General features: G+C 46.2%; 5 protein-coding genes across 15 annotated transcripts in view; 2 read left to right on the top strand and 3 right to left on the bottom strand.

The window, feature by feature from the left end:
* LOC308469943 (macrophage mannose receptor 1-like) overlaps positions 1-11,714 on the bottom strand; it is a 12,440-nt gene extending 726 nt beyond the window's left edge. The window contains exons 1-7 of one of the 3 annotated variants that reach the window (XM_080993075.1): positions 11,332-11,714; positions 9,650-9,991; positions 8,015-8,119; positions 5,532-5,618; positions 4,382-4,447; positions 2,366-2,506; positions 1-56 (exon numbers count right to left, since the gene is read on the bottom strand). The exon at positions 1-56 is cut by the window's left edge and continues 726 nt beyond it. In XM_080993075.1, the coding sequence (XP_080849201.1) occupies positions 1-56; positions 2,366-2,506; positions 4,382-4,447; positions 5,532-5,618; positions 8,015-8,119; positions 9,650-9,991; positions 11,332-11,365 (831 nt within the window). In that variant the 5' untranslated portion in view covers positions 11,366-11,714. Of the gene's footprint in view, positions 57-2,365; positions 2,507-4,381; positions 4,448-5,531; positions 5,619-8,014; positions 8,120-9,649; positions 10,107-10,361; positions 10,752-11,331 lie in introns of those variants that run through there. The other 2 variants (XM_080993076.1, XM_080993077.1) reach the window with 2 other exon arrangements.
* A 5,800-nt stretch (positions 11,715-17,514) lies between these two features.
* Positions 17,515-24,933, bottom strand: NFKBIL1 (NFKB inhibitor like 1). Its single transcript, XM_080993109.1, has 5 exons — positions 24,793-24,933; positions 22,160-22,468; positions 20,465-20,577; positions 20,265-20,382; positions 17,515-18,108 (listed from the first exon to the last, which is right to left on the bottom strand). Exons 2-5 carry the CDS (start codon positions 22,446-22,448, stop codon positions 17,567-17,569), a joined length of 1,062 nt encoding a protein of 353 aa, XP_080849235.1. The 5' UTR covers positions 22,449-22,468; positions 24,793-24,933; the 3' UTR covers positions 17,515-17,566.
* Positions 24,934-33,126: 8,193 nt separating this feature from the next.
* On the bottom strand, positions 33,127-42,635 carry GPANK1 (G-patch domain and ankyrin repeats 1). Of its 3 annotated transcripts, none has more exons than XM_080993118.1 (3): positions 42,494-42,635; positions 34,920-35,569; positions 33,127-34,111 (listed from the first exon to the last, which is right to left on the bottom strand). In XM_080993118.1, exons 2-3 carry the CDS (start codon positions 35,510-35,512, stop codon positions 33,649-33,651), a joined length of 1,056 nt encoding a protein of 351 aa, XP_080849244.1. In that variant the 5' UTR covers positions 35,513-35,569; positions 42,494-42,635; the 3' UTR covers positions 33,127-33,648. The 3 variants fall into 3 exon arrangements, with proteins under 3 accessions (XP_080849244.1, XP_080849242.1, XP_080849243.1); XM_080993116.1 differs by lacking the exon at positions 42,494-42,635 and adding an exon at positions 37,816-37,956; XM_080993117.1 differs by lacking the exon at positions 42,494-42,635 and adding an exon at positions 37,650-37,769.
* CSNK2B (casein kinase 2 beta) lies at positions 38,030-49,272 on the top strand. 2 transcript variants are annotated; one of them, XM_080993321.1, is made up of 8 exons: positions 38,030-38,153; positions 39,674-39,770; positions 43,375-43,457; positions 44,446-44,548; positions 46,324-46,439; positions 46,729-46,804; positions 47,121-47,310; positions 48,896-49,272. In XM_080993321.1, exons 2-8 carry the CDS (start codon positions 39,701-39,703, stop codon positions 48,984-48,986), a joined length of 729 nt encoding a protein of 242 aa, XP_080849447.1. In that variant the 5' UTR covers positions 38,030-38,153; positions 39,674-39,700; the 3' UTR covers positions 48,987-49,272. The 2 variants fall into 2 exon arrangements, with proteins under 2 accessions (XP_080849447.1, XP_080849448.1); XM_080993322.1 differs by lacking the exons at positions 38,030-38,153; positions 39,674-39,770 and adding an exon at positions 42,740-42,879.
* Positions 49,273-52,516: 3,244 nt separating this feature from the next.
* LOC308469346 (zinc finger protein 862-like) lies at positions 52,517-66,144 on the top strand. 6 transcript variants are annotated; one of them, XM_080991658.1, is made up of 9 exons: positions 52,763-52,848; positions 53,263-53,390; positions 54,459-54,541; positions 55,527-55,653; positions 56,886-56,975; positions 59,951-60,136; positions 60,373-60,468; positions 61,438-61,485; positions 63,875-66,144. In XM_080991658.1, exons 3-9 carry the CDS (start codon positions 54,476-54,478, stop codon positions 65,965-65,967), a joined length of 2,706 nt encoding a protein of 901 aa, XP_080847784.1. In that variant the 5' UTR covers positions 52,763-52,848; positions 53,263-53,390; positions 54,459-54,475; the 3' UTR covers positions 65,968-66,144. The 6 variants fall into 6 exon arrangements, with proteins under 6 accessions (XP_080847781.1, XP_080847780.1, XP_080847783.1 ...); XM_080991655.1 differs by lacking the exon at positions 53,263-53,390 and having other exon boundaries at positions 52,517-52,784; positions 55,530-55,653; XM_080991654.1 differs by lacking the exon at positions 53,263-53,390 and having other exon boundaries at positions 52,517-52,784.
* Positions 66,145-68,671: the final 2,527 nt, after the last annotated feature.

Raw genomic sequence — 68,671 nt, 5'->3', positions numbered from 1 at the left:
GAACCAGGTGCGGTTTTCCTGAATGACAACAGGGCTTTGATCCTGCAGGGGTCCCGCTGACAGGAAACAGAAAGAGAGAAGAGGTATTAGAGCAGGGGTCAGCAAACTTTTTCAGCAGGGGGCTGGTCCACTGTCCCTCAGGCCTTGTGGGGGGCCGGACTATATTTTGAAAATAAAAATAAAAATGAACAAATTCCTATGCCCCACAAATAACCCAGAGATGCATTTTAAATCAAAGCACACATTCTACTCATGTAAAAACAGGCTGATTCCCGGACCGTCTGCGGGCCGGATTTAGAAGGCGATTGGGCCAGATCCGGCCCTCAGGCCTTAGTTTGCCTACCCATGTATTAGAGGCACCCTTTCCCCACCCCTTTACATTGGTACCTTGGGCTACATACGCTTCAGGTTATAGACTCCGCTAACCCAGAAATAGTACCTCAGGTTGGGAACTTTACCTCAGGATGAGAACAGAAATCACGTGGTGGCAGCGGGAGGCCCCATTAGCTACAGTGGTGCTTCAAGTTAAGAACAGTTTTAGGTTAAGAACATAACCTCCGGAACGAATTAAGTACTTAACCCGAGGTACCACTGTATTTCCCTTCCTCAGCTGTGGGTGTGATTGTTTCCAAAAGCCCTACGGATGTTTAGCCATGAGGCTGCTCTTCAAAATCAGAGAGGATCGCTTGTGAGGATGCCAATGTGAACACCCACCACCCTTGGGCAGTGACCAGGGCTCACCGCCATAGAAGCCCACCTTGGTTCCCCTTCTTTGGCCCTCCCACCCCAATTCCCAGAGCTCCCAGAGCAGCAGCTCCCAGAGCTCAGAAGTTGCTTCTTTTTAAAATCCCCCACAATATCCCAGATGCCCCAATGCAGTGCTGAAACTAGGGATTCTGGGAAATTAAGATGGCGGACTTGCTTCCCATACCCAGCCAATGCCTCCAGGACTAGTAAAGGAAAAGGTACCCCTGCCCGTACGGGCCAGTCGTGTCCGACTCTAGGGTTGTGCGCCCATCTCGCTTAAGAGGCCGGGGGCCAGCGCTGTCCGGAGACACTTCCGGGTCACGTGGCCAGCGTGACAAAGCTGCTCTGGCGAGCCAGCACCAGCGCAGCACACGGAAACGCCGTTTACCTTCCTGCTATAAAGCAGTACCTATTTATCTACTTGCACTTAGGGGTGCTTTCGAACTGCTAGGTGGACAGGAGCTGGGACTGAAAGACAGGAGCTCACCCCGCCGCGGGGATTCGAACCGCCGACCATACGATCGGCAAGTCCTAGGCACTGAGGTTTTACCCACAGCGCCACCTCCAGGACTAGGTAGGTCATAACTAGTGAGGCCTCACATGGCTACAGTCTCAGGTGGGTCTTCCTTGATACACTACAATGCGCAGGATGTTGAGGTGTTGACATTTCTCCAGAATCTGCATGGTAGCCGCCAGGTGGGCCTTAGCCTTGGCTGCATAAATGGCTTTGACCAGGGAGGGAGGGACAGATGGATAGGCTAAGGGGAGATGTTTAGTGTGTGTTTGCATAGCCTCCAACATGTTGAGTCCCAAAACTGGGACATGCATCCTCTTGTCCGTGCGCCAGCGCAAGTCACGTGACCTGCACAAAGTCACGGAGCCTAAAAAACACACCTTTTTCAGGGTTATGCTCTCACTGCGGCCAAAAATGCACATTGTGCCGCATCACGCGAGATTGTGGCCCTTCCAAAAAATCACTTGGGGAGCGGGGGCGAGATCTCAGCATGACAGTATGGTGCCTAAAATGGCTGCCATGCTCTCGCGTGAGAAAAACAGGATGTCCCATTTTTCCCCGGGACGTTTTTGAGGGGGTATGTGTTTGTAGAAACTAGCTTATTGCACAAAGGAAAAATGTTGCTTCACACACTTTTTCCCCAGAAGGAAATGTGGCCGTCGGAATAAAAAACCCCCCTCTCCCTCCCCCCATCCTGCCACAAAGCTTTCCAAAGGCAACTAAACAGTGATCTGTCTCCAGGATGTAAAAGGTAAAGGTAAAGGGACCTCTGACCATTATGTCCAGTCGTGGACAACTCTGGGGTTGCGGTGCTCATCTCACTTTACTGGCCAAGGGAGCCGGCATACAGCTTCTGGGTCATGTGGCCAGCATGACTAAGCTGCTTCTGGCGAACCAGAGCAGTGCACGGAAACGCCGTTTACCTTCCTGCCGGAGCGGTACCTATTTGTCTACTTGCACTTTGACGTGCTTTCGAACTGCTAGGTTGGCAGGAGCTGGGACCGAGCAACGGGAGCTCATCGCATCACAGGGATTCGAAGCACTGACCTTCTGATCCTAGGCTCTGTGGTTTAACCCACAGCGCCACCCGTGTCCAGGATGTACCTTTTGTTAAATCGGAAGCAGAGAAAGTTGCCAGCTCTGTGTTTCTGGTCTCTTGCTCAGGCCTGTGTTGGGTTGAGGAGAGATCCTGAACTGCAGTGGGATAAGGGAGCTCGTTTCCATCCGTAGTTGCAGGGTTGTACCCTAAGGAGACAAGATACCCAATTATTTTTGCATTTGGACTCAGATCAGCCCCAGCCATCAGGCACAATGGTCGGAGGAGAGGGGACTTGTAGTCTGGCTACATCTGGAGTTCCACAATTTCCTCATGAAAAGCTGGAACTGGGAGACTGAGCCCAGAGCTTTGGCTGCACAGTTTTTGGGGGTTAAGAAGAGCTCGTCTGGTCCAGAACCCTGTTTTCACAGTGGCCAACCAGATACCCAAAGGGAAGCATATGGTATTACTGGCGAGGAGGACTCTTGGGCCCTCTTCAGTTCCAGGACTGTATCTGGATTACTGATAGGCAGGCAAAGCCACTTCCACCCTGCAGAGGAGGTAGGATTGGGGGCATCACAGCCCACCCGATTTAAACGCAGGCACGGCCGGGGATGAAGAAGAAGAAGAAGAAGAAGAGTTTGGATTTGATATCCCGCCTTTCAGGAGTCTCAAAGCGGCTAACATTCTCCTTTCCCTTCCTCCCCCACAACCTCTGTGAGGTGAGTGGGGCTGAGAGACTTCAGAGAAGTGTGACTGGCCCAAGGTCGCCCAGCAGCTGCATGTGGAGGAGCGGGGAAGCGAACCCGGTTCCCCAGATTACGAGACTACCGCTCTTAACCACTACACCACACTGGGATCTCCCTCTTTTCCCACATAACAGCTGTTCCTGCTTTCCCACCTTCCCGCCCTATAAGGTTTTCGTTCCTTGACCTTGCTATGGACCTTGGTTGGTCGCCGTTGAGGGGCCTGGTAGGAATTTTTCCACTTCGCAAATTGGCACCAGCCACTTGGTTTTTGCCTACTTTGTAGCAAATCGTCACAACTTCCTTAGTATTGGCGGTTAGGCATTGGTATTGTTTTGTAGATGGAAGAGGGGAGGAAGCGCCATCACCTGCCCCGCATATTGAAGGGTAGTCCGATAAAGGATTCTGGGGGGCGTGGCCCTGTCCAAAGCCTATGGAGGTGAGGGCCTAAGGCACGCCCCCGAGCAGTGACCCCAGGGGAGTTCCTAGTTGATGTGCATCAGCAAGACTCCCCCTACTGGTGGTTAACCCTTCCCGGACTTCAAGCAGGCAGGCTGAAGCCGGATAGTCTGTTAGGACCAATGTCTAAGCCAATACCGCTCATCACCTGTAACCAATAAAGTTGTGGCCATATTTAGCCCATTAACCTTAAATAATTGTGTCTTTATTTCCACTGGGGGAGGACAGGAACTCGCCACACAATATGTGACCTTAACTAAATATCAAGAACCAGGCCTCTGGGTCCTTCCCATTCTGCTCTCTTGTGTTTTGTCACTGCTATAGGAATTTTAAGATCTTATATATATAAAATAAATGTTCATAACTGTACAAGGCAAATAAACAAACAAACAAACAAACAAACTACATGTCTGGAAACAGTACAGGAAAACAGTCCTAAAGCCATTTTGACTCTTCCAGTGACCTCAAATATTTCTCTGCAAGGAGGAAAGAAATGGAAAAGCCTCCCCATTGTCTCTTTGATCATAAATCCTGTCTTAAGGGTGTGTCTGTGCATGAACAGGGTGAGCCTATGACCTGGACTCAGGAATTAAGTAGTTATCATCACAAAAGAGTGGACAAATGGCCCAGGTAATGCAGTCAGTGATCCATTATCAGGTATCCTGGCAGACAGGAGAAAAACAACACACTCATATTTCTGCTGTAGACCGCCCCTTCTGTGATGTATGTATGATGTATTGGGGGTGGTCTTGAGCTACAGGGGAGGCAATTTCAAATGTCTATAGAAGAGTTTGCACACCAATGTTCTGGGTCTCCTCCTCCCTCCTGCATGTGAGGGGAGCACCCTGTTGCAACAGCTTTAATAAAGATCAAGCTTACTAGCTGCTTTGCTTGTCTCAATATTCTCTGGCTGGCCTCTGTTATTTTCTCCTACCGATAGAGAACCTACATAAGGACTCAATACAGGCTCTTTGGTAACCCATAATGGGAAAGGAGCAGTTTTTTCTTATCTTCTTCTTCTTCTTTGGCGATCACTTGTAGCTGAGTAAGATTGTCTTCCATAAACATGGTTTTAACAGTGAGTCCGTAAGTGACTGTGGAGGCCAATTCTGGATCCACACGTCCTTCCACAGTGGGGACATTGGTTTCCAGATGTGAGTTGATCATGGTGTGGATTTGCCAAGCGTGCCTTCCTCTTAGGGCGTTTCTCCCTTGCGTCCTGAGTTGGAGTGTCTTCAAAGCCCATGACACCTTTGGTAAAGGCTGTTCTGGAGCGCTCGCAGGCCAGTGTTTCCCAGTTGTCAGTGTTTATACTACATTTTTTTTAAAGATTTGCCTTGAGACAGTCTTTAAACCTCTTTTGTTGACCACCAGCAGTACGCTTTCTGTTATGTATTGAAGTTCTCACCCTGGCCACCAGGAGTATCGTGTACAGTGGTACCTCAGGTTACATACGCTTCAGGTTACATATGCTTCAGGTTACAGACTCCGCTAACCCAGAAATAGTGCTTCAGGTTAAGAACTTTACCTCAGGATGAGAACAGAAATTGTGCTCCAGCGGCGCGACAGCAGCAAGAGGCCCCATTAGCTAAAGTGGTGCTTCAGGTTAAGAACAGTTTCAGGTTAAGAACGGACCTCCGGAACGAATTAAGTACTTAACCTGAGGTACCACTGTATATAGTTTTCACTCAGGTCCACGTCAGTTACTTTAGGCGGGAAACCCTGGGTTGCTGATGCTACAATGTTGACAGCCGGCTGCCTATAAAAGCAGGCCGGCTGAGCTGTTTGCTTTTCAGTTCTGTTCCAGCTTACAAATAAAGAGCTGCTTTGGAGAAATCACTGCGTCATCTGCTATGTCTCACCCACAACTTAACACTTTCCATTTTTAAGTTTGGAATAGAGTAGTTGCTTTGGAAGACGATCATCAGGCATCCGCACAACATGACCAGTCCTTTACCTTTTTTTCTTACAACATCACTCTTTTCCATTTCCCTTCTTCACTCCTCCAGGCTGTCTTGAAAAAACTCACCATGGTTAGATCCGGCTGAGAACCATTTGCTTGTCACAGGTATCCAGGAATCTGAAGCTGAACCACTTGCTGTGGGAGAGGAAGTCACTAAGAGGAAAGATTTTAAGAATTAGCTCCCCCGCCATTCACTACCTTCCTCCCCACCCACCCCCAAAATATTATAGGGCCGTAACTTGGACACAAACAGCTTTGTGAGTGTTTGCGTTGTGGGGGAAGTCAAGCTGAATTCTTGACTTTAGAAAGCCACATCCTGGGACCTGTGTAAATTATGCAAAGGAGCTGGATTTGCATCGACCGGTTTTGCAGAATTTGTTTGGCTTCTTGCATTCAGGGGATAATCCCTTGACCGCAAGAAACCATGGCTGTAATCTAGGCTTGATGCTAAGTCTCTCATGATTATTCTCGCACAACAAGATGTTCTCTCCCTATTCTCCCCCTGTGTGACCCCCCTAAATTTGTTCTGGCTGTTTCCCACAACCCCGTGGAGCAGATTTGGGAAGGGTGCATGGGGTGAAGGGGGGGGGGGATTCCTGTTGGGCAAGCAGAAATCGTAGTGCCGAAGGGACAGAGCAGTTGAATACCGCCCATAATGTGGAAGCACCCTGAGCCACAATATTAATACTGTCAACCATGGTTCTTGCTCTGTGTATACATCAGGGGTGGGAAACCTATGAACCTTCCCATGTTGTTGGACTACAACTCCCATCATCCCTAACTTGTGACAGGGATGGTGGGAGTTGGGATCCAACAATATCTGCCAGGCTGCAGGTTCGCCATCCCTAGAGTAAGGGATATGGCTTCCTACTTGTGCCCACCTCACTCCAGGAAGCCCTATGAGGCGCAGAGACCGTTTCCCTCAGTGTTGAAACTGAGGATGTTTCACTGGCCTGCAATCTGAGATTTTCTAAGATTCCATTGATACCTAGGTGTGTGGCAATCTTGTACGCAGCTCTGATTCTGACCGTTGCTGATAGATATGTCCACTCTTAAATCACAGGATGAACATTTCAGTCTGATGCAGGAGCTGGCAATGAGAGCTTATGCCAGGGGTCAGCAAACTTTTTCAGCAGACCTTGTCCCACAGACCTTGTGGGGGGCCGGACTATATTTTGAAGAAAAAAATGAACGCATTCCTGTGCCCCACAAATAACCCAGAGGTGCATTTTAAATAAAATAATACATTCTACTCATGTAAAAACACCAGGCAGGCCCCACAAATAACCCAGAGATGCATTTCAAATAAAAGGCATATTCTACTCATGTAAAAACACGCTGGTTCCCGGACCATCCGTGGGCCAGATTGAGAAGGCGATTGGGCCGGATCCAGCCCCCAGGCCTTAGTTTGCCTACCCATGGCTTATGCGATTGTGGTAAATGGATCCAGATCAGAATCAGGGAGACACAGGTTCCAGTTCCAACCACAAAGTGCATTATATAGCCTTGGGACTGTCATGTACTCTTGGCCTAAGCCACTTCAGAGGATAATTCAGGAGATGAGATCCTTGGATGTGGTCTTCCAGTGGTCTGCTTTAGTATAAGTCAGCTTCCTGCATTCCTAATATAGTACAGTGGTAACTCAGGTTACATACACTTCAGGTTACATACGCTTCAGGTTACAGACTCCGCTAACCCAGAAATAGCACCTCAGGTTAAGAACTTTGCTTCAGGATGAGAACAGAAATTGTGCTCCAGCGGTGTGGCAGCAGCAGGAGGCCCATTAGCTAAACTGGTGCTTCAGGTAAAGAACAGTTTCAGGTTAAATACGGACCTCCAGAACGAATTAAGTACTTAACCTGAGGTACCACTGTAGAGGACTGGGCAATATGGAACAACACAATCAAGAGGCAAACTAATAGGAATGAAGGTGTCAGCACTACAGAAGGGCTGGATAGAAATCTGCTTTTCTTGAAATAACATTTGTCTGTTTGTTTGCTTTATAAAAAATTTTGTACACCGTTTTATCACCAAACATAAATACATCAAAGTAGTTTGCAGCAGTAAAACCATGAAATAGTTAAAAGCAGACATCAATTAAGTGTTGTAGAATAACAATAGGAAGTGGATAGCTCAGTTGGTTAACAACAACAACAACAACAACAGAGTGGTTTCCCCAGCCACTCCGGGCAGCTTCCAGCACATATGGTCAGTTCATGGTGCTGATAAAATCAAGGTTTCAGGTTAGGGTTAGGGTTAGGGTTTGATCCCCCTAAGGGACATTGCAGGGCGGTTGGACTAGATGATCCTCAGGGTCCTTTCCAACTCTATCATTCTATGAGATTCTGTTAGAATAATAATAAAAAAAACCTAATGCTCGATTGCTCCCCCTAGAGACAAGCGGAGGAATTACCAGGTTTTCACAAACCTGAGTGCCCCTGCACCCACAGAATATTTCCCTGGCACCTTCAGGGTCCTGTTCCCCATCTCCTCCACCACTTGCTGAAATCAGGCTTGGGAAAAGTCTACTACAGGTTTAGGATACCTACCAGCCATGGTCGACTGTGGGGCAGGAGTCAACCCGTCCTTCTGGTCAGGTATGGAGCGGCAGTTTAGCAGGAGTTGGAGAAGAAAAGGAAGAGCGCCTGTAGGCCCTGAAAGGCAGAATATAGGAGACCCTTTTTCGAAGCGATTATTTATCCACGCTTTGCTTTTCTTATTACTGGGAACTGTAGTTTCCCCCCCTCAGGACTTCCAGCACCCTTAAACAAATCACAGCTCCTATTATTCTGAATGGGAGGGTCGTGTGCTTTGAATGCGTGTCAAACGTTCTTTGAACAAGAGGTGTGGATTTAGATGCTGAGCCTTTCCAGTGACGTAGCCAAAACAGGGGTATTGATTTTTTTTTTAATGATATTTATTAAAGTTTCAAAAAATACAAGAAATACAGAATACAGAAAAAAGAATAACAAAAAAGTAAAAAATAAAAAGAAACATACAAAGTAAAGCAGTTAAAAAACAACAACATTAATTTTCCATAACCTATCTTCCCTACACTTATTTCCCCGGACCTCCTCGTACCTCCCTTTTTTGTATTCCAGTTCAGTTTGTTAGTTCAGCAAATCCTTACCATTAAGCTTTTACCCGATTGTAAACCATTTTTCATATCTCTTAAAGCATTACAGCTAAAAACCTCTTAGTTTCTATCCAACATCCTTCTAGCATTCATTAATTTTACAATATTTCTGTAAATAGTCTTTAAATTTCTTCCAGTCTCAAAACAGGGGTATTGAGACACAAGAGGAAGGTAACAGCATGCTCAGGTGTGGAGGTGTCTTGTTTATTTATTTATTTTTATTTATTTTTAATTTTTATTGGAATTTTATTTGCAACATAACATAACCTCCCCCAGCCCCCCAATACAGAAATCCACCCTCATTAAATGTGAACATAACATACAATGAGCATAACATACAACAATACAAACAACAAAAGAAAAGACTTCCTTTATCCTGTACCTGGCCTCCTTATTTACTTCTTATAAACTGTTTACTTTATGAATAATTATTAAGATTTTTCTAATTATAACTTAAATATACACAAAGTCTCCTGCAGACATTAATCGAAACAAGTCCAGGTATGTATTTTAGGGCACTGTTTTGTGAAGTATTCTCTGCATTTCCCCCATGCTTTTTGAAACTCTTGTCTAGTGTGATCCCTAATTGCCTCTGTTAATCTAGCCAGTTCAATATACAGTACTCTAACAGTTTGTCTTGCCATTCCTTTTTCATTGGCACAGTTTCTTTCCCCCCAGTTTTTAGCAGTTAGGATCCTTGCCGCTCCTGTGGCATAGAGGAATATTTTCTGATCTTCTCTTGCTATACCTGTGTCCACTATCCCTAGTAGAAAAGCTTCTGTATTTTTCATAAAGTTATACTTAAACATTTTTTTAAGATCATCATATACTGTGTTCCAAATGCTTTTGATTTTTTCACAGGTCCACCAAACATGTGTAAGTGTCCCCTCTGTTTTACCACACCTCCAGCACAGATTTGTTTTTGTCTTATACATTTTAGCTGTTTTGGTAGGTGTTAAGCTATTGTGGAGGTGCCTTGTTTAGTTCTTGTTTTTATGTATTATGCATTTTTGTGTTTTTCGTCTCATATTTTTGCGTCGTCACTCACCTTTGCAGCACACAAAAGGATGTTTTTGGAGGCATTTCTCTTGATACCACAGGCTCTCGTTCATAACCGCACAGCTCTCCGAAGTCCTGGACGCTGGGCTCCACTGCGTAAACTTATAGGGGTCGCCATTAAGCCAGACCCAAGAGAGGCCCTGGCGGTACAGCCCGATCCAGAACGAGCAATTGGGGCAGAGGGAGGCAGCCTGCTCCATATCCCTGTCATCCCGGAAACCTGCCAGCCGGGTGCCCTGTCGAAGGCAGTAGCAGTGGGCACCAAGCATGGTTTGCGGGTCCTGGATGAGGAAGTATTCGCGGTCTGAGGACAGGAGCGATGCCATGGCGACTGTGTAGAGAAAGAACAAAGAGAAAAGGCACCCAAATATATCCAGTATCGAAAGGGGGTCGGGCTAGACATAGGGTCCTTGCTAACCCCACAGTTCTATGGTTCTGAACCCTGACTTGCCATATTTATTGCTCTATAAGACTCACTTTTTCCCTCCTAAAAAGTAAGGGGAAATGCGTCTTATGGAGCGAATGCAGGCTGCGCAGCTATCCCAGAAGCCAGAACAGCAAGAGGGATTGCTGCTTTCACTGCGCAGCGATCCCACTTGCTGTTCTGGCTTCTGAGATTCAGAATCCCCCCCCCCTTGTTTTCCTCCTCCAAAAACTAGGTGCGTCTTGTGGTCTGGTGCGTCTTATAGAGCAAAAAATACGGTACTCTGTCCAGATTTCATGACTGGAAATCATAATGATTTATCACATTAAGCTGCCGTTGTTCTGAAAACAACAGGAAGATTTAAAGGAACTATTAGAAATGACTATCAAAGCAGTAGAGATATGAGATGACCAGAGCTCCCCCAAACTTGAAGCATGGGAAGTCCCAATAAAAAATTAATAATTCGGCAGAATATGTGGATTAATTGATATGTATATGTATAATTTGGAATACTTAATGTGATTTGATTGGATTGTTAAAATGGAAAACTTAATAAAAATGATTTAAAAAAAAAAAAGCTGCCATTGTTCTGAGGCACTTTGGACAGTAAGCACTGGGATTTTTTAAAATAAATATTCAAAACAACCCTGTGAGGCAGGTTAGGCTGAGAGTCAGTGACTGACTCCAAGGTCAGAACCCCGTGAGCTTCATGGCTGACTGGGGATTTGAACCCCACTCCAACCAGTACACCACACTGGCTCTCTAAATGCTAGGATTGTTCCATTTTAACCTTTCAGCAACCCCTCTGAGGTAGGGTGAGAGGTGGCGACTTGACTCCAGACAACCTAGAAAGTAGGGATTCAATGCTCATGTTTTCCAGGCCCGGTTCGAGCACCACTGCTTCTTCTCCTCTAGAGGATGCCTGCTTTAACAGCTGGTTCCAGGTGGCAGTTGAGGCATCCCTACTACTTACTTGGGAGTAAGTCCCATTTAAAGGAATTGGCATGCAAACAACGCCTCCTAAAATCCTCTCTTCTACACGTCTATGAAAGGTGCAGGAGCCTTTCAGTGGAACTTACTTCTGAGTAGACATGCACAGGATGACACTACTAATGCATTAATTCCCCTATGTCTGTTTTTTTGTTTTTTTATTTTATAAAATAAAGAGGCAGGCGAATAGATTTAGGTCAGAATCAATTCTGAGCCTATTCGTTGCAAATACTTTGAGTGGGATAAACTTCACTTACCCCCTAGAAGGACAGCTGCCAAGAAAAGCTTCATAGCGATGCAAAAGGAGTTTCTTCAATCCCAGGCAGGTTCCAAGTGCCCAAAAAGGTGCTAGGCTGCAAAAGTCAACTTCTGGGAAATTATGACCTTGCTTGGGAGACTTAAATCCTAGGTGTGTCTGAATGATGAAGAGGAGGACCTAGTTTTGGTAAGGATTCCACCTGAGGCAACAGCCTTGTCCACAAGATTATGCGATAGGAAAGGAAAGAAGATTTGAATTTCAAATTGAGGCATAGGCACAGAAACATCCTGTCTTCCTGGGGCACTGAGCTGGAGACAGGTGCTTCCTTACTTTGGGAACTAGATCTCAGAGAACAAACAAGAGCTGTTCGGTCTCCATCCTTCATTGAATTCCTGCTCCATACTGCCAAGTGCATCCCATTTTTTAAATCCGAGATCATGGCGGCCATTTTGGGTTCCACAATCTCAAGCTACGCTCTAGCCCCTAAAAAAATAAAAAAGGGCTTTTTTCGGGGCTTTCCTCAAGGTGAGAGCGAGGTGCAAGCAACCTGACTTGGCTAGGAGCGTGTCCCAGATGACGCACGTCTTGGGTCTGGGTCTCCAAAACTTGGAAGCAGTGCCGGATTTACGTATAAGCTAAACAAGCTATAGCTTAGGGCACCAATCTCTTGGGGGCCCCCCAAAAAATTAAAAGAAAAATAAACCTGGATGTACATTTCCAAAATATAAGATAAACAAATAAAACCTACATTCAGCTACAGTGTTTTGTGTTATGTAGGCTCCTATGATGTAAGTAATGGGCCCTGCCTGCTAGCCTGCTCCCAAAAATATCACTGGTTTGCTCATTTCTATATATAGGATGCCGACATTCTGAATGGACTGATTGCATGGCAACATGGGCAAATGGCTTTAGATACCTATTAGGTCCATAAATTACCATACAGTAGCACCTCGGGTTAAGTACTTAATTCGTTCCGGAGGTCCGTCCTTAACCTGAAACTGTTCTTAACCTGAAGCACCACTTTAGCTAATGGGGCCTCCCGCTGCTGCCGTGCCGCCGGAGCATGATTTCTGTTCTCATCCTGAAGCAAAGTTCTTAACCCGGGGTACTATTTCTGGGTTAGTGGAGTCTGTAACCTGAAGCGTATGTAACCTGAAGCGTATGTAACCAGAGGTACCACTGTATAATGAATTGAAAAAAAATATTTTAAAAAACTTTTGTTAAAAAAACCAGAAGCCTTTTTTATTAGGAGTTACAGCTATCCCAAAAGACCAAAAAAAGACTTTTTATGTATGGGACAACAGCCACTTGGATGCTACTGGCCCAGAGATGGAAAGAAGACAAAGTTGCTACCACAGAAGAATGGCAAACCAAGCTGATGGTCTCTGCCGAAATGGCAACGTTGACTGGAAACCTCAGGAACCAAGAGGACAATTTTTTTTACAAAAGAATGAGAAAAATGTGTAAGTTATTTAAGAGACCACTGCAAGCAGATGGAAACATTGGCAGGGTTTTGATTTCACTTGCAGCGTAACAATTATCATGGAAAATATGGATTGATACAATAGTTAAGAGGTGGAAGAAGATGCAGTTTTAAACGTTTAAAATGGGACTCCAGGGCGGGGGTGAGGGAAGTCCTGAGATTCGGAGGAGTCTCTGTATTTGGATATGTATCTAAAAAAAATTAATTCTTTATAATTCTGTATTGTAAAATCATGTAAAAATGATTTTTTTTAATAAAAAAAAAGATATCGTAGAGTCTGAAAAGGTTCAGAAATGAGGCAAAATGATTGTTGTACTTCAGCTAACGTAGTAAAAGTGGCACCGTTCACGTAGACTAGGTAGCAGGGGAAAACCCAAGGTTTCCCAAAGTACAACAAATATTTAGGGGGAAACCCTACAGGGAGAGAGAAAATCCAAAACAGACCAAAGAGAACAGAGTGTGCTCAGTAGGCATGGGATGTGGTGGGGGCAGGGTGTGAACCTACTAATAAATGGAATGGGTAGGGGATGGAATGAGAAAATCTGGGCTACTTTACGAACAGCGCTCCATGTTGCAACATTTTGCTGCGGTACTGTTGAAGCTGTCTTACGCTGCAGGTGGCCAGAGGCAGAGCCCTCCACTTTTTAAAAGCGACGATCTGCACATTGTGGAGAATTTTGAGAACCGGGGGTTTTCCTGCAGTCATTTCTTCCAAAGCAGCCTGAGCAGTAGCGTGACTTACTGGTGCTGCTCTTCGGCAGCGATGAGAAAACCAGTCACAAGTCAGATGAGGCTGAACTCTGGCCTCCCACCAGCACAACCAAGTGATGGGAACTGTAGTCCGACAATGTCTGGCAGCGTACAAATTCCCCATCCCACCTCTCTTTCTATGCCCCATGGAGGACCTCAAGGTCCACAAATGACAACACTTTGCAGGTCCCAGGTCACAAGGTGGTGAGATTGGTCTCAACTAGGGCCAGGGCCTTTTCAGTACTGGCCCCGACTTGGTGGAACGCTCTGTCACAAGAGACTAGGGCCCTGTGGAACTTGCCATCTTTCCGCAGGGCTTGCAAGACAGAGCTGTTCTGCCTGGCCTTTGGTTTGCACTCAGTCTGACCCTTATGTTTCCCTCTCCTTATGGTTTTGACTTTTAAAATGAGGCTGCATTTTAAATTGCATTTTAACCTGTATTTTAAATTTTTCTTTTTTTCCTTATTATGTTTTTACTGAAATTTTATTGATATTAGCCGCCCTGAGCTCTGGCTGGGGAGGGTGGGGTATAAATAAAATTATATTATTATTATTATTATTATTATTATTATTATTATTATCCCTGCTCTCTGCTGCTTAAGACCTTGGTATCTTCTGGAAACCACAGGGAGGGAGGGTGCTCTTGAACTCGGGTCCTGGTTGAGCGTTTCCCACAGACATCTCATTGGCCCCTGTGAGAACAGGATGCTAGACTAAATGACTCATGTCTCCAAAGGACCAATTCTCCCCCATGAGTCTGCCCAGTTATTCAGATTAGCATATTTTCCAGGCACCCCCATCAGAAACTGGGGAGAGGGCTTTTCGGCTAAGGAAACTTTGCTGCAGAGATGCTCTCCCAGCTCTGAAATTCGAGCGCTGGGGGAAGTCCCCTTTTTTTATCTGAAAGACTTCAAGCTGCACATTACAATTACAGTGGTACCTCTGGCTACATACGCTTCAGGTTACATACTCCGCTAACCCATAAATAGTACCTTGGGTTAAGAACTTTGCTTCAGGATGAGAACAGAAATCGTGCGGCGGCAGCGGGAGGCCCCATTAGCTAAAGTGGTGCCTCAGGTTAAGAACAGTTTCAGGTTAAGAACGGACCTCCGGAACGAATTAAGTTCTTAACCCGAGGTACCACTGTATCTTTATTGTCATTGTCCCATACAGAACAATGAAATTGAATAAATCTACATCAGACGTTCAAAAACCAACAAGCCTGCTATCCCAGCCTAGTTAACCCCCTAAAAACTCTGATACCCCATAATTAAATACAATATACTCCCACAAAGGCTACCTTACACTGAGTTTAAAACCAAAATCGCATTTGGATAGAAACTGTTTCTCAGGTGGCTAGTCCTGTTCTTTATAACCCTGTACCTTCTTCCAGAAGGCAGAAGCTGAAAGAGATCATTTCCAGGGTGCGCACTATCCTGCACTATCTCTGCAGTTTTCTTATGGCACCTGACGGCATAGATTTGATCCAAGGTGGGAAGAGTGCACCCAATTATTCTCTCCACAGTCTTTACAACCCTGGACAGCAGTGTTTTTTCGCTGACCGGGCAGCTCCCAAACCACACACACAGACCATAAGTTAATTACGGTCTAAAGACTAAAGTGGGTTCTAAAAATATGATTAAAGAAGAATGAAGCAGTAACATAAGGAATGTAACGAACATATGTTTGTAACGGGAGTGGGAAACCTAATTTTCTGGGGTAAAATGTATTAAATTTAAATAATTTGGATGGGTTTGTTAAAATTTGGAAAACTAATAAAAATTAATATTAAAAAAATAAAAATATGCCTCTTATAGGGTTGCCATATCAAAAAAGTGAAGATCCAGACACCTTTTTTTTGGAATAGTCGTTGAACTGTTTTTGTAAAATCTATTTTTGATGAATTTCGCCAAATTCGACGCTGCCGACATGGGTTGCCATAAGCCCAGATTTTTTCGGACATTTCAGCGATTTTCTGCCCGGACACAGTTTCAGATGACCAAATCCAGGCTATTTCCAGGAAAAGGGACACGGGTGGCGCTGTGGTCTAAACTAGAGCGCCTCTTGGGCTTGCTGATCAGAAGGTCAATGGTTCGAATCCCCGCGACAGGGTGAGCTTCCTTTGCTCTGTCCCAGCTCCTGGCAACCTAGCAGTTCGAAAGCACACCAGTGCAAGTAGATAAATAGGTACCGCTGCGGTGGGAAGGTAAACAGCGTTTCCAAGTGCTCTGGTACTCGTCACGGTCCTCTGTGTGCCAGTAGCGGTTTAGTCATGGTGGCCACATGACCCAGAAAGCTGTCTGTGGACAAATGGCAGCTCCCTCAGCCTGAAAAGCGAGATGAGCGCCGCAACCCCATAGTCGCCTTTGACTGCACTTAAACGTCCGGGGGTCTTTTACCTTTTTACCTTTATTTCCGGGAAAATCCAGATATATGGCAACCCTAGCCTCTCAGTTATGAAAGGCAGGAGGGAGATGTGTCTTCCAGCATGCAATGAATGCTGCGTAATGAAGGTGCTGGACACACCTCTGTGGGAAGGGAATTCCATCGCTTGGGGGCTGCCACAGAGAAGGCCCTGTCCTGGGCCACCTACCCACCCTGAACTCCTGCAGGCGGCGAAACTACCAAGAGGCCCTCCTCTGCTTATCTTGAGATGGTCTGTATGGATGGAGGCACCCTTTCATATATTTGGGGCCCCGAGTCACTTAGGGCTTTAAACACTAATGTGAGCATTTTGGGACGGAAATGCAATGGTGATTGGTAAAACTGTGAGTGTGATAAAGGCAATTCTCCAGTTATGCAGGGGGTTATGTTCTGGGCCCACGTGTGCTTAAGTGAAATCTCGTAACGTGGGGAGCGCCCTCTAAACCCCCTTTAAACACCTCCTCTGCTGTTCTCTCTCTCTGCAATCCATACCCAAAATAGGTAAAGGTAAAGGGACCCCTGACCATTAGGTCCAGTCGTGACTGACTCTGGGGTTGCGGCACTCATCTCACTTTTTTGGCTGAGGTAGCCGGCGTACAGCTTCTGGGTCATGTGGCCAGCATGACTAAGCTGCTTCTGGTGAACCAGAGCAGCGCACGGAAACGCTGTTTACCTTTCCGCCAGAGCCATACCTATTTATCTACTTGCACTTTGACGTGCTTTCGAACTGCTAGGTTGGCAGGAGCAGGGACCGAGCAACGGGAGCTCACCCCGTCGCGGGGATTCGAACCGCCGACCTCCTGATCGGCAAGTCTTGGGCTCTGTGGTTTAACCCACAGCGCCACCCGCATCCCAAAATACTGTGTCCTAAAATATCAATAACTAGAATTGAAGCTCTGGAGAGGATGAGCAGCATAAACAAGGCCCCGCTGTGCTTCCGGTCTCTTAGGGGCTTCCGTCGCCCTCACTGACATTCTATTCGGGCATCGGGAAGGGTTTCCTCATGAGTCACAAGGACTTCCTAGCTCTCTCCAGCCATTTCTGGGTCTGAATTAGAATTATTTCCCAGTGCCGCACTCAAGCAGAACACGCGTGTGTGTTTCTGTGCTGTTGTTTTGGCTGCTCTCAACATTTTTTTTTTTTAGTTTGTAGGGTTGTATTTGCTATGACAAATCCATAAACTGACACTATTAACCCTGCAAAGGAACATATAGGACATGGAAATGTATTGAAAACCAGCCTTTGCCAACCTGGTGCCCTCCAGATGTTCTGGACTACAACTCCAAAACATCCAGAGGTTGCCAAGTGGGCAAAGGCTGGTTTAAACAAATTCTTAACTAGCTTTGGTCTCCAAAGGGGGTTCCTTTCAAGACAGAAAAGGCCCGACAGAGCCACTTATCTCTGTGCTTCTCTGGAAAGACCCCCAAGAGACGAGCAGAGAAACCTCTTCATTTTACATCTTGAGCCCTTTCTGCCCGCAACACAATCCAGCACGATTCTGCCCTCTTGAAAAAGGCAAAAAAATAAAATAAAATCCTTTATTCACAGACAGCCAAGGACACACAGAGAGAGAGAGTTATTTGCAAGCTTCTGCTAGCCGATTGAACGCTTGGGACAGCGCCGTGACAGTGTCCAATATCCGGCGGCGATCCTGTTCTGCCAAGCGTGCCCCGCAGCGTTGGGCAAACTTGTCTGGGTGCCAGAGGGCCTGCTGGCGCCGCAGGAAGCGCCGGTAAGCCGCTTTGTCGGAGGGCTCCATGCCGTGGAGCGCCACGGTGGCCATCTCCTCTGGCGTCCCAGCCGCGCACGGCCAGGGAATGTCCACGTATCTCAAAAGGCGCGAACCGTCAGCGGAGAAGACCCGGCTGCAGCCTTCCTCGTAGCGCAGCTTCTTGGCTTCCCTCAGTTCCTTTTCCTTGGCTCGGGCCCGCTGTTTGTAGAGCAGGTGTTCCTCCTCACGGAGGCTCCCCAACTTAGGCGGAGGTTTCTGCGGTTCCGCTTTAGGCCTCTGGCGAAGGCGTTCGTTGTCCCGGCTGCGCCTCTGCCTGTATTCGCGAGCGATGCGGTCGGCCCAGTCCTCGTAGGTTTCCGTGTCTGGTCCAGCGGTGTAGAAATCCTCTGGGAAGGGCGAAAAGGGAAGAGGAATTTGAGAATACAACTTAAAGGACCGTCTCACCCGTTATACACCCAGCTGAACATGGCACTCGGACGGCAGTTGGCCAGACACATCATCGGATTCCTCATAACAGCTGTGTGAATCAAAGAGGAGGAAGAGAACTTATTTAAATTTCTAGGGTGACAATTCTCAGGCAAAATGGCAATTATGGAAGTGATAACACAATTTTGGCTGCAGCTGATCAATATTCTATGGCCTTTAAATTGTGCTTGTGGGAGGTTTTTTTTTAAAAAAACTATTTCTTTCCTGCTTTATCCTGTATTTTTATCTTGTGAACCACTCTGAGAACTTCAGGTGAAGGGTTGTACAGTGGTACCTCGGGTTACAGTTGCTTCAGGTTACATACACTTCAGGTTACAGACTCCGCTAACCCAGAAATAGTACCTTGGGTTAAGAACTTTGCTTCAGGATGAGAACAGAAATCGCATGGCGGCAGCGCGGCAGGCCCCATTAGCTAAAGTGGTACCTCAGGTTAAGAACAGTTTCAGGTTAAGAACAGACCTGCAGAACGAATTAAGTTCTTAACCCGAAGTACCACTGTTATAAATTTAATTAATTAATTAATAATCTTTTGCAATATTTTCCCAAGCCAAGGGTCACCCCGGTGACCAATTCCCGCCTCCCCCCTGGTGATCAGCACAGAAAGCCGTCAATATAATCTGCTGCAGGAGCAAAGCCGTTTTGCATGTAACACAAACCATGGTTTAGTGTGGAGCTGTAAGTATGCAGGTTATCAGAGGAAAGGTCGTAGCCTTTTTGCTCTTTTGGTTGTGCCACCGTGAACTAAGCCGTGGCTTGGCTTAGCAAGTCATTTGAAACTGGGCCCATGGTTTGCCTCGCTCCAGGCAAACCACGAGCTGTGGGCAAGGTTTGTCTTACAGATCGCGGCTCGTGCTTTGCCTGGAGAAGACAGATTTGGAGGGTTGTTTGCCGGCTTCTCAGCAATGCACCCAGCAGCCCTGTAGGCAAAGTACAATATATATATTTTTTTTTTAAAAAAAGTTTTTAAAACAAGAGGGAAATAGTCTGCCCTGACCCCCTAGGTACATTCAGGCCTAGAAGTCAGGGTCCCTGTCTCAGGGAGGAACTTTTAATGCTGTATTGTTTTTAACACTCGATTGGAAGCCTCCCAGAGTGGCTGGGGAAACTCAGCCAGATGGGTGGGGTATAAATAATAAATTATTATTATTATTATTATTATTATTATTATTATTATTATTACTTGTACATCCCCAGGGAGGCACACCTTACACAGAGCAGGGAAAAGCAGAGGGGGAGCGAGTAGACTCCCGTAAGTGAAAAAATGGGGAGGGAACTGTTGCTAAGGCCATTGGCTGGTTACTCTGCTTAAATGTCTTATGTTTGGCTTTAGCAAAGCCCTTTGGTTAAATCTGATTTTTTTTTATTTTTGCCATTGCCCTTTTGCTTATGCCAGAATGGTTACTTTGTTGTTTATTGGACCTGTTTATACATGATTATCTAATTTTTGTTCTTACTGATGACTTCGTAACTTATAAAGCAGCACTATATGTGTTGGCAGCTAAGAAGATCCGGAGAAAAGAACTAGATAAAATAGAGGTCAATTGCAAAGGTGATTCGGACATTTAAGCTGGAACATTTTACCTGAGAACCCCCTGCTATTACATCGTATGCAACAAATAATTTCTAGGAGACGTGACCGTAGTTCCTTGTATTTGCAGTGCCTGATGTATTTATGTTTTTTATGGTTGTTGTTGTTTTTCTTTTTGTTTCCTTTGTGAATGATGGCATGGCTAGTGCAATAAAGTTTATGATGATGATGAATTTTTGTTCAGGCCTGTGTTTATTTTGATTACTTTGATCAGGGACTAAAAAATATGCAGGCCAAACATAGTGCAAATAATAATAATAAATAAAATGTATATCCCACCTGTCCTACAAGCAACTGAAGGAGGCATATGGCTCTCCCCCTCCCCATTTTATCCTTCCAGCAGCTCTGCGGGGTAGGTTAAGCTGAGGGGCGGTGGATTTGAACCCAGGTCTCCCGGGGCCTAGTTCAACACTCTAACCACTACACTGGCTCTCACAGAACTTTTGACTCTGCGAGGCTGAGCTTCACCTTCGTATTGCCAGCCCATCTCCTGAAATTCGTCCTCCCATTCGCCGAGGAGTTTGCGGCGCCATTCCCTCTCTGCGTCACCCTCTGCCTTGTCTTCCTCAGACGCCTCCTGAGAGCACTGCAAAAAAGTTACGGAAGGTATCAGCATCCAGTCTGGTCAGCAAGCACCTGAAACCCAACCTTACCCTTCCCCCACGGACCCATTTCTCTTCCTCTTCCCTCAGGAGTTCTCCTGGCGTCTTCCCATCTCTGTTCCTGATGCTCATTGCAGAGGGGCAACGGTTTCGCAAGGGCGAAAACAGGTCTTCGTAGACTGGGAGAAGGCGAAGAACAAAAAAACCGAGATTAATGAATGGCAACCGACCTAACAGCATCAGGCAAACCCTCCCTCCATGCCCTCTAATGGCTGCAATATGACAGGAAATCCAGGCCTTTTTATATATACAGTGGTACCTCAGGTTAAGTACTTAATTTGTTCCGGAGATCCGTTCTTAACCTGAAATTGTTCTTAACCTGAAGCACCACTTTAGCTAATGGGGCCTCCAGCTGCTGCCGCGCCGCCACCGCACAGTTTCTGTTCTCATCCTGAGGTAAAGTTCTTAACCCAAGGTACTATTTCTGGCTTAGCGGAGTCTGTAACCTGAAGCATATGTAACCTGAAGCGTATGTAACCCGAGGTACCACTGTACAGTCATACCTCGGGTTAAATAGCTTCAGGTTGAGCGTTTTCGGGTTGTGCTCTGTGGCGACCCAGAAGTAACCGAACGCGATACTTCCGGGTTTTGCCGCTCGCGCATGCACAAACACTCAAAATGATGTCACGCGCATGTGCAGAAGCGGCGTCCCGCGAACGTGCAGACGCGGGTTGCGTTCGCTTCAGGATGCGAACGGGGCTCCAGAACAGATCCCGTTCGTATCCAGAGGTACCACTGTACATAGGTGTAGCCAGGATTTTTTTTGGGGGGCAGGCCTTTTGTGGAGGGGGGAACCTTAGTTAGCTATGTATTTTTATTGATTGGGGGGCAGCTGCCTCTCCCTGCCCTCCCCCTTTGGCTACACCCATGTATATATAGATAAATAAATAAATACATAAATTTTATAGTCCACCTTTCCACAAATAGCTCAAGGTGGAGTACATGGTTCTCCTCCCCATTTTATCCTCACAGCAAGGTTTTAACTTGTGTGGGTGTTGTTTATTGTGTGTGTGTGTGTGTGAAACCGTTCTTAAGTGTTATAAAAGGGACGCAGGTGGTGCTGTGGGTTAAACCACAGAGCCTAGGACTTGCCGATCAGAAGGTCGGCGGTTCGAATCCCCGCAACGGGCTGAGCTCCCGTTGCTCGGTCCCTGCTCCTGCCAACCTAGCAGTTCAAAAACACGTCAAAGTGCAAGTAGATAAATAGGTACTGCTCCAGCGGGAAGGTAAACGGCGTTTCCGTGCGCTGCTCTGGTTTGCCAGAAGCGGCTTAGTCATGCTGGCCACATGACCCAGAAGCTGTACGGCGGCTCCCTCGGCCAATAAAGCGAGATGAGCGCCCCAACCCCAGAGTCAGTCACGACTGGACCTAATGGTCAGGGGTCCCTTTACCTTTACCTTTTAAGTGTTATAAGTTTTATAAGGCTGATTAATATTTTACAGCCTGCCAAGGACGCCGTAGTCCTACCTATCAGGGACGCTATTATCCAACCAATCAGGGATGCTGTGGCAGTAGATTTCCTGCCCTGTGAGGGAGTTGGCCTGGAAAACCATACAGATCCCTTCAACCTCCATCCTTCCATATTCCATATTCCATATTCCATCTCCTCCACCCACAGCAGACAACCACAGAGCCCCATGTGCAAAGGACTTAGCATGTCCATAAGCTGACCAAGGAACTACTCAAAGGCCATGCCTCACCTGTGCCCCCCTTGCGGGCCACCTGTCGGGCAGCCACATGCAGAGCTGTGTCCCCACGCCGGTCCGGAATGGAGGGGTCCGCTCCGTGCTTCAGCAGGAGGATGGCGGTTTTGTGGTCCTGTCGGGCGCAGCACCGGTGAAGGGGCGTTCGGAGCTTGCGCCCGGCCGCCTCGCCCAGGTCCAAGGCTTCCCCATGGTGCTGCAGGAGCCTGCGCAGTTTGCGGCGACGGCTGGACTCGACGTAGCGCCACAGGCGACGCTGGTACCTTGACGCCATGGGAGCGGGCATGTGGTGGAAAGGGCTTGACGCTGTGGGGGGAGATGCAGGATCAGTACCCAGCGCCCTCCCCCTGGGTTCTGACCACACACCTCCATCTCTGCTTTGCTCAGCTGAGCTGTATGACCTTTGTTTTATACCAGTGGTTCCCAACCTTATTTTGGCCATTCTCCACCTAAGCGTCTCTAAAATCCTGATCCCCCCCCCCCCCCCGTAGCACATAATTATTCTTCTTATTAAAAAAAAGAACTCCTACACATGTGGAGGAAGCCGAAAAGGCCATTAACTTGGTCTAAACAAGCTTCCAAAGAACATGGCCCCCACATTGCTTGTGTATTAGAAATTAGAAGTTTAGAAATTATTTATTGTAACTGTTGAGTGGATTTCTGTTTAACTTTTATATGTTGATATTATTATTTTGTGCTATTCTAATAATTGTTGAATGTTACTTTTTGATGTAGGTTGCTTATTTTAAAGTTTTGTTTTATTGTTGCATTTTTGTATTGCATTAGATTGTTATAAGTTGTACATTTTTTGTTTTTTCAGCTTGTAAACCGCCTTGAGTATTGTAAGATAGAAAGACGGTATACAAATTTTAAAAAATGAAATGAAAAAAGGAATGTATGTCACAATATATATTTATATGCGGTATATGAGGCCCCTAGAACCATAAGAAATGCAAAATGCAAACAAGTTCACTGTTAATAACTCATTCTCAAATTTCCCCCCTTAAAAATCAAATTGCCCTCCTGTTGGGTTTTATACCAAAGACCTAGCTCATTATCCTTGTGTTTGACACCTGATACTATCTATTTACCTAATGTGTGAGCACACTCACTCACAAACACACACAGAGTGTTAGGGAAGAGAAATAGTTTTTCTGTAGGCACTTCACATCTCCGCAGCGCCTTATCTGTTGGCATCCAGAAATCTTCCACTCCTTTGGGAAAGCCAGGTGGCTTATAGAGAGGCAAACATTACCCATTGGTGGTGGGGAATCTTTATACAGCTGAATATGAGCCCTGCATGTACGCAACAACAGCAGCAAGAATACTCATTGCAAAGTATTGGAAGACACAAGAGCTTCCCACACTGGAGGAATGGCAGATGAAACTGATGGACTATATGGAACTGGCGGAAATGACTGGTAGAATCCGTGACCAGGGAGAAGAGTCGGTGGAAGAAGATTGGAAGAAATTCAAAGATTATCTACAGAAACATTGCAAAATTAAAGAATGTTAGAGTGATGTTGGATTGAAAATAAGTGGCTTCTAGCTATACAGGTTTTAAAGTTATATATAGATCAAGATTAAGGATCAGGATTAAAAAAGTTAAAGGAAATGGAAATTTGGCTTTTAAGAGGTAAAAATTTAATGTTATATTATATTAAGTTTAAGGATTGGGATTAAAAAAGAGGGAAAGAAATTGCTGGACAAACAAATTGAACTGGAATACAAAAGAGGGAGGTATGAGGCGGTCCAGAAAATAAGTAAATTTAAAAGTGGTGAAGAAAAGGTGGCATTGTTTTTAACTGTTTTCTTTTTTGTCTTTTGTTGTTTTGTGTTTTTTTTTTGGATTATGTATTGTGTATTTTTGAATTGTGTATTTTTCTTTTTTCTTTTTAATTTTTTTTAATTGATGTGTTCTTTTTATTGGAAACCTTAATAAATATCATTTAAAAAAAAAAAAGAATATGAGCCCTGCAGGGGCAAAGGTGGCGCTGTGGGTTAAACCACACAGCCTAGGACTTGCCGATCAGAAGGTCGGCGGTTCGAATCCCCGTGACAGAGTGAGCTCCCGTTGCTCGGTCCCAGCTCCTGCCAACCTAGCAGTTTGAAAGCACGTCAAAGTGCAAGTAGATAAATAGGTACCGCTCCGGCGGGAAGGTAAATGGCGTTTCCGTGCGCTGCTCTGGTTTGCCAGAAGTGGCTTAGTCATGCTGGCCACATGACCCAGAAGCTGTACGCCGGCTCCCTCGGCCAATAAAGCAAGATGAGCGCCGCAACCCCAGAGTCGGCCATGACTGGACCTAATGGTCAGGGTTCCCTTTACCTTTAAGAGCCCTGCAGGATCAGGCCCATCTATTCCAGTGTCCTGCCCTTACAGCGGCCAGCAAAATGTCCCCATGGGGAGAAACCCACAGTCAGGAAATTTGGCAGCTGCCCCTCTCCCCACCTCACTGTCCTTTCCTTGAGGGTTTTTAAGCGGAGGTTGGATGGCCATGATCTAGCTGAGAGTCCTGTTTTCCGCGGGTTGGACTAGATGACCCTAGGGGTTCCCTTTCCAACCCTACCATTCCGTGATTTCCCCCCAGAAACCTGTCTTCACGCGAGACCCGCACCCCCATCATAATTACCTAAACACCCTTCCGACAACTGCAAGGTTTCGCGCACGAAGGAATTCCTCCCGGTCTGCGTTGATCCATGGCGGAAGGGGAGGCAGAAAGGGCACGCACCGATGAGGGCGGATGTGGCTTCAAGAAGCCGCCCAAAGCGAAGTGGTCCGCGCGCGCGTGCCAATACTTGGTGCTCAGTCTATTGGAGTCCGGCTAGGAAACCGCGAGGTAGGACCAGAAAGTAATTAGCCCTCCGGAACAGTCCCATAGCTTGTTGCTAGGTTTCTCACTGTACTATGGAGTCGTCTCCTCTACTTTCCAGTTTATGTGAGGCAGCCCGGGGCTGATGGGAGTTGTAGTTCAAAACATCTGGCGGGCGCCAGACAAGCGAAGGCTGCTGGGAGGACTAGTGTGATAATTGTAGCGCTTTGAAGAAGTGCTACATAAATCCTCATATTTACCTCTATTATTTATTGTTAGTATTAGGAGTAGTAATATTTCTGTTGTTGGCATCTGTTTCAGGAGACAATATTATTAATAATAATAATTTTTATTATTTATACCCTGCTCATCTGACTGGGTTTCCCCAGCCATTGGGCGGATCCCAACAGAACACTAAAAACACACGAAAACATCAAACATTAAAAACTTCCCTAAACAGGGCTGCCTTCAGATGTCTTCTAAAAGTCAGATAGTTGTTGTATTTCCATGACATCTGACAGGAGGGTGTTCCACAGGGCGGGTGCCACTACCGAGAAGGCCCTCTGCCTGCTTCCCTGTAACCTCACTTCTCACAGGGAGGGAACTGCCAAGAGGCCCTCGGAGCTGGGCCTCAGTGTCTGGGCTGAACGATGTGGGTGGAGACGCTCCTTCAGGTATATTAATAATATTATTAATGGTGGAACCCGTGCTGCATTTTAAGACGCACACCTCAGCTTCCTGTCAGCACAATTTTACAAGCAGCAGGAGGGTCCCGCAGGCTTCACGCTGCAACATTTTGTTGCGGACCTCACATGTTGCTATTAATTATCACTTATAATTTGCCTACAATTTTCGAAGTGCTGTATAGAGATTAAATTATAAGGCCCTGTTTGCAGGCCCATAATCTAATAAGCACAACATAAAAGGGAACTTGCTTAGCGCACACCACAGGAAGAAAGTCTTCCCTTGTTGGCATCTGGAAGCCCAAGTATACATAATAATAATAATAATAATAATAATAATAATAATAAATTATTTATACCCCGCCCATCTGGATGGGCCTCCCCAGCCACTCTGGGCGGCTTCCATAGAAACCAAAAATACAGTAAAATATCACACGTTAAAAACTTCCCTGAACAGGGCTGCCTTAAGATGTCTTCTGAATGTCCGGTAGTTGTTTATCGCTTTGACATCTGCTGGAAGGGCGTTCCACAGGGCGGGCGCCACTACCGAGAAGGCCCTCTGCCTGGTTCCCTGTAGCTTTGCTTCTCGCAATGAGGGAACCGCCAGAAGGCCCTCGGCGCTGGACCTCAGTGTCCGGGCAGAACGATGGGGGTGGAGACGCTCCTTCAGGTATACTGGGCCGAGGCCGTTTAGGGCTTTAAAGGTCAGAACCAATACTTTGAATTGTGCTTGGAAACGTACTGGGAGCCAATGTAGGTCTTTCAAGACGGGTGTTATATGGTCTCGGCGGCCGCCCCCAGTCACCAGTCTAGCTGCTGCATTCTGGATTAGTTGTAGTTTCTGAGTCACCTTCAAAGGTAGCCCCACGTAGAGCGCATTGCAGTAGTCCAAGCGGGAGATAACCAGAGCATGCACCACTCTGGCGAGACAGTCCACGGGCAGGTAGGGTCTCAGCCTGCGTACCAGGTGGAGCTGATAAACAGCTGCCCTGGACACAGATTTGACCTGTGCCTCCATGGACAGCTGTGAGTCCAAAATGACTCCCAGGCTGCGCACCTGGTCCTTCAGGGGCACAGTTACTCCATTCAGGACCAGGGAATCCTCCACACCTGCCCCCTCCTGTCCCCCAAAAACAGTACTTGTCAGGATTCAACCTCAATCTGTATACACTGCAGGTAGTCAATGACATGCCCTTCAGATTGGGCTACATCTCCCCATCATCCCTGGGGCCTTTGGTCAGGCAGCTGAGACTGATGGGAGTTGTAGATCAACTAGAGCCAGTGTGGTGTAGTGGTTAAGAGCGTTGGACTCGTAATCTGGTGAACTGGGTTCGCTTCCCCGCTCCTCCACATGCAGCTGCTGGGTGACCTTGGGCCAGTCACACTTCTCTGAAGTCTCTCCGCCCCACTTGCCTCATAGAGTGTTTGTTGTGGGGGAGGAAGGGAAAGGAGAATGTTCGCCGCTTTGAGACTCCTTAGGGTAGTGATAAAGCGGGATATCAAATCCAAACTCCTCTTCTTCAACATCTGCAGGGCGCTGAATGGCTGCCCCTGACAAACACATGCTGGGGAAATATTGGCTGGTTACTCTCCATGGTTACAGACAGAGTCTTTCCCAGCCTGGGGGCTGAAGCAGGGATCCTCTGCATCCAAAGCATGAGATCCAGCACAGAGCTATGCCCCGTCCCCACTGGCTGCTGACTATGACAGCTGCATTCAGAGATGGGAGTGACATCAGGTGGAAAGGAATGTCTGCAAGACAGTGTTGCAAGGTGCTAGCTGCCTGAGACGCAGGACTGGGCAACCTGTGGTCCAAGCCTCATCCTAATTTCATAGGTGTTGAGAAGGTGAAAAATGTGACATTGGGATAAGGAGTTCCCTGGAAAGAGGAATTGATTGTTGTTGTTTTTTAATTTTTATTAGGAATTTAAACAAAACATATTATCTTAAAACACATATCTTAAAACACAGTGTTTATTCAAAACCTGCCAAGGAGTCCAATTCACTTTGTTGCATCTTTAAGTACTTTGTAAAAGGTTCCCATTCATCTTTAAAGTCACAGTTATCCTTGTCCCGTAGTTTATGTGTCAGTTTTGCCAGTTCTGCACAGTCCATCAATTTCTCTTGCCATATTTCTTTAGTCGGGGTTTCCTCAGTCTTCCATCCTTGTGCTATTAAGACTCTCGCCACCGTTGTCTCGTACATGAAGATGTTTTTCAGCTTCTTTGGCAGGTCTTTCCCTATAATCCCTAGCAGAAATGCTTCGAGTTTTTTAACAAATGTTAGATGGAACATTTTCTTCAATTCATTGCATATCATTTCCCAATTTTTTAAAATTACATTACAATCCCACCACATATGATAAAATGTCCCCTGAAAGAGGAATTGATTGTTAAACCACTCTGAGAACAGTAGGATTCTTTGGGGGAAGACACAGTGGTTAAATTGGTTAAATCAGGGCCGGCTCACCCATGTGACAGGCAGAGGTAGCCACCTCGGGTAGCAGAAGCCCAAAAGGCAGTGTTCCACAGGCTCCCTGCCCACTTCCACCATTGGTAGAGAAGCGGTGCCAGCAGCAGCTTTGGCCAGATCTCACAAGATTATCAGCAGAGCCCAACATTGTCAAAACTGCTTTGCAGGCATTGCCTCTCAACCCAGGTAAGCGAGACTTTGGCAGCTACAGCACCCTCCTGTTTTGCCTCAGGCGGCAAAACAGGATGTGCTGCCTGAGGTGTGATCCTTTTTTAAATGAATAGCACAGATGGGGCCCAATTCTAGTTTTGTCCTCCTGTTCCCCCTCCTCCCTCATGAGTTCTACAAATAAGAAAACAACGAGAATCCGACAGGCAGTGCTATCCCCTGAACTGGTTGCAAGCAAGACAGGAGGCAAGTGGGGGCTGTCTCGAGAATAAGCAGTGAATGATGGGGCAGGTCTTCCTTCCTTCTTTTGGATAAGCCTCCGTTAGGAATGGAGAAGAGGGTCCCATTTAGCTCTTTGCCACACACAGCAAAAATTAGTCGCCTGGGCCAGGGAGTATCATGATGTTCTGGGAAGGAGTGGTAGGGAAGGGTTAGGATTAGGAAGGGTTAGGAAGGGTTACGGTTAGTACATTTCCAAACACAATTCAAAGTGTTGGTGCTGACCTTTAAAGCTCTAAACGGCCTCGGTCCAGTATACCTGAAGGAGCGTCTCCACCCCCATCGTTCTGCCCGGACACTGAGGTCCAGCACCGAGGGCCTTCTGGCGGTTCCCTCACTGCGAGAAGCCAAGTTACAGGGAACCAGGCAGAGGGCCTTCTCGGTAGTGTCGCCCTCCCTGTGGAACGCCCTCCCATCAGATGTCAAAGAGAACAACAACTACCAGACTTTTAGAAGACATCTGAAGGCAGCCCTGTTTAGGGAAGCTTTTAATGTTTGATGTATTACAGTATTTTAATATTTTTTTTGGAAGCCGCCCAGAGTGGCTGGGGAAGCCCAGCCAGATGGGCGGGATATAAATAATAAATTATTATTATTATTATTATTATTATTATTATTATTGGATGCTGAAGATACACATTGAGAAGGCATCTGAGAGAAAAGAAGAAGGCATCTGAGTTTTTTCACCCTAATGTTTCATTAAGACAATGAGAAGGAAACGAAAGAAAGAAAGAAAGAAAGAAAGAAAGGAAGGAAGGAAGGACAGTCTTGGAAATTACTCAACAATTATTTATGGGGTGGGCAGGGCAAGGACTGCAGTCATAATTTATCTTACCTACTTGCTTAATACTCTTAATCCACAACCAGGTTATACTAGAAGACAAATCCTGAGTTAGAGGATTGCTCTACCTGCTATCTATAAAATTCTCAAGAGAAGTTTAGACCCAGGTGCTGAAAATCATTGGCGGGCCTGTTCTGCATTCCAGATTCCTCTGCTGCCATTCCTGCTGTTGCTGCCCATGTTGAACCAGCCTTCAGTGAATCTTTTTCAGCATTCTGGCTACCAGCTCCCACCACCCCCTTGTAGACACTTCATAGCACATCCCTTTTTCAGAAATGGTCACCGCAATCTGGTTCTCTCCTTTTCCAGAGCTCAACACAATCCTTTCTTCGCTGCCCATAATAACCACCATCTTGGCATTGTTCTGGACACACCAGGGCTCCTGCTGTAACTTGGACAAAGCTACGCCAAAACACTTCTTGCCCCCTGCTGACTCCATCACATCCCTTGCCTTCCTTAAGTTCTCCAAGTTCAGCCGGACAATCCCTGCTTGGAGACGCTCTAGGAACAACGTCTCACTCTTCTCATTGATGTTATAGCCAGCCACGCCATTCTTTGAAAAGACACAGATCTCACTCAGACCTTGGCCAGAGATAAATTCCACTGCCCATCCATCACATTCCACCAGCATCTGGATTCCTTGATGGAGCTAGGCTCCACGGCAAAACACTCCACTGCTTTGTCAAAGCAAGCCAAGGATGGGGCCTTCTTAGATTAACTCCAGCAACGCAGCTTGCTACGGGTACTAAGAAGACTCCCCAGGCTCAGGGGCTGGGGCTGGGAGCAGACGCAGGCGAGGTACTGCTCCCATGTGGCCACAAAGACATGATATTGGGCTTTGCCTTGGATGCAGAAGACGGTGATCTCACAGTCACCCTTCCCAAAAATCCACTCTAACAGCTTGCGGTCAGCAGCAATGGTAAGCCGGGCGTTGTTTCTTATGCACTGGGGCTCTAGGCTCAGTTGATTCAAGGCAAGATTCAGGCACGAGAACAGCTCACTGTTTGGGTCCACACGGCTCCGAAGAGATAGCAAAGTCGAGAAACTGAAGGCCATCTTTTCCCAGTGCAAAACAAACCTGCGGTGTTGGTTCCAGATTTGCACAATGGGATCTAAGGGGAGAGATGACAGGGGGCTGAAAAACGGTTCTGACATTTCTGTCAGGGATGGGGAACCTGTGGCCCAGTGTTGTCAACACTGCTAGGCATACAGTTTCCATTATTTACTTCTAGGCAATTTTCAGAGTCTGCCTTTCATATCCCTCTGACTTCACTGCTCACATTTTCTCTCTCTAGGCCTATTCATATAATTCTAATATATCTGACAACTCAGGATAACGTCTACACATCTGAGGAAGTAGACTCTGGTCCACAGCTTAACAAATGTATTACATATTTGAAAGGTGCCGCATTTCAAAGGCAAGTCCGCTAAGGGAGTCTAAAGGCATTGCTTGGTTTTCGGAAAAGACAATGGTGACGTTTTCTGAGACTTGACTGCCTCCTTCCCTACAAACCCTGCCAGTGTTCATATTGTCCGAGAGGGCCCTCTTGGTAGTTCTGCTGCGCACAGCTCAGGGGGGCCATGGCCCAGGGGAAGGCCTTCTCTGTGGCAGCCCCTAAGTTGTGGCATGCCTTTCCTTCACTCTAGCTTTCAGCTAATGGTGAACACACACCTCTTTACTCTGGCCTTTGTCACCTGAGGTGTGACCAAGTTGTTTTAAACCACTTTTAATGTTGTATTTTAATAATAATAAATAATAATTTATTATTTATACCCTGCCCATCTGGCTGGGTTTCCCCAGCCACTCTGCGTGGCTCCCAACAGAATATTAAAAACAAGATAAAACATCAGTCCTTAAAAACTTCCCTAAACAGATGTTTTCTGAAAGTCGGGTAGTTGTCTATTTCCTTGACATCTGATGGAAGGGCGCCACCACTGAGAAGGCCCTCTGCCTGGTTCCCTGTAACCTCGCTTCTCGCAGTGAGGGAACTGCCAGAAGGCCCTTGGCGCTGGACCTCAGTGTCCGGGCTGAACGATGGGGGTGGAGACACTCCTTCAGGTATACTGGGCTGAGGTTGTTTAGAGCTTTAAAGGTCAGCACCAACTGAATTGCGTTTTAATCGTTGTAACCCACCCTGAGACCTTAGGGTGAAGGACAGGTAATAAATTAAAACATTAATTGTTTAATTAAAAGATGCTGGAGGCTGTAATCTTACACACATTTACCTGGGAGTAAGCCCCTTCGAACGGAATCAATGAGTAGTAAAGCGCAACACTGCACTGTGAGGAAAGAGGCCTGGGACAACGAATTGTAAAGAAAGTGTCAGAGTGGTGCAGCTTGGTAAGTTTAGACAAATTCACAGAGAATATCAGTGGCTGCTAGCGATAACGGCTATCTTACCTCCAGTGTGGCTGCTGGGAATACAGCAGGAGAGTGTGTACTGCTGCATTCAGGTCCTGCCTGTGGTCAGCCACTGCGAGAACACGATGCTAAACTAGATGGGCCTTTGGCCTGATCTAGCAGAGCCTCTTCCTATATCCGGCAATGCTTCCAAACACAAGCAGTTCAGCACTGAAACAAAATGCCTCCAGGGGCTGAGGAACCTCCTGTAATGTTTCTAGAAAAGGCTGGCCACACATCTGTCAAGAGATGTCATATTTTATACAATGTAAGATCATCCTTTATTGGATCCCAAGTTTTTGATTACATATCTCCTACATCTAATACCATCTCACCTATCATGGACAAAAGAAAATGCCCATCTTCTTCCATCCTTTCCCTCCTGCCTCCTTAGGTTTATCATCCATTCATTCATTCATCATATACACATACCACACCAATCTGGGCTGCCAGTCCTGCCTCCTTGCTATAGTCCTACTTTGTCTTCTACACATGTTGCTGTGTGGAGCTATGTTGGGAGGCTCAAAAACTCACCAGAGGTTGGAGCTCAGATCTTTCTCCTCCTGGTGCACTGAGCAAGTGCTGAATGAGTCATGACCCGAGCAGCTGTTCAACCTGTTATTTTGCTGTTCTGTCTCCAGTACATACTTATTTGTTTTCCATGTTTTTGTAGCTAGGGGAAGGCTAACAGGTATCCAGGGTGTAGCTCTCAGGGGTAGGGCAGCCAGGGGACGGATGGATGGATAGAGAGAGAGAGAGAGAGAACACAGCAAGAGTTGCAAAAGACAAGTTGCTTGTGCTTTTGACTGACAGGGAGCTTGCCCCATTTGTTGGTACAGGATCAAATTGCAGCACACCTTCAAATTATGTGCAAGGGAACTGGAGAAGCACAACTCTCTTCACCCAAGAGCTCAGCCACCACAAGTATTGCCATGTCTTGAGTAGCCCAGGGGGACTTCCCCTCGACAAGACAATACATAGAGACTCAATGGAGTCAATGAAAAAGTTACCGTGCAGGATCCAGCTTCCTGAGGAAAATCTTTTAAAAGTCAAGTCCCCTTATGGCTGTAATATCTGTCATGGATCTTTCAGCTGGGATTCCTGCATTGCAGGGGGTTGGACTAGATGACCCTTGGGTTCTTTCCAAATCTATGATTCTATGATATATACTGACAACGCATGAGAAATGCCCTCTGGGACCTAAGAGGGCTTGGGGGAAGGAATGGGTTAGATGCCCAGGGACTGGGGCTTCCATGCCCTTCATAGCTCAATGTCCGTCACGGAGAATAATGCATGCAAAATGACAAACATTTCTGCATAAGGTAATTTAATTTGAATAGTTTCTATAAGCTACATCATTCAGCTCTTTCGTGAGGCAAGTTCTGGAGCACTGTTGGCAAATAATTCTGTTTTTCTTCCCAGCATAAGAGTACACATAGCCCTGCCCAATGAACACCAATGACTGTGCAGAGCGAAAGCTAACATTTTGTTTGCTAACAGATCTCCGGGGAAAGGAGGAAAAACAGAGAGATTTTCATCTTCTGACTCCCTTGGGGATCCTGAAAGGAAGCCAAGAGCCTTTTCTGACCTTTGGGCCTGTTTACCTGGGTGGTCCAAGGATGCCTGAGAGTGTTATGGCCTAGTGCAACACATGGGAAACTCCACGTTTATTTTTCTGGGTTACCCACTTTGGCTACTGCTTACCAGCTGCCAGCAGCTCCTTGTACATTCCTTCAGAAGACCTTTCCCCTATACAACATTGTCCTGTCTCTCCGATTGGGCCAGAAGGAGAACGAGTGGTTATGCAGACAGCTCCTCTAACCAATAAGAGCTCAAATATCAAGGTTCATGTAAGTACGGAGGTTGCGTTCCCAAGCTTGGGCCTTGGCCTCTCTGCGGCGAGCTTCTCGTTTCCCCACCGTCGCTGCTCTTTCCTTCCTGGGCCTCCGCTCTACGGGCCTCTCCACTGCACTGGAGTCATTGGCGTCAAAGTGGGTGACTTTGGGTCTGAGGTCACGGCAGAAGCCCAGGCCTTTCTGATCTCGCTTGAGGACAGTCTGGATCGGGAATTTGCGGCCAGTGCCCTCAGGCCCCAAGCCAGCTTCCTGATCCCAACCTCCCTTGACCATCAGCCGGAAGCCCACGTTGTTCTCTGGGATGTGGTAGCGTGTGGGGGGCAGTGGGTCGCGCCGGTTGAAGAGGTGAGCAGTGGAGCGCTCGTGCAATGCCACCGTGTCCTCGCTGTAGTGCGTCCGGCACACGGCACAGTAGTTCCTCTCGGCTGGTGGCTGCGGACTGGAGAACAAAGGAAAATTACACCAGAGAAAGGCAAGCCGCATTCACACAAACTGTGACTGTAGTAACCCTCAAAGAGCATCTTACAGGGAAAAGTGAGGAAGAAACACAAATACAGACTTCTCTTGAGAAAGGGAAAAATGTGAATGCCTACCCACTGTGTCTGTGCTGCCTGGATGAAGATATCATCATCATCATCATTTATGAATCCTCTTTCCCACATTTACAAGCATACAGAAAAACAATAAAAACAATTTAAAACACCAATTGAGAGAAGTTTTAAAACAACACAAATGCAAACCGAAGTCAAGAGGGTTGGTTCCAACCAAGCTCTTCTAGTGATTTGGGGCCTAGATATGGGAAGAAGGATGTAAGGCCTGGATATGCTAGGAAGGGGGTGAACAGTTTGTGACAGGGAATGGTCTCTATAGCAGGGGTGGCCAATATGGTGCCCCTCCAGATGCTTTTGGACTCCCTTCAGCCCCTGCCATCAAGAACCATTGGATAAGGATACTGGGAGTTGGTAGTCCAGCCACATATTGACTACTGATGCTCTGGGAGATCTTTCGATGTTCACAACTGATGGTCAGTTGAAGTGTCTTAAGTGGATGGGAATCTCTTAAAACTGTGCCAGTTTTATTGGCGAGTATCTCTGGGTTTCTGGAATAGTCCAACGCAGCATTTAAAAGCAAACCCATTAGAGGCTTTCTTCTCCAGACAGTAACTGGATATTTAGTTTATTACATTTATATGCTGCTCTTCCTCCCAAAGGAGCCCTAGCTGAATTCTCAGGAACAAGAAAGCTCACCTGGAGGGTTCCTCCTTCACCTGTGGCCTTTCACTCTCCCGTAGGGCGTCCACCACATCCTGGTGTCCTGCCTCCTCAGCCAAATCCATAGCATCCCGGCCTTGGGGCTCACAGACCCCTACCCAGGCAGCGCCGCGGCTCAGGAGATATCTCACAGCCTCCACCCGTCCAGCGTAAGCTGCACACATAATCGCTGTCCAGTAATAATCATCTCTATAGTTCACATCACACCCTTCCTTCTCCGCCAGCGTCCGCAGAGATTTCAGGTCGCCATCCTGGGCGGCTTTCAGGAACTTGTTCCCTGTGCGGCTACTTGTCGGTCCCAGGTGGTTCTGGACGGGCTGAAGCTGTTGCGCAGGTCGGTGGCGTACGCAAGGCGCCTTTCGCTTCCTATGTGAGGGTCTCGCAGGATTAGCTGGAGCTTCCAAAAGGCTCTCATAGAAGCTGCGAGCTGCCTCACCCGCTGTTTTCCCTTCCTCCTGGCCAGCAAGACGGGAGCCTCTGCAGCTTTTTTTCTGGACTTGCCCATCTCTCCAGAGATCTGATTCCTCCTGGGCACGAGTAAAAGCAATCAGCTGAGGACCGTGGTTCATGTTGGAAGAGGGTGGCTCTGGTTATAAAGCCAAAACTGCAACCTGGAGCTTCGCAGCCTGTTGAAAGAAGAGTCAGAGAATTACGTGTTACACCAAGACCCATTTTTTGCTAAGTAATAAAGGCTGAATGTGTGCAGTGATTTCGCAGCAACTACCTAAGAATCCATGTTTCTGAAAAGTGAAATTTCTAGTGCATTTGGCTTGTGAAGACATGCTTTAAAGCATGCACACAAATGGTCGCTGGAATGACTGAAGCCAGAGAAATATGGCAGAGCAAGATTTCCAGTGGTTGGGTGGGGGGGGTCTTCAGTGCTTTGCATCGTTCCGTGCCCCTCTCTGTGACTGGCAAAACCAGAATAAGTTATGAAAAATAAAATAAAATGTAAATATTTGCTTCAGTTGTTTATTGGTAGAAAACCGTAGGATTCCACACTCTTTTAAAAATAATAATAATCAGGTTTTTGTTGTTGTTGGATAAGTACATCTTGTATTCTGTGATAGAAAGGCAAACTTTAATAAAAGCTCAGTTCAATGGCATGGTTTGGACAACTGTTCCATTGTTTCATAAACCATGGTTTATGAAGCTGTGAATGAGTGCTTGGGCTGAGGGTTCCTCGCTTCACCTGTTGTGCCTTATATTAAACCAGAGCTCTGAGTTCATGTTAAAGACAATATGCAATAGAAGATGAAGAGAAGAGGAATGAGCAGAGGGTGCTTTGGCCCATACACTCTTTTATGGTTTCACAAACCATGGTTTATGGGGCTTCAAACAGTTATCCAAACCAGGCCAATATCTCAAATCAAATTTGCATGAAATTGCTTATTTTGTTAGGCATGTCTAGGAAATACAAAGAGTCAGGAAGAACAACGATGGATCTGCTCTCCAGCTACTTGAAATCCTGCTTAAGACTACTCTAACTTCTAAGCTGGGACCCACCCACATAATTTTAAGCCTGTTCTCATAAGCATAATGGCTAGAAACGGATTTTTTAAAACCCCCACGAAGATTCTCATGATGCTGAACACTACATCAGATACTGTGTTCTTTGTTGTTCAACCAGGTATCCTTAGTGTTACAGATCAGCAACGGAAGCCCTGCTTGAGAGGCCACCTGAGAAAACTTGCAGAAGCAGGTTGGAGAGAATAACAGAATTGCAGAGTTGGAAGGGGATCCCCCAGGGTCATCTAGTCCAACCCCCCTGCGGTGCTGGAATCTCAGCAGAAGCGTCCGTGACAGATGGGCCTCCGACCTCTGCTTCAAAGCCATCGAGGAAGAAGGAGAGCCTGCCATTCCGCATTCAGCGTTTGGGAGGAAGCGCTGAAGCAATGAAACCATCTTTGGGAAAGACTTGCCAGAAATAAGGTGGTCAGGCCCAGAGAAGTAGGAAGGGTGGCAGGTATGGGAAAACAGGGACCTGGGTGGGAGAATCTCTTGAGGATCTCAGGCCGCTCCCTCACCTCCAACCTAACCCTTGGCTGTATATATACACCATGGGTAGGCAAACTAAGACCAGGGGGCCGGATCTGGCCCAGTCACCTTCTAAAACCAGCCCACAGATGGTCTGGGAATCAGCGTGTTTTTACGTGAGTAGAATGTGTCCTTTTACTTAAAATGCATCTCTGGGTTATTTGTGGGGCATAGGAATTCGTTCATTTCCCCCCCCCTCCAAATATAGTCCGGCCCCCCACAAGGTCTGAGGGACAGTGGACCAGTCCCTTGCTGAAAAAGTCTGCTGACCCCTGATATACACTGAGCACCTTCCCACCTGCAGCCTCCTGACCCCTGGGAACTATAGTTCACACCCCACTGAACTACAATTCCCAGCACCCTTAAGATACGAGTTCCCAGGATTTGCGTGTGTTTGCTTTGAATGTCTGTGGTGTGTACATTTAAATGTACACATAAAAATGTGTACATTTTTAACCTAGAGATGCGGGGGGGGTGGACGTCGGGCCTTCTCCAGAGCTTCACCCAGATCCCTGGGCGAAGGAAATGAAGCCTAGGTCTCCCTCCACCCCCGAAGCAGGAATGGGGGTGCGGGGTGGGGGGCTGCTCTCTCCCCCCCTCCGCCTCTGGGAAGCCCAACACAAGCCCTACCAACTCTGGCCTTTCCTTACCACCCAGGAACACACTCACCCAGTTCTCCTTCACCGGAAATTCAGACGGCGGGTCACTCTACCCTTTCCAAAACAACCTCTATGGCGCCGCTCACAGAATTCTTAGCAAAGGCTTGTAACGCGCATGTGCCAAGCTGGGACGCCGGGGACGGTGGGGTAAGGCGCGCAGGCGTAGAAGCATATACCTTGGAGAAAGCTGGGTCCGTTTAGCAGCAGCTGGCGAGCGGATACAAAGTTGCCTGTTTACGCAGGGTTAAAGCCGCCTTCCCTGTACCTGACGCCTGCGCAGTAGGGTGTCCTATGAAGCGCCCCGCCGTCGCAATGGAAACGCATGCGCCGTCTGCTCCTAGGAGGGGGCGGCGGCGGTTGTTCTCGCAGACTGCTGCCTTGCGCGCTTTCCCGCCTTTTCCGGCGCGAGGAGCAGTCACGTGCCAAGCGTTTTCGCGCCTCGGCAGTTAACGGTTAACGCAATTTGCATATTGCAGGCTCACTCATCCCTCATAGCTCCTGCTTTTTCTGGAGAGTAAGCTTTTTTTTTTTTTTTTTTTTTAAAGAAAAGGGACCATATTAATGAAAATTAAAAAATAGGCACCATGCCCCACTAGACTTGTGAGAAAACAGCTTTCCCAAGCGAATGTGTTGGTTTTACATTTTATTTTTCAAAAAGAATTTGCCCTTTTGCCCTCACCCTGTGTTGAGTGAGTGGAGAGGGGTGGGTGGGAATTAGTTGCTCATAACTTAATTTTACGGTGTGGCCCTAACCTAGTCTGTTCAGAAATAATTCCTGCTGAATTCAAAGGATTTTGAATCCAGGAAACAGGAATTAGGATTGCCGTCTTAGTCAGGTTCTGTATCTGTCGCAAACCCACTTTGCCAGAAAGGGGGTGATACGCAAATAAACCCAATTAACGCTGATCTATATAACCCTTTTCTAGTGTTATCACCCTTAAAGTGAGTTTGTAGCAGGTAAAGAACGTCAAAGTTCCTTGCAACAAATCAACAGCAATCCAAACGGGGAGTGTCGGAGCAAATTCTTCGACACATCCCAACCCCTGCTGGCCTGTGGAAGGTGGGGTGGCATTATTATTTGCTGTGTGTGTGGATGCCAGGCTGGTGTAGCTGGGGGTGATCTCTGCGGCTTTGGATCCGGAGTCATAATTGTCTCAGCCTAAAACTACCAGCAACAGCTTCCCACCAAAATGGACAAAACAAGAGTCTCGGCTATGGCAAGCCACCCTCCAACCAGTGTTCATCCTCCTCACTAATACAGGCTGGCAGAGAGGTGGCTACATGCCATCCAGTTCCCCATGCCATCCATACTGGGGTGTGTGTGTGTGGATGGGTGCAGAATTGTACTTTTAAAAAAAGACTCTTAAAAAGCATCCAACAGACCATTTCAGTAATCATGATTTAGGCAGACATGCGGTAAAAGTAAAACTTAAAACTGAACTAATTCAGACAAATGTTAAACTGAAAATGAACCAAAATTATCAAACATGTTACAGTGATATTAATTTAATTAAAGAAGGCTAAGGTGGTAGAATGTAACAATTATTTATATAAAACATTGACTGACACCCCCCACTTTCTGCACAATAACCGGAACTCAAGGCAGCTAACCATAAGAGAAAAATTTCAGTTACGTAAGTTTTTTGTAAAAAGGCTGTGGTGACTGATGAAGGCACTGGTCAGAACAGAACTTCCCAAGTGACCTAAGTATTAGTCATTTGGTTTAGGCTCAATTGTTACTATGCCAGTTATCTTGCCAAGTGGTTCAGAAGGGGAAAGGAAAGTTTGTCCTTGGAAAATCCAAATTTCCACTTCAGTTGGTTATTATAAGCACCCTCATATAACTTGAACAATTGGCTAAAGTTACTTGTCCTCCTCCCTTTCCCCTTTTCCCCCTTTTGTACCTGCCTTTTATATTGTAAACCTGGGAAAAGTAGCTGATCTGGCAACCATTTTTGCTGTAGAGTGAGGTAGAAAAATATATTTCTATATAAAATAAATGCTGATCTTTATATATTTATATCCATTGAACAGGCATGGCTAATTAAGAGAAAACCTAAAATGACAGCCATGTTGAGAACAGGCACTGCAGACAGAATGAGTCGGCGAAGCAGCACCAGCATCAGGGATGGTAACTTACTGTGGATGGGAGGCCTGTACTGGATAGTGGGAAATGAATCTAGTTGCTCTTCATGTAGTCTGTGAATTATAGGGGGATCAGCCACTTTCCTTTTGTGACTGCCCCTTTAGCTACAATTTTTAGAAAATTATGGGAGTGATATGACTAAAGTTGTGAGGGAGGATGTCAGGAGATGTGATTTGTGAATTTCATTGGTACCCCCCCCAACTCTCCCATCCCCCAATTCAAGCACTGCCCTTATAGAAGTGACTTGGCCCCGTCACTTCCAGCTGAAGAGAATTTTGGAGGCTTATGTTGAAATTGCAAGCTAAGCTAAACAGTTTTCTTTAACTTAATTTAAATTTTGAGTGGGAAGTGCCAGCACAATCCTATACATGTCTACTCTGATGTCATCCCTATAGGGTTCAATAGAACTTGCTCCTAGACGTAGCTATATAACTGCAGCTCTAAATGTATTAAGTATTTATATATGAAAACATTTGAGGATGGTGCTGCAACAACAACAACAAGCCAAGCTGCTTAAAATAATGGCTACAGTTGGTGACTCTTGGGTTCCTAGTAAATCACAAGGTTGATCCCAAACTCACAAGCCTAAAGTCTGTCCTGCAATTATTTAGTGAGTATTTTAAAATGTACATTAAAAGACATCAGCAAACCCATCAGGATTTTTCAGTTGCTCTGGACCTGCTGATAAATCCTGCATTAGGGCTGCAAACCCATATGCATTTACCTGGGAGTAAGTCCCATTGTGCCCCATGGGACTAAATACAAGGAAACATGTTTTAGAGATTGCACTGTAAAGTAAATGATAACATATGCAGTACAGAAAGAAGCAAGCACTTTACTGCAGTTGCCCCATCTTGCCAGCAGGAGGGCCCACACCCGCAAACTACTGCAATCACCAAAGTTCCCCCAACCTTCCTTCCTTCCACCTTATCCCAGCGCCTCTGCCGTTGCCCCTTCATGTGCCACTTCTAATCTATGCCATAAATTATTGGAAGAGCTCCAGGAAATTGAAGTATAGTTAGTATACAATGGCAATTTATATTGTATTGTAACTTATAGAGGTACTGAAATCTACAGGGTCAGTACTAAGACTGTTGGGCTAGAGCCTGGATTCAAAACGTCATGCAGCCACGGTGCTCACTGTACATACTGGGGTAATTGGTATAATTTTCTTTGGTGAATGATGTATGCTGCCTGAAATTCTCTGCCCACTTACTGGAGAGGAAGCTGCACCAAATTCTTCCCTGAACTAAACAGGGAAACAAGCCACAGAGTGGCTGACTTAGTAGTAGACAAAATTACTCACAGAGGAGGAGGATGGGGACCTGGGCACCACCAACATCACTTCCTAGGTGCTGGACCCGGTCTAGGTTCCATAAGCCACCACTGGATCCTAGGGAGGTTGTGGATTGGCCTCATAAGTGCACCCACTCCCCACCTCTCCACAAGGCAGTCCACTGGCCTTGGACAGTGGGTGCAGTGTATGGGTGCTCTGTCAATGTATGCTTCACTTTCTGGTCTCTCTTCTTCAAACTCTTGACTCCTGCTAAATATGCATTAATGAATGATGATGTCATTGCAAGCAAATGAGGAGGTACTACAGGTGGGAGACCTGGAAGAGTAGATCCCATATGTATGCTGATGACCAAAACCTCATGAGGATGGTTAAAATCTGAAATTTTTAATGTTTGATGTTTTATTGTGTTTTTAATATTCTTGTTAGGAGCCACCCAGAGTGGCTAGGGAAACCCAGGGGTATAAATAAATAAAATTAATAATAATAATAATAATAATAATAATAATAATGCTCAAGAGAGAAGACCAAATTGGGCGATTCAGATCCTAAATTGTAGGACTTGGAATGGAAAAAATATTCTCCAAAGACTTTTAACAGAGGGGGTGGGGGATTAAAACGTCTTTGCTGTTTAATGGAGGCACATAGAGGACTTTCTTGGTGCTTTTTAGGGAGGAGCATACCTAACAGTGCCTATTATGTATTAAGAAATCAGCTGGCTTATTTTCTTTTCCCTCCTTCCTTTTCTATAATTAGCTTTTACTCAGTCCTTCCTTCGAGGACTGCATTCCAGTAATCTGAGCGCTTCATAAAAATAACAGCTAATGCTTGGCCCCACAATCCTGCTTTTTCTGCGCCTCCCACTTTTCCCTCTCGCTCGGTGGACGCACTTGCTCTCTTCCGCATATTTAATATGTATTTTAAATATGCGCTGCCTTCAGATAGGATCAGACCCACTTTGCTTTGCTTCCAATTCTCCTCCTCCCATGGGGTTATAATATATGTTTTCATCTGCTCGCTATCTCCACCCCACCGTCCGAGAAACTATTCCCCAGGCTATGCCCGCCTGCTTTTCAATCGGGGCAAATACGAGCGGCGGTGAGAATTTGCATCGGGCTGACGGCGCAGGAAGTTACCGTGATGCGCGCCTGATAGCCGCCCTCTTTTTCCTCGCTTTGTAAGAGAAAGCTGCAACTACCGCTTCAATTCTGAATCGGTACCTAGCTCGTGGTAGGGGATCCATGAGCCGTCTTTCCCGTACAAATCAAGTTTCTTGGAGCTCCGGGCTGCTATTTCAATTATGGCAAGTTTATCTGACCAAGGAGGCTTCTGTCTCAAGCACTCATGACGATTCTTTAGGAACTCTCCTACTCCTGTCTCCTTTTAAATTGAAATAGTATTTGACCATATTTACCATAATGCGTTCGTTATAGGTTAGCGCGGCATAGGCAAACTTTACATCCTTTCTACCTAGACGCCTCTCATTGATCGTCTGGGACCACTCCACCTACACCTGTTCTTCTCAAAGCGCAGCGGCTTAAAGGGCTTTTGGACTACAAATCCCAGTGTGCTCCGCGGCCCAGAACGTGCTTGCCATTTCCTTCGCGGCTGCACTCTAGGACTTGTAGTTTCCTCTATCTTGTTTGCTAACTCCAGCCTTATTCTGAAGTACTACTGTCCCGTGATGCTCTTTCATCAGTGAGAGTGGCGCGTGCGCGGTGGAAACTGGCAGAGGCCTTAGCGGTCCAAAGCTTGTTTGCACCCCGTGTTCCTCTCCTTGAGGCAATTGAGCCCCCTGAGGTGAGTTATTGAGACATATATTTAGGAGGTTACTGTCCAGAAAGTAGAGGGGAGGAATTTTAGGCAACGGAGACGGCCCTGCAAGATTAAGGGAGGGCGTTTGGGAGCCTGCCATAGGCAAAAAAAGAAAGAAAACAAGAAAGCAAGGGGAGGAAGAGTTGTGTCGTTCTCACAATTCTGTGCAGAAGGGCAGGGCATGGGTAGAGGTTAAACTAGTCTGCAAAGGGATTTTTTCCTAGTTCTAACAGAGAGAGAGAGAGATGCCGTTCAAGTAGAAGGGAACACGTTGGCTTCTCCTCTAATACCGGTCTGCAGTCACTGAAATGAAAGGGTGTGTTTTCTGACTTGGAACAGGGTGCGCTGAAACTCTCTATACCCACTGAAGTGCTTTGCATAAGAAGTGTTTTTATAAAGGAGCTGTTTCCTGGTGAAACTGGAAGAGGTGTGTTAGTGGTTGTGCAAATGTGGCTGTTGATGCACCTTTTTTTTCTACAGAGGACGGGAAGATGAGTAGCTCTGAGGAAGTGTCCTGGATTTCCTGGTTCTGTGGCTTGCGTGGCAATGAGTTCTTCTGTGAGGTGAGTTGGGATGAAGGCCTCAACAAATGTGTGTGTGGATTTTGTGAGAGAGGGGCTGGGAGCTAGGAGTTGGGATGCTGCCACCACCGTTCTCCATGCGTGGCAATGAATTCTTTTGTGAGGTGAGTTGGGATTAAGACCTCAGTATGTTTGGCATGTTAAAGCTATGGTTTTCCTAGTAGTAATGTATGGAAGTGAGAGCTGGACCATAAAGAAGGCTGATCGCCGAAGAATTGATGCTTTTGAATTCTGGTGCTGGAGGAGACTCTTGAGAGTCCCATGGACTGCAAGAAGATCAAACCTCTCCATTCTTAAGGAAATCAGCCCTGAGTGCTCACTGGAAGGACAGATCCTGAAGCTGAGGCTCCAATACTTCAGCCACCTCATGAAAAGACTCCCTGGAAAAGACCCTGATGTTGGGAAAGATGGAGGGCACAAGAAGAAGGGGACGACAGAGGACAAGATGGTTGGACAATGTTCTAGAAGCTACCAGCAAGAGTTTGACCAAACTGCAGGAGGCAGAGGAAGACAGGAGTGCCTGGCGTGCTCTGGTCCATGGGGTCACGAAGAGTCAGACACGACTAAACAATTAAACAAGAACGTTTGCATGTAGTTTTAGTAAGAGGGGCTGGGAGCAAAATGGCATGATTCCCCCCCTACAAAAAAATATCCTAACTCTGTAGTAGGAAGGGTGTTGCCAGTGAACAGGGACTCCTGGGTTTCTTGAGAGGATGAAGAGTTTTGTATATTAGTTGGAAGTTCATGGAAATCTTAGGAAGCTAGTTACTTGCATTGTAATGCTGTACTTGTCTACTCAGAAAAAACCCCAATGCCACTGAGTTCAATGGAGCTTACTGCCCAGTGAGTGAGTATAGGATGAGATGTCAAATAGACTGAGGGTATCTGAGAAGTCAGAATAGGTCACTTGGTAGAGACAATAGTTTATTTGGCTGATCTTCAGTTTGAGTATTTTTTATTTCTATTCTAGGTAGATGAAGATTACATCCAAGACAAGTTCAACCTGACTGGCCTCAATGAGCAAGTTCCCCACTATCGCCAGGCCTTGGATATGATCCTTGATTTGGAACCAGGTGAGAGATGGTTCTTTTTGTTTTACTGATTACATCTCAGACCACCTGACATTTGGGACTAAGAGTAAATGTGGTCAGTGGTCACAGGGTTATCCTAATGAGGGCACACTGCTACCCTAAAGCATCTTGCATATTTTGGAATGACTAGACTTCAAGTTTCATTTTGGTGTGTAATAAGAATTTACATAGCATGGGTACAAGATTATTATTATTATTATTATTATTAGTGGCAAGGTGCTTCTGTTATCCTGCAGGACTTGATCTCCTTCCGCAGGGCCTGTAAGACAGAGCTATTCCACCTGGCCTTCAGTTTGAATTAACCTGATCCTCTATTCCCTTTTCCCTTTCCTCTTCTATGAAGAAACCGTTTCTGGGACCCAACATTTAAATTCTTCCCTGGTCTCCTTGCTGGCCCTAGTAGGACCAACTTGGGCAGTTAGCCCTGGTGATCATTTGATGTCTACTGACTGGGTCGTCCCCCCCCCCCAATGACCCCTGAATTTTTGAATTTTATTTATATTGATGCTGTATTTTATGTTGTTTTATGCTGTTTTTAAGTCATATTTAATCAATGTTTTATATTTGCTGTTAGCCGCCCTGAGCCCAGTTTTTAAACTGGGAAGGGCGGGGTATAAATAATTTATTATTATTATTATTATTATTATTATTATTTATCTACATAAAGCACAGATCTCTGAAAGTCTGTCTGTCTGTGAGATTATTAATTTGAGACAGCTTCCTGTTAAAAAATGGCAAACAAACCAAGAGAGGGCTAGTTAAATACTACCCTAAAAATATTTTTTTGTATTCTGCTAAAACAAAATTGTGCATACTGCTCAGAATGTCAAAATCCTCCTCTGATTTTCTACTCTAACATTAGTGCACATGGGGAACTGGAATTGAAGTTTCTGAGACTTCATTAAAAGCAGAGGTTAAGTATTTGCAAGGATGTAAATTATTGGGCCAGTTCTGTGGAGCAGCTTGCCTTGGAAACCATACATTTTGGAAATCCTGATTATGTGTTCTTAATTAAATATTAATTAAATATTTTTAAATTTAATTTATATTCTGTCTTTCCATATGAAGTTGCCTATTTCATGTATCTGATAAATAGCATAGATGTCATTGGGTTGAACCCAACAAAATCATTGCATGAGCAGAACTGCTTCCATTCACACAACAGAACCACTCCCCCCCGCCACTCCCCGCAAATCTCTGTGGTTTGGTGGAACCGCTAGAGCAGGGAGTGGAGAGTTCAGTTGTGCAAGCAGTTGCTTTGTTAGATACAACCCATAGTCTTATTAGAGAAGCCAAGATCAGAAACCTATAAAGACTTCTGATACTTTCCCTCCTTAATTATTCTGTACATCTGGCAAAAATAGTGAATATGTTTTGTCAATAAGTTGTACAGCTAGAATTTGGTGTGCTAATTGTACATGTGCAGTGCTAGCATTGAGGTATAATGTGGTCTTAGAAACTGTTCATATCAGATGATGCATCTTTCTACCCTTGCTTTTGACTCTTGAGATGTGTAATTTTTGGACCTACCTTATTTCTGTGATTGTAAGATGTTTTAAAATGCTTTTAATACTGTGTTTTAATGTTGTAACCTGCCCTGGGTCCTTAGGGTGAGTGGTGGGATCATGATGATTAATTATTTCAGCAGTGGACTAGAGCACATGACAGGGGAACCTTCATTCTTCTCTGTCAGAGTCTCTATGGCCCTCCTGTACTTTTCTTATATTAGCTCTTGACTTTTTCCTGTTCTCTTGTAGATGAGGAGCTTGAGGACAACCCTAACCAGAGTGACTTGATTGAACAGGCAGCTGAAATGCTCTACGGCCTCATCCATGCCCGCTACATCCTCACAAACCGTGGAATTGCCCAAATGGTGAATGTCTATGCTGTTGTATAAGCAGGTCATCCTGTAACTTATTTGCTAATGCTAATATAGCCACATTGAGATCAGAGGCAATGAAGTCAAGAAGGGAAAGGCACTTTAACTTATACTATAATATCCTCTTGGCTGTCCTAAGTGGCCAGTGATAGACCCGATTTGGAACACCTTAAAGGCTATTACTTGATGACCTCCTGACCTAACCAATCTTTCTTTGGAGTTGTCTTCCCACAATGTGGAGAGGAAGTCCTAATTTCTTTTGCAAACACTTTCTTTTTTCTAGCTTGAGAAATACCAGCAAGGAGACTTTGGTTACTGCCCCCGAGTTTATTGTGAGAACCAGCCCATGCTGCCCATTGGTGAGTTTGTGTACTGGGGAAGAGGTTTTTTAGGAGCTAATGGGAGGGGTCTAAAGTTGAATTGCATGTCAGAGTTCTTGAGTAGTGCAATAAAGTTGTACTGAATTGGAGGGAATCCAGGAGGGTTGCAGGTAGGATCAAAACTTGAGGGTGGATACTTGTGCAAACAGGCTATTTCAGAATTTTTATTGTTGAATTATCTGTTTAAAAGGCTTGAAAACTGCTCATCTTAGAACTGCCAACACTTAGGTTTGATGTTGGGTCTGAGCCCCAAAGCCACCTCTTGTTTGAACTTTGCTTTCTTCTTCACTCCTAGGCTTATCTGATATCCCAGGGGAGGCCATGGTTAAACTTTACTGCCCTAAGTGCATGGATGTCTACACCCCCAAATCTTCCCGCCACCATCACACAGATGGGGCCTATTTTGGGACAGGCTTCCCCCACATGTTGTTTATGGTGCACCCGGAGTATCGGCCGAAACGACCTGCTAACCAATTTGTGCCCAGGTAAGACTGCTTCAAAAGATGTCAGGTGAAAATATTCCAGGAGAGTATTGGGATCACAGGTTTATCCTTCCTTGCTGCTTAAATTCAGCCAACCAAATCCACATTTTCTCTTGTTACTTCCATTGGGTGCTTGCTACCCTTTCCAGCTAACCTGCTTGAGGGCCTCCCATACCCAGCCATGAGGTCATCTCTCACACATGCAGCCACAGCCACACATACTTTCACCAAGAAAATTCCAGCTTCCTGGCAAAAATATCCTCCTACTAGTAAGGAGACAGGATTTGCTGAAGGTTTCTACCACAAAGTAGAAACCTCAGGTATCCTTGGTGGCAAAAGAAAGCCTGAGAGCAGAACTGCCTTTTGGCTGGGCCAGCACTGCTTAGCTGACCTGCCCAGCTTATTGCTACCCATTCCATCACTTGAATGGAGATACTGAGAAGGCTGAGGTGCAGGCTGGCTCAAAAGTGGTATCCAGCTCTGTTCAGGTTGGGCTGGGCTGCTTGCCTCCCAATAGTTTGCATATGAAGTAAGGTTGGGCAGTATCTGGTTTTCAGCATCATGCTACAACACCAGCTACACATTGCAATATAACGATATATCACAATGTCTGAAATAAGGATGGAACCATGTAGAAGCAAATGGGGTAATGTCCTGGCAACTGCTACCTAGACAGAGAGAGGTGGGAAGGAAGAAGCAGCCAAACCTTGTGTTGATTCCTGGATGAGGTGGAGTGGAGACTGAAAGCGGAAGGGTGAGATGCTGGAGAGGGAACCCCCCACCCCCATATCCAGATAGTCATAAGGAGAAGCCTTATACTCTTGATATTACCGAGGTGGGGGGAGATACATTACTTCCCTATGGAGAAGAGTAATAAAAGTACTCCCAGGGTCGGAACCTATGCAGAAAGAAGAGAGACTAGTTACCCCATAACTGAAGTGACAATCCAGGGCAAGTCATCCCAGCTTCTCACATTCCCTTAACAACACTCCCTCACACGCCAATTCCCCCCACAAATTGTGACGTGGTCTGAAGTCCACAAAGAAACCATTTGCTTAATTTTATTACTTTTTATTATTTTTTTAATGGGGGGGGAGAAATGATGAGAATCAGGTACGTGTCTGTGTTCCTTTCTGAAGAGAGGCAGGTGAGCCCTTGCATTTGGAAGGCAAACTCCTTCCACTCCTCCCTAGACAGAAAGAGGGAGAAGGAAGAAGCCGGAACCTCAGTTCTTGGATGGGATGGAGTGAGATGCTGAAGAGGACCCCCCACACCCATAGGGAGAAGCCTTCGCCTCCCTACACACAGCCTTGCAGGCAGTGCTGTGGGTGATGGGGTGGGCAGGGTGGTGGGCTGAGATGAGCCCCAGGGAAGCAACTGGAGAGGGAAGGCAGCAAGTGGGCACTACAGTTACGGGGCGGGGGGCACCAAGGCTGGCACTGTCCTCCTCTTAGTGATGTGTTCCTAATGGGTGTTCAGTTTGAAAATTAATGGAAGTTTATCCATACCTTTTACTGAAATATCTGGTAGCTGTTTGAGCTTTTCTTCCCTGAATCTTACATTTTAACCCTTCACTTTTCCATTTCAGACTTTACGGATTCAAGATCCACCCTATGGCTTACCAGCTGCAGCTTCAGGCCGCCAGCAATTTTAAGAGCCCAGTCAAAACTATTCGTTGATCTTCTACATCCAGGTGCTCAGGGTCCTTCCCTGATAACTCCCTTTACCCCAGTCAGGGCTGCTCATACTTTGTTTTGATGAAGTCCCCTGCAGATTATTCTTTGTCACTCTCCAGCCTGATTTTTAGTCTCATTTCTGGTGTGTGGTTTAAATTAATAATAAACAATTTCTGTTAATTCCCAGAAACACAGACTGTGACAGGAAAATTCAATAACCAACTTGAATGTCATGATTTTGTGGGGCTTTTTTTCTTTTTAAAAAATAAAATACATTAAAAATGTAAAAGATGAGAATTTGATTTGTCTTTGTTCTGGGCAGGAGGATTGCATAAACTACTTTAAGGTTTTCTACAATTAAGCGATATATAAATTTCACAAAATAGATAATAGATAGTGGGAAGAAAGTGGTGGGGAACATGGCTCTGATTACACTTAAAATGCATCACAAGTTGGAGATGCTGAATTAATATGATAGACTCCCACCTCCTACATTATGCGTGCAATGTTGACTTCTGTGGTGGACAACACACACATACTGTGATAACTCAGTGCTAAGGTGGGGAGGACATTTGAGCCAACCCCTTAATTATCACTGCATATGTTTTTAAAGTCACATGCTGGGGAAATACTGTGGTTAGAGAGGTTTGCTATAATTTACACCGAGCTTGGAATATTCATTGTGTTTAACTGAAAAGGGGGAATATCAGAAGTAATTTGGGTAACTGAGACTACATCCTTTAACAGGAGAGTGTGGATTAGAAGGAGGGAAATGTGCCTAAAAAGCACTTCAGGGGCCTTCTAGGGTTGATTGTCTTTATTTGTAGCCCATTTTATATGTGTGCTCTTCACTCGCTGAGTAGGAGCTGAATTCATAATCCAGAAACCACTAACTGTAGTCATACATAATTGTAACTCAGTATTTGCCTACAGTGTCCCCTCAGTAATTCTACACAGGATGAGTGTGGTCTGTTGAAGGTTTTCCAGTAGCCTCCACACTCTGTGCCATTTGCTATTCTTCCCAGCATCTTCCTTTTAGTGGTCTTACCCTGTAATGCTTTTATGTGTTTTTTAAAACTGCCGCTACAAGTGCACAAAATTGGTAGCATTCTGTGTTCACATCTGGCCAGAAATCCTAAGCAGTTTCTTCCTTCTCTTCTCCCAACTTCTCTCCCCTTACACACGTGCACAGCTCATGCAGTTAGTGATCGCTAGCTTTCTCCCAGCCCTAACCACCCCTCCCCATACCAGGCTGTATGTGAGGTGCACTGAATTTGCCATGCATGAAGAAGGCAGGCAATTTTCTTCATTTCCTGCAGTGCTGCACCTCACGGTGACAATCCAGTATGGGAAGTGGTGTCACAGGCCAACACAGTTCTCTAGGGCAACATTTCATTTCCTGATGGGTGGCACTTAGCACTTTTTGCAGTCCAAGTCAGCATGGAAACCTGGAGACCAGTCTTCACTTGACTAAAAACAGAGACTCCAGCAGGTTCACTCTCTTCAGAAAAGTGGATTTCAGCAAAGTGTCTAAACAACTTTCATTTCTCAGTGGAAGAAACACGTGCAGTGTTAAAATCAGTGTAGCTGTCTCTCAAATGTGCTTCTTAACTTTCTAGAATCCCTGTCGATTGGATTCAACCTTCTCTTCAGCAGCTTGGTTGGAGGAGATGTCAACTGCCTGTAGGACAGGGGCGGGGAAACTGAGGCCCAGGGGCTGAATGTGGCCCCAGGGGCCTTTCATTCTGGCCCTTGGAACTTTCCCCAGGCTAAACTCCTCAATGACCCTACTCTTCATTCCCCTCATGTTCCCCCCCCCCGCTCCTGCTCCAAGCCAGAATGTGCCCTTTAACTGATTATTGTCTTGTACAACGTGGGGTGGTTACACACACACGGGGGGGGGGGGACATCATTCCCCCCCCCCCCCCCCGCTCTTGAATTTACTTGTCCCTAATCTAAACTCTGGAATTTTACATGTGTGTGAGTGAGTGTATATGCGTGCAAACACAAAGGTCACATCCACACTGATGCTACAGCAAAGTGCGTAGTGGATCCAATTCATTTTTACTGAATGCTATTTTCAACACTGCCTGGAGACATTGTACATTAAGCTTACTTTGTTTTTACAACTTATACTCTGCTTTCCACACAGTAGTTTCTCAAAAAGGCTTACAAATATAAAAGCAAACAAAAGTAACAATGTCCCAACCTTTGAGACGTATGTTGTCAAGTTAAAAACAGCAACAGTGTCAAAGTAAAATCAATGGCCAATAGGAGCAAAATGCATTGTTTGTGGCCTCTACATATCAAGTTTACCCAATACTGCTTCATTCTATGGAACTGGTTCTGTTACAGGTACCCTATAACATGCATTCTGCACTTATAAGAAATTGATCTTGTGTGACAGCACCTGCACTTTGGAACTCCCTGCCACTTGACATCAGCACCTTTGCTATACTCTTCGGTACCCGCTGAAAACACTTTTATTAAGGCAAGCCTACCTAGACGTGTTGGGACGCGGGTGGCGCTGTGGGTTAAAGCACAGAGCCTAGGACTTGCCAATCAGAAGGTCGGCGGTTTGAATCCCCATGATGGGGTGAGCTCCCGTTGCTCAGTCCCTGCTCCTGCCAACCTAGCAGTTCGAAAGCACGTCAAAGTGCAAGTAGATAAATAGGTACCGCTCCAGTGGGAAGGTAAAAACAGTGTTTCCGTGCGTTGCTCTGGTTCGCCAGAAGCGGCTTAGTCATGCTGGCCACATGACCTGGAAGCTGTACGCCGGCTCCCTCGGCCAATAAAGCGAGATGAGCGCCGCAACCCCAGAGTCGTCCACGACTGGACCTAATGGTCAGGGGTCCCTTTACCTTTACCCAGACACTGACATGTTTTAATCTCTTGCTGTTATTTTAATTATCTTTAAAATGTTTCAATTATTTTTGTCCAACTATTTTTATGGATGATTTTAATAACAATTCTTGTGGGTTGCTTAGTTTTTATTACACTCAAGTGGTATACAGTATAAGTTTTTTGTTAAATGAATAAAATAAACACTTTGATATTTTAACCGGAGGCGTTTTCAAAACTGCAACTGAAGCATATTTACGAATCTGTACTTATGAATGGACCTTAAAACTGCATTAGGCTGATGAAAACGTGCCACATTGCCTTGCCGGTTGCACAAGCTGATGGGTAGCTTCTAATGTCCCACCTTGAAAGCGTGTCTAACCATTTCAGGCGGAGAAGAAAACAGGACTTATTATGCACCTGCTTTTTCAAAACAAAAAAAAACATTGCATGGTCTCCGACGTCCCCTTCCAATGGAAATTCTCCATTCTTTGTCATGAACATGACAGGATCAATGACCGCTCGCTCCCTTACCTTTCATTTTGTCAGCTCTTACAAACGGCAGAGCTGCTTGCCTACAGCATCAGCGCCACCAGCATCTCGGCGGCGCTGAATTGAATCGGATTAACTAGTGGGAAAAGGGTGGAGCTTCGGAGACTACAACTCCCGGAATTCCCCGGGACCAGGCCGGCTGCTCTCGGCGCCTCCAATGCAGCCGCAGGAAAGGGGGCGCCTGGCGTGCCGTAGCCAATAGATTTCCAGCGTGCGTGTGTGTTTTAGTGGATCCGATCTTCGGATGCAGAGCCGGAGCCATGGAGTGGGTCGACGCCGCTTCAGGAAAGAGGGGCGATCCCTTTGCTGGAGGGATCCCTGCCTGGGAGCCTCCCGATGCGCCCCCGATGGCAGCAGAGCGCGGCCCCGAGGAGCGGCGGGGCTGCACTGAAGACTTCAGCTTTGCAGGCAAGCAGAGACCCAGCGCAGGGGAATGAAGGGGAGAATCTGGTTCAATGCACGCTTTATTTATGTAAGGCTTCTTTTTGCAGTTTAGGGGTGGCGTCGTCGGCTCCCGGGCTGCCTTTTGTCTTTCTCGACGTGCGGTGGTGTTAAGCAAGGGAGAGAAATATGGGGGGAGAAATATGTGGGGTGTGGGCGGCGGCGGAGAATGGGATGGAGAGAGGCTTATTGTTCGGGGGAATTGGACTGAATCCATATGGGGGAAAGGATCAGGCACAGTCTAGTGTCGTGGTGGCACCCCCAAAGCAAAGATCTCACCTCGACTCTAAAACGAGGAAAGGACTTCATTTGGATAAAATCCTGTCTGCTCCAAGCTCCGGTTGTTTCAGGGGCGCATCACCCCCTGAATGTCGGTCCATTCATTCTTGTCCCCCACCCACACCCCCGCCGCTCAGGGGCGTTTTTGTTGGTTTCATATTTGCAGACAAAAATCTTGGAATGAGTCGACTGCTTGCCTTCCGGGACCGCTGAAATTCTTTCCATTCATTAGCAATTTGTGTTAGGCGTCTGAAGGGAACATAGATCAATCCTGCGCCCCTGTCGTTTCAAAAGGCGAGAGGAGCTGGGCTGCGTCAAACTAAAGGGTCTCTCTCTCCCCTTTACTGACTAACAGTATTTGCATTTCTATCTGGTTTTCCCCGCCTCTTCAATTAATCCCCACAAGAACCCTGCGAGGTAGACTAGGCTGAGAGGCAGTGACTAGGTCATAATGTCTCCTGGTTTCTGCAAAAACGGAAAGGGAACCTGATTGTTCCTGTCTCTTCCGGTCTTTTCATATCTTGCTGTTTTGCTAAAGGGCAAAATAGTATTAATAATATTTTGCCGCTCCTGCGTCCCACCCCTTCTGCAGATATGCCTTTCATTCCTATCAGCTTCAAATATTTTGAGAGAATATGTATTTATTATTATTAATTAAATTTGTATATTGCCCTTCATCCACAACATAAAAATTCAGAATAAAGTACATAATAAAAACACACACAAGAAGAAACCAAACTAAACCAATACCCACACATTTAAAAGGACATAGACTGTTAATCAGCCAAAGCACTGAACATCTTAGCTCCAGGGTATCTCAAGGAACCCTCATATCACAGCTCTAAGAGCATCGTTGGTTGTTCCCCAAGTTGTCGAGGCTCATTTGACAACAAGAAACTAGGCCTTTTGTATCATAAGCCCTGTGTGGTGGAATACGCTGCCAATAGAGATTCAGCGGGCACCTTCCATTTTAACCTTTAAGCACCTGTTCAAAGCTTTTCCATTCCATCAGGTTTATGCAGAAAATTAAGAACACATCTGCCATAATAATTATCTTAATGTTCTTATGGTATGGTTTTACGTATAGCTTTCGTAAACCACTGCGAATAGTGGTACAGTGGTACCTCGGATTAAGTACTTAATTCGTTCCGGAGGTCCGTTCTTAACCTGAAACTGTTCTTAACCTGAAGCACTACTTTAGCTAATGGTACTATTTCTGGGTTAGCGGAGTCTGTAACCTGAAGTGTCTGTAACCTGAAGCGTATGTAACCCGAGGTACCACTGTATATAAATATTTTTATAAATAAAAATCAATCAATTTCACTGAAAATGTATCCTCAGTTTTGTCTCTTGTTCACACAGGCTCTGAAAAGTGTTCCATGTTTCAACTGAGGTCAACATCTCCTCCTTGGGAAAAGGACGTTGCTGCGGTAGAGTCTTCCCAGGTGTGTGGTCTACTATGGCGCGTTTTTTGGCTATATGGGAGAAACCCCAAACCCCTTTCACGCATTTGACCAGGAAGCTTCAAAGCCCCTTTTACAAGTCTGTTTTTAATCTGTGGAACCAGATGTAGTCTGCTATCACTGTCCCACCATCTTCCTCACCTCCCACCCTAAATTCCTACACACACAAACAGACACACACAGGGAGAAATTGCATACAATAGAATAAAATGGGAGAACATTGATCCCAGTGGGAATACCATTTTTTTAAATACTTCCATTAATGCTTCCATTATACTGGCCTCGGTCCAGTATGTCTGAAGGAGTGTCTCCACCCCCATCGTTCAGCCCGAGGTCCAGCGCCGAGGGCCATCTGGCGGTTCCCTCCCTGCGAGAAGCCAAGTTACAGGGAACCATGCAGAGGGCCTTCTCGGTAGTGGCACCCGCCCTGTGGAACGCCCTCCCACCAGATGTCATAGTGAACAAGAACTATCTGACTTTTAGAAGACATCTGAAGGCAGCCCTGTTTAGGGAAACTTTTCATGTTTGATGCATTATGGTATTTTAATATTTTGTTGGAAGCTGCCCAGAGTGGCTGGGGAAGCCGAGCCAAATGGGTGGGGTATAAATAATAAATTATTATTATTATTATTATTATTATTATTATTATTATTATTTACAGAAACACCACACCCTGCATATAGAAGAAAAGCACATCAGTGGGGAAAGGCAGCTTGGCCCTTTGCCTGCTAGTCCATTGTTGTTTTTATTGTTGCAGGTGACTCTTAGTGTAGGGCGATATTTTTTAAAAAAACACCTCCCCCCCATTTGCAGTGGTGCAGCCCATTTTGCCTGCTGCATATACGGGCCAGGTCTCATTTTTTCCAAGTTGGAGGGAGTTGCATCTATTGTTCCTCTGTTTTGGTTCAGGTGTGAAGTTTTTTTGGGTGGTGTGCCTGAGGCTGAGCTTTCTTTCCTTTCCTTCCAGCAGCCGGTGACCTTTGAGGATGTGGCTGTCTGTTTCACAAAGGGGCAGTGGGATCTGCTGGAGCCAGAGCAAAAAGCCTTGTACAAGGAGGTCATGCAAGAGAACTACGAGAACGTGGCCTCCCTGGGTAAAGAACTATTTCCCAAGGTCACAGGACCTGGGAAACTCTGAATTGCCCGTGTCTCCCAGCAGTTTTATTTATGTAAAAGATCTAAATGTATATGTGGAAAGCACAACACTGGTCATTAGAATGTATGGTACAGATGCCAATAAATGGCCACTTAATTAATTGGGAGCGGCCGCCGAGACCACATAACACCGGTCTTGAAAGACCTACATTGGCTCCCAGTACATTTCTGAGCACAGTTCAAAGTGTTGGTGCTGACCTTTAAAGCCCTAAACAGCCACGGCCCAATACACCTGAAGGAGCGTCTCCACCCCCATCATTCTGCCCGGACACTGAGGTCCAGCGCCTAGGGCCTTCTGGCGGTTCCCTCGCTGCGAGAAGCCAAGTTACAGGGAACCGTGCAGAGGGCCTTCTCGGTAGTGGCACCCGCCCTGTGGAACGCCCTCCCACCAGATGTCAAAGAGAACAAGAACTATCTGACTTTTAGAAGACATCTGAAGGCAGCCCTGTTTAGGGAAGCTTTTAATGTTTGATGCATTACTGTATTTTAATATTTTGTTGGAAGCTGCCCAGAATGACTGGGGAAGCCGAGCCAGATGGGCGGGGTATAAATAATAAATTATTATTATTATTATTATTATTATTATTATTATTACTATTATTAATCCAGACAAGATACTGGTTGTTGTTTTTTTAATTTGCTAAGCTTAATGGACATCCTGTAGCAGTGAATGCATTCCCAAAGTGAATTACATTTTACATGAATGCTTTCACATGATAACCCTGAATTATAAAGTTATGAAAGAGAGATTATTCCATTAATCATTGCATCCTGCCATACCAATGTTGCCTTCTTGCACAGATGGCTGAATTCAATTTTACATTATAGTGACATTCACTCCTGCATGGTCCAGAGTGAGTGATCAGCAGAGTTAGAGGAGTTGCGGTGTGTGTTGTTTTTTGGGGGAAAGAAGATAAGCAACAAGGTCTTACCAGCGGAAGGCTGCAATCCTATACTTGCCCAGGAGAAAACCCCATTGAGACCAGTGGGGTTGACTTCTGAGTATACATGCATACGATTGCACTGTCTGTTGCACACATTTCCATTTGTTTCTGCTCCTTAAACTTCCAGGGATGTTAAAAGTTTGCGTAGGGATCTATATTATACTTGCCTCTTGTGCCACTGTCTTCCTCATGACCCTTTTCTTTTCTCCCGCCTTGCTCCCAAACAGGTTTTCCAGTTCCCAAACCGACCCTGATCTTCTGGCTGGAGCAAGGAGCGGAGCCCTGGGTTCAAGATATGGGAGAAAAAGCAATCAAAGGTGAGGCCTGCTGCAGGCATGGGGAGGCCCAACAGGGCCCGCTGTGGAATATTAAGAGGGTCTGGATGAGCGTAAACCCATATACAGCCCACATCTTCAGCGCCTACATGGGCTGGGTGTCGGGAGCACATTCTCCGACCTTCCGATCACAGGAACGCAGGAACAGCAGAGCAGCATTCCGGAGGAATAAATCCTGGTGCAGTGGACTCACATTGTGAGCACCTCAAAAGCAGCAGAGTAACGGAAGCAAAGCTGTGGAGGTTTTGTTGCATACCTAATTTATTTCTACTGATTAAACAAATAAAAGAACATAGCAAACATGTATGAGAGATACAGCTCCCTCATACTGCCATCTTGTCTCTAGGCAGATCAAAGAAAAACCAGACACAGTGCTAGGGATGGAAGTCTGGAAGAGTAGTTTCCACCCCCTCCTTTCTCACAGACAGAAAGTAAAACAAACATGATCTGGTGATCTTTGCAATGGGAGGAATGAAAATACTGATGTCGGACCCCTCCTTGAAAATTGGGGGAGGCATCTGTTCCCTCAGTGCCGTGCGAAACCTAGCAGTTGAACTGTGAGATGCTGTACTTGTTTGAAAACATTCTCCCTATCTCCCTCAGGGTTTCCCCCTCTGCTGTTCCTTTTAGTCCTGTGTGATTTTCTCCCTTCTGTCTCCCTGCCTCCACTGTCTCTGCTCTTGCCATGGGCTGGATAGGCGTGGAGGAATGGTGGGAGGAACCAGCTAGGAAACCACCAAAGGAAAGGTGTCCCAGGCTGATGGGAATCAGAGTCCAGCCATATCTTGAAAGCCACAGGTTCCCCATCTCTGTTGTGGGGGCTTGTGGAATGGAAGTTCAGTGAAAGAGCATCTGTTTTTTTCAGTCTGTGGTATTTCTGCTGAAGGCTCAAGTAGCAGGCAGTGGGAACAAGCATCAGCTGGAGAGCCCCTGCCAGTGAAGGGGGTACAATCCTAGGCTGGGTAGATTGTTGTTGCTGTCTAGTCGTTTAGTCATGTCCGACTCTTCGTGACCCCATGGACCAGAGCACGCCAGGCACTCCTGTCTTCCACTGCCTCCCGCAGTTTAGTCAAACTCATGCTGGTAGCTTCGAAAACACTGTCCAACCATCTCGTCCTCTGTCGTCCCCTTCTCCTTGTGCCCTCCATCTTTCCCAACATCAGGGTCTTTTCCAGGGAGTATTCTCTTCTCATGAGCTGGCCAAAATATTGGAGCCTCAGCTTCAGGATCTGTCCTTCCAGTGAGCACTCAGGGCTGATTTCCTTCAGAATGGATAGGTTTGATCTTCTCGCAGTCCATGGGACTCTCAAGAGTCTCCTCAAGCACCATAATTCAAAAGCATCAATTCTTCGGCGATCAGCCTTCTTTATGGTCCAGCTTTCACTTCCGTACATCACTACTGGGAAAACCATAGCTTTTACTATACGGATCTTTGTTGGCAAGGTGATGTCTCTACTTTTTAGAGTAGATAAATTGTTTAATTCCCTATACAGCTGCCAGGCATGATGACTATGGTTGGGCTTCATGGTGGGTGGTGGTGATGTTTCTGAGGGCCAGTTGTTGGAAACTGTAGGAGGAGAGCGTGGTCTCATGCTCGGGTCCTACTTGTGGGATTTCTACAGTTGTCTGGGTGGCCCCTGTAAGGACAGGATGTTGTCCTATGTGTGGAGGAAAACCTTAAAACATGTCGCAGAGTCCCCCAAAATAGACCAGAGGCAATTGTATTTCTTCTTTTTTATTTTTTTAAAAAAAGTTTTTATTGTTAAAATAATTCAGCATTAATACACACATATTGCGGATATACAAGCATACAAACATACATTTCATACAATCCTTAAATATATACAAACATACCTACATTCAGTCCCACAGATAATTCCTTTCCCCATCACCACCCACCACCCCTCACCCCACCTTTGTGTTAGACTTCCAATCTACTCAATTGCAATTTCTTTCCACTTCTATTACTTTCTTTCACACACCTTTAACCTAATTTCATGCTTCTTTTTCTATTACACATTGTTATCCATCTTATTTAGTATTTCAGTATTTAAAACGGAACTTGTTTATTCTAATAGTTCTGATTTTTCAATATGGTTTTGCAAGTATCCTTTAAACACCTTCAAATCCCCGTCTATCTTCTCTTTTGAGATCCTTCCAATTTCTCCCATTGTTTTGGATATATTGTAGTACTCCAATAATTGTATTTCATCCAGCAGAGCTTTACTTTCTACTGAAGGCAAATGATCGTAATGGTCACAAATCCAAATACATTCAGGAATTGACACAGTCCATAAAAATCCAGTTGCAGCACTTACAAAACTTATAACAAGACTAAAACTTAACACTAAGCATACAGTGGTACCTTGGGTTACATACGCTTCAGGTTACAGACTCCGCTAACCCAGAAATAGTACCTCGGGTTAGGAACTTTGCTTCAGGATGAGAACAGAAATCGTGCTCCGGCGGCGCAGCAGCAGCAGGAGGCCCCATTAGCTAAAGTGGTGCTTCAGGTTAAGAACAGTTTCAGGTTAAGAACGGACCTCCGGAGCGAATTAAGTACTTAACCCGAGGTACCACTGTACTATGTACTGAACACCACACCAGAAGGGAGAGAGAGAGAAAGTGAAAGTAAAACCCAGGCTCCCTTTGGCCTATATTTATAGTCAGCATGATCTTAATTGGAAGAGATAAGAGAACTAGTTCAAACCAGCTTCCCAGAAGGTATAACCCAAACAATCATGACCTTTCTGCCTGCTTCTTTCACACAGAGAAGCTTCTAATAGCTTCTAGAATCCTCTTGTATTATTCAGAATGGGAAAGATCTCTACACATCAGATCAATCCTTTAGGCATTAAGAAATGCAAACTGACAGATATTGGACTAGGTCCAGCAAGATCTCCTTGCGTTATTGTCTAAGACAGCTTCCTGTTTTTCCTCCTCTCGCTTCAAAACAGCAAGTGACAAGAAGACGGCGAAGAAAAAAGCAACCTGCCCCCTGTGTGGGAAAATAGTCTCTTCCAAATATGCTCTTATCGGGCACATGAGGACCCACACGGGAGAGAAGCCTTACGAATGCCATGACTGCAGGCGGGGGTTTGCCTTGCGGAAGAATCTGACCTTGCACCAGAAAACTCACCAGAGTAAGCAGAACGTGGAGATGGTGTAAATTGCCCAAAACCTTGCTGTGAGGGAGGCGAAAAGAGAGCCTGTATAGTATAGGGGTCCCAGGTGGGTGGGTGGGTAGGGACGCAATGGGTCTCCCTGTGTATTGCATGCAGAGATGTTAATTTACCCCATGGTGAGATTGTGTTTGGTGGAACAGATCAATCGATCCCCACCCCACGAGTCTAAATATGCAAACATTGCTTCCTTGCAGAACACCTTGTGCCAAACTCCCAGTTAATCCGAGAAACCGCTTCCTGGAAAGAATCTGCTTTTAGCCAGAACCAGCCAGGGGGAGAAGAACATCGAGGTAAGTTCTTCTAACCCCTGTGATGGCCTCACTACTTTGCCTATGGCAGGCAGATACAGAGCTAAAGGCCTACTTAGTGGTGGCTCCCAGATTACAGAATGTTCCCACAGAGAGGCTCGCCTGGTGTCGACTTCGATGCCGCTTTTGGCCTCCGCCCCCAGGCAGAGATCATTTGATTTTTCCAAGCTTCTAAAGCCTGTTGTGAATCCTTTTTTTTATGCTGCTTGGTGTTTTACTTCTAGTGACAGCTTTTCCACTTACATTTTATATTGTAATATTTGTAATTCCAACTTTTGGTTTTAATATATGCTGGAATAAAAATTTAGGAGTTTTTAATGTTTGATGTTTTATTGTGTTTTTCATATACTGGGGAAACCCAGTCAGATGAGCGGGGTATAAATAAAATAATAATAATAATAATAATAATAATAATAATAATAATAATAATTAATAATAAAAAAAACTTAATTAGCTGCCCTGGGAACTGGTGGAAGGGAGTGGTGTAAATCCAAATCCATAAATGAAAATGACTTCACTGGGCTCAGGTTTTTGTTTGACACCCTGAGCTCCTTTGGGAGGACAGAGGGGGTTAAAGAAACCTAATTAATAATAACAGCTGCCACTTCTGGGGTCGTCATTCCCTACTTTCTATGCACCAGAGCGATATTCATAAAGCTTGTTCAGAGCCTATAAGCTCTTCTCTCCCTTCTAGTTAAGTATTTTTTAAATACAGTGGTACCTCGGGTTAAGAACTTAATTCGTTCTGGAGGTCTGTTCTTAACCTGAAGCACCACTTTAGCTAATGGGGCCTCCCGCTGCCGCCGCAGCACAATTTCTGTTCTCATCCTGAGGCAAAGTTTGTAACCTGAGGTACTATTTCTGGGTTAGTGGAGTCTGTAACCTGAAGCGCCTGTAACCTGAAGCGTCTGTATCCCGAGGTACCACTGTATTCTGCTTCTATCCACTCAGATTACCTAATGTCGGAGGTTTCAGTCCCTCAGCCGAGCTACCTTGGAGGTGAGTTTCCATAAAGTGACCTGTCTCATCCCCTCTTGTTTTTGTCAAGTCTCTGCTCCCTTTGCATGGTGTATGCGTGAGGACGTTATCAGGGCCACAAGTCCCTTTTTATGGAGGGGGTGGGTGTCTCAACAAGTTGCCCCCCCCTCCTTAGTACTACAGCCATCAGTGCTGGCGGCTGCTCCTTGTCCTCTGAGCTCTCTGCTGACTTTCCAGTAAACTGGCAGGTAAGCCAGCAGCAAAGATGCAGTTGGGAAACTCATCGCTGCAGGCCAACTTTGATAAGTGGGTGGGACTGCCCACCTATCTATCGCTTGCCATCAGATGGCCAGTTTTAGCCCACATAGTTTGAAATTAAATCATGCCCAGCGTGTGGCACTTCGAAGGTCCAACAATCACCTGGCTGGAACTTGAAGAGCCTACACTGTCCGGAGCTCGTCCTACACTCGAGTAGGATCCTGGCAGAGACACATGCCCGACTGGCATGTTCTCTCCCTCCTGGTCTTTCGTTTGGGAGCTTCAAAAGCTTTCTTCTGCCCGAACGTCGCAGCAACTGATGCCAACAGACACCGGCACACTTAGGAATTCGCAGAGTTTGCACATCATGCATGTGACAGACCTCAGCAACTCAGCATTTTGGTTAATCTACTTTATTTACAGGGACGCGGGTGGCGCTGTGGGTTAAACCACAGAGCCTAGGGCTTGCCGATCAGAAGGTCGGTGGTTTGAATCCCCGTGACGGGGTGAGCTCCCGTTGCTCGGTCCCTGCTCCTGCCAACCTAGCAATTCGAAAGCACGTCAAAGTCCAAGTAGATAAGTAGGTACCACTCCGGCGGGAAGGTAAACGGCGTTTCCGTGCGCTGTTCTGGTTCGCCAGAAGCGGCTTAGTCATGCTGGCCACATGACCCGGAAGCTGTACACTGGCTCCCTCGGCCAATAAAGCGAGATTAGCGCAACCCCAGAGTCGTCCACGACTGGACCTAATGGTCAGGGGTCCCTTTACCTTTATTTACATATAAACACACATGGAGCACTGCCACATGCCTCCCTCTCTCTCTAGTATCAGACAGCAAAGAGAAAAAGAGCAAAGGACAATTGTCCCACTTCACAGAACACAGTAACACAAACATCCTGTCTCCATCACTTCCCACTCTGTGGAGTCAAAACACACACCGTCATGTGACAGACAACAATCCCATGACTAATCATGGAGCAGGAATTCTAACATACACAGAGTGCATGGGCGTAGCCGGGGGGGAAAGGGAGGCAGCCCCCCTTGATCAAGTAAATCAATAAAAATCTAACATGAAGCCTGCCCTCCACCCCCCACATAAATCCTGGCCACACCCGCAACAGGGCTTGCAAAAATTTGTTGCAATGGTGTCAGTTACCAGTTTATGTTGGTAGCAGGGATTTTTGTTGTTAACACATTAATAACACGTGGCTCCCAATTGGTGGTCCATGGACCACAGGAGGTCTGTGTAGCCCACCCAGGGGAACTGTGGCATCATTCACATAACAAAAACTACCATAGAGATAGCAAAAATTTCAAAAGTAGGCTGATGTTTTATTTACTTATTTACTTATTTATTTATTTACGGTACTTATGGGACCGCCTCTTCTGGTACGCCCTGCGGAGAACCTTAAGGTCCATAAATAGAAACACCCTAGAGATTCCGGGCCCTAAAGAAGTCAGATTAGCCTCAGCCAGAGCCAGGGCCTTCTCAGCCTGGTGGAACGCTCCGTCACATGAGACCAGGGCCCTGCAGGATCTGATTTGTTTCCGCAGGGCCTGTAAGACAGAGTTGTTCTGCCTGGCCTTTGGCTTGGAATCAACTTGATCCCCTCCCCCTCTTTCCTTTTTCCTTTTCTCCTTCTGTGACGGAACTCCTATTTGGGGACTTCCCTGGCTTTTTTCTGGCCCACGTAGGACCAGTCTGGATAGTTGGCCTTGCTGAAGATTTGACGTTTTCATCCCCCCAAAATTTTTGATTTGAGTTTCTACTGAAATGAAGCTGCATTTTAATGTTGTACTTAATCTTTTTTTGAAGTTGTATTTTAATCAATTGTTTTTATACCTGGTGTTAGCTGCCCTGAGTCCGGTCTTGGCTGGGGAGGGTGGGGTATAAATAAAATAAAATGATGATGATGATGATGATGATAATAATAATTATTATATGAAGTTGGGAACTGCCCAGAGTTGCTGGGGCAACAGTCAGATGGGTGGCATAGAAATTAATAATAATAATAATAATAATAATAATAATAATAATAATATTTATTTCATTTTGAAAAACGGGGCCTGCAGTACTTAGCTAATTGGGAACTTGATCTAATTAAAAACACCAACCAACCAACCTATATTATCCCTCCAATTTCTCTCCAAAAGGAATAATCAAGGTTGAAATGGTGGACGACACAGACGAAAAGGACCCGATGGATGACTATGCTCTCTCACTGTGCCCCCCAATGGAGGTGTGGCCTCCAAACCTGTATCCAGAGGGCTGTGGAAGGGAACCTGGTGCAGTGGGAGCAGCCCGAAAGACGCTAGGCCCCCGATCTATCCAAAAGTCATGGTTCTCTCAATTCCCATGGCTGGAGGCCGACAAAGGGCAGACCACCCTCTACTGCGTGGTGTGCAAGGAGAAGCCGCCCGCTCACGGCCCAGTGTCCAAACTAGTAACGGGATACACCCGGCCGTTCAAAGTGGAGACTCTGAAGCACCACGACAAGAGCAATGCTCACAAGCTCTGCGTCCGAGCGCTGACAGCTAAGGAGGACCCAGATGGCGCCCCGGCGGCCGAGCGCTTGACTAAGATGTCCAGCTACGTGCTGAGGAACATGGAGCACCTTTTCAGTGCCGCTTACGACATCGCTTACCACTCAAAGCCGCTGAACGATTACGAGAAAGCGCTGGACCTCCTGCAAGTCATGGGAGCCCCCATCATCCCCAGGTACAGGAACAGGGTGGCATGCACCCTCTTCATAAGGTGCATCGCGGACACGCTGCGGAAGGAGATACTTGACAGCATCTGCCGGTCACCTTGTGCCAGCCTCCTCTTGGACGGCTTCGCGGATTCGTCCGACCAGCCCTGCCTGGCAATTTACATCCGCTACCTCAAGAGAGCGGAAGTGAAGGAGTCGTACCTTTGCTTGGTGTCTTTGCCCGGCGACACCGCCGACGCCTGCTTCGCTGCCGCCGTTTCAGCCATGGATGAGCTGCAGATCCCGTTCAGGAAACCCGGGTGGGTCGTGGGCCTTGCGACAGGCGGCGCAGCCAGCATAGCAGCCTGCAAAAGTGCGCTCGTCGCCAAATTCCAAGAGGTGATCCCTCGCCTGTCCCCGGCCCATTGTGTCACCCACAAGCTGCAGTATGCGGCCATCGGCGCCTGCTACAGGGATGTTGACTTTGTGAAGGACTGTGAAAAGCACATCAGGGCAACGTTCAAGTTTTTCCAAGCCTCTCCCGAAAGACTGAGGGAGCTGCAGGGTGCGGCTCCCCGCCTGGGCCAGAAGGTGGCCAAACTAATGGAGTCAAACAGTGTCAGGTGGGTGGTGAGCAAGAGGCAAACTCTAAGCATCCTTCTGGAAAGCTTGCCTGCTTTGGTTGCTCACCTTGAGCGCCTGTCGAAATCCGGCAGCCACGAGGGGCAGAAGGCGAAAGGCATGTTGACGTTCTTGAAGAGCTTCCATTTTGTCAAGTTTTCCCACTTCTTGATCGACTTCCTTCAGGTTTACAAACCCCTCTCGGAAGAGTTCCAGAGAGAAAGCGTCTTGCTTGGGCAAGTCAGTGCTGCTGTAGAAGCTGCCTACCTCGCCTTGCAAAACCTCCTCCAACAGCCGGGACCGAAGGAGGAAGAGTTTAATGCCGCCGTGAAGAATGGTTCTTTCAGAGGGGTCTCCTTGGATGTGGTCGAGATGGGAGAGTTCCGGTTCCAAGTGGACCGTGCAAAAATCATCCTGACCGGGGCGGAATACCTGCACCAGAGATTTGACGGTGAGACGTCGCCCCAGCTCTTAAAAAGCACAGAAGTGTTTGATACCGTGTGCCGGCCTGCTGCTGGGAGCTGCCTTGCCAATTCTGGAGACGCTGAGGTACTTTCCATGGCGAAATATTTTGAGTACGTTCTCCCTCCGAGCTACAGCGTGGAAAGGCTGCTGGATGAATGGGCCGAACTTAAAAACGTGGCCAAGGACCTTTTGTTTTCAGAGCTGTGCAGGAAGGCCATTGCGGAGCGGCAAGCGTTTCCTTTGCTGAGCAAACTCGCCTCAGTTTCTGCATGCTTACGAATCTCTACAGGAAGCTGTAAGCGGGGCTGCGTTGTTATGAACCTGATAAGGACTTACGAGAGGTTGAAGCTTTCCAACGAAGTGGCAAACTCTCTTGTGATGGTGGCAGTCAATGGGGTGGCAGTGCCAGAGTTTGACCCGTTGCCTGCAATCGAGCACTGGTACTTAACATCATCAGGCCGTCGTTGTTGACAACTCGGCCCCCGTCCTCACGTGCGTCGTTGATGGGATCCGGCTCGGATCACAGTGCAGGGTGTGAATATGACCTGTAGTTGCATTGGTGCAAGACATCAGCACCTGATTTCTCCCCTTCCTTTCCTCTCCCCTCCCCTTGTGTCAGTCTAACCAAGCTCAAAAGGGAGAACAGCCATGTTTCTAGGGTTACCTAGCAACTCAAGTATTAACCCATCGTGGTGTGCAGAGCTTGAAGGGGTTCCTGTATGGACCTGGATCACAGGCCAGGGTGGGAGGAGAGTTGATCACACATGAAAAATGTCCTGGGCTCAACAGATGCTTTGAGCAGGCCTGGTGACGATCTCAGGATGCTCTGGCAGCTTCCTTGTTTAGTAAAAAAAAAAGGTTTTCAAAGCCAATTCTTTAAAAAAGCCAAAAAACAAGAGAAAAAAACCTACAAGGTCTTTGGCTCGACACAGACGCTTCCACCTGTTACGTTTCCTTACTAATTTTTTGAGGCTACGTTGTTAATATTGGTGTCGTTTTAAATCTTGTTGCAATGCTTTGGGTACTAAGGGGTACTAAAAAGAACAAAACACTTGTACGATTTGTTTGTTTTTATTGTTGCACACAGCTGTGGAAGGGTTTGTAAGCTAAGGCAGTAAAGAAATGACGTCAGCAAATACAAAATAGCTACAAAATGAATTGACGTTGGGAATTTTCATACAGGACTCTCGCCTCAAAGGTCTTTTTGGTGGGAACTAGGACCAAATATTCCAGCCAGGTACTAGTGGAGTAAAGCTAGACAGATTTATATGACAGCATTAGAGCATAATTCACCAGATTGTGTGTCACAGTGATTGTACCTGGCAGTGCAGCTTCTTGTGTAGGACTCCCGCCCTTATAGCGATTTGCTGGCGAGTTTGACACAGTTCATTTAAGTTTCACGATAAGGAGATTTACTTCCCACAACAGGGAAAAGTGAGGGTCACTGCTATAATAGTATCTTCTCTTACGTACATTTGAGTTTGACACAGAAATGTCAGAGGGCGTCTCTCTTATATATGTCAGCGCATGCAAGTTACATAATCCAGGGGCCACGATTGCTTTATTTTATTTTTTGCAGGGGGGGGGGCATGGACCCATTTGCAAACATAAGCGACTGACATGGATAAAACACACACACCCCATAAGTTATTCTAGCAGGTTACTCAGAGAGCCCCATTGGCTGCTGAGTCACTACTAGGCTAGGTTCAAAGATCTGGTGATATATAAGAAATGATATATAATAAAGCCTGATGCCACTTGAGCCTAAGTACATTCAGGCCTTCCCAGTTCCTTAAGATGAACATCAGCCACAAGTCCTTCTAATAGGGCAATTTCAATGGTCCCCCAGGCTTCTGAGGCTTGGTCAGCTCATTGCCCTCCCTTGCATTCTTGTTTATGCTGGTTTTAGTGTTTATAATGTTTTTGTATCAGTCCCCTTGGGGTCACTTTTGTGAAGAAAGCACCTGATAAATACAGTATAATAATAATATTGATACCCCGCCCATCTGGCTGGGTTTCCCCAGCAACTCTGGGCGGCTCTCAACAGAACAAAACTTCAAACATTAAAAACTTCCCTAAACAGGGCTGCTTTCAGATGTCTTCTAAAAGTCAGCTAGCTGTTTATTTCCTTGACAACTGATGGGAGGGCATTCCACAGGGAGGGTGCCACCACTGAGAAGGCCCTCTGCCTGGTTCCCTGTAACCTCACTTCTCTCAGTGAGGGAACCACCAGAAGGCCCTTGGAGCTGGACCTCAGTGTCTGGGCTGAATGTTGGGGGTGGAGATGCTCCTTCAGATATACTGGGCTGAGGCCATTTAGGGCTTTAAAGGTCAGCACCAACACTTTGAATTGTGCCCGGAAACGTACTGGGAGCCAGTGTAGGTCTTTCAAGACCGGTGTTATATGGTCTTGGCGGCCACTCCCAGTCACCAGTCCAGCTGCCGCATTCTGAATTAATTGTAGTTCCCAGGTCACCTTCAAAGGTAACCCCATGTAGAGTCCATTGCAGCAGTCCAAGCAGGAGATAACTAGAGCATAAATAATGGCATTCCATTCCCCTTGGGCACCAGCCACCACTGAGATTAAGCCCTTTGCATTACAAGTACAGTGGTACCTCAGTTTACAAAAGTCTTGTTTACGAACTATTCAGTTTACGAACTCTGCAAAACCGGAAGTAGTGTTCCAGTTTGCGAACTTTGCCTTGATCTACGAACGGAAGCTGAACGGTGGAAGGGCACCGCCGGCAGAAGGCCTCATTAGAGAAAGCACTACTCGGTTTAAGAACGGATTTGATTTAAGAATGGACTTCAGGAACAGATTAAGTTTGTAAACCGAGGTACCACTGTATTCTGAATCCTGAATTTTTATCACTGGCCTCGTCAGAAACATGGCGTTGCCCCAGGTGGCATGGCGTTTAGAGAGGAAAGCAAAGCTTGTGGAATACTGCGTAAACAGCAAGAGGAATCTGTTGGAAGTTGAGCAATAGTCATCCAACAGAATTGTTGCATCCAAGAATCAAGGCAGTGAGAGGTAGAGAAGAGCAGTTTTATTCCAAAATAAAAGCAACGGTGGTAACAAAAGTCAGCAAGTATACGGCCCATTGCTACTTCCCAAGTCTTTTACATGGCTAAATCTGCTTTGGCTTTCTTAAAAGAAACTTACATTGCATACTAA

Source organism: Podarcis pityusensis, assembly GCF_964106645.2.
Source record: "Podarcis pityusensis genome assembly, chromosome: 2".
Lineage (NCBI taxonomy): Eukaryota > Metazoa > Chordata > Lepidosauria > Squamata > Lacertidae > Podarcis > Podarcis pityusensis.
The sequence above is the reverse complement of the archived record's forward strand: the minus strand, read 5'-3'. Positions and strand labels throughout refer to the sequence as shown.

Bases quoted from the DNA above. Each gene is read 5' to 3' on its own strand.
- CSNK2B (XM_080993321.1), top strand. From the start codon at position 39,701: ATGACAGCCATGTTGAGAACAGGCACTGCAGACAGAATGAGTCGGCGA. The intron at 39,771-43,374 runs GTAACTTACTGT...TTTTTTCTACAG, and splicing joins CAGCACCAGCATCAGGGATG to AGGACGGGAAGATGAGTAGC. The intron at 44,549-46,323 runs GTGAGAGATGGT...GTTCTCTTGTAG, and splicing joins GATCCTTGATTTGGAACCAG to ATGAGGAGCTTGAGGACAAC.
- LOC308469346 (XM_080991654.1), top strand. From the start codon at position 52,637: ATGGAGTGGGTCGACGCCGCTTCAGGAAAGAGGGGCGATCCCTTTGCT. The intron at 60,137-60,372 runs GTAAGCAGAACG...GCTTCCTTGCAG, and splicing joins GCACCAGAAAACTCACCAGA to AACACCTTGTGCCAAACTCC. The intron at 61,486-63,874 runs GTGAGTTTCCAT...TCTCTCCAAAAG, and splicing joins TCAGCCGAGCTACCTTGGAG to GAATAATCAAGGTTGAAATG.
- GPANK1 (XM_080993118.1), bottom strand. From the start codon at position 35,512: ATGAACCACGGTCCTCAGCTGATTGCTTTTACTCGTGCCCAGGAGGAA. The intron at 34,112-34,919 runs GTGAGCTTTCTT...TTTGTTCTCCAG, and splicing joins GTGAAGGAGGAACCCTCCAG to TCCGCAGCCACCAGCCGAGA.
- NFKBIL1 (XM_080993109.1), bottom strand. From the start codon at position 22,448: ATGCCCGCTCCCATGGCGTCAAGGTACCAGCGTCGCCTGTGGCGCTAC. The intron at 20,578-22,159 runs GTGAGGCATGGC...GCCTTCTCCCAG, and splicing joins GGCCCGCAAGGGGGGCACAG to TCTACGAAGACCTGTTTTCG. The intron at 20,383-20,464 runs GTCCGTGGGGGA...ACTTTTTTGCAG, and splicing joins GGGAAGAGGAAGAGAAATGG to TGCTCTCAGGAGGCGTCTGA.